Source organism: Ruditapes philippinarum, unplaced genomic scaffold, assembly GCF_026571515.1.
Source record: "Ruditapes philippinarum isolate M1 unplaced genomic scaffold, ASM2657151v2 ctg1528_1_1_1_1, whole genome shotgun sequence".
NCBI classification, from domain to species: Eukaryota; Metazoa; Mollusca; class Bivalvia; order Venerida; family Veneridae; genus Ruditapes; species Ruditapes philippinarum.
In genome coordinates, this window is record NW_026860429.1 from 96,823 (window position 1) to 157,770 (window position 60,948).

At 32.9% G+C, this 60,948-nt stretch overlaps 3 protein-coding genes and 1 long non-coding RNA gene across 4 annotated transcripts; 3 read left to right on the forward strand and 1 right to left on the reverse strand.

Annotated features, from left to right (window-relative positions):
* Nucleotides 1-7,673: 7,673 nt before the first annotated feature.
* On the forward strand, nt 7,674-11,625 carry LOC132760034 (opsin-5-like). Its single transcript, XM_060751921.1, has 4 exons — nt 7,674-7,764; nt 8,862-8,969; nt 9,853-10,166; nt 10,603-11,625. The coding sequence occupies exons 1-4, from the start codon at nt 7,674-7,676 to the stop codon at nt 11,002-11,004; spliced, it is 915 nt and encodes a 304-aa protein (XP_060607904.1). The 3' UTR covers nt 11,005-11,625.
* Nucleotides 11,626-13,159: 1,534 nt separating this feature from the next.
* Nucleotides 13,160-18,037, reverse strand: LOC132760024 (uncharacterized). Its single transcript, XM_060751912.1, has 5 exons — nt 17,942-18,037; nt 15,785-15,878; nt 14,832-15,016; nt 13,751-13,969; nt 13,160-13,293 (listed from the first exon to the last, which is right to left on the reverse strand). Exons 1-5 carry the CDS (start codon nt 17,946-17,948, stop codon nt 13,250-13,252), a joined length of 549 nt encoding a protein of 182 aa, XP_060607895.1. The 5' UTR covers nt 17,949-18,037; the 3' UTR covers nt 13,160-13,249.
* An 18,055-nt stretch (nt 18,038-36,092) lies between these two features.
* Nucleotides 36,093-60,401, forward strand: LOC132760025 (ribonucleoside-diphosphate reductase large subunit-like). Its single transcript, XM_060751913.1, is given in 19 exon segments — nt 36,093-36,125; nt 36,128-36,178; nt 36,742-36,919; nt 37,381-37,481; nt 38,054-38,113; nt 38,440-38,479; nt 41,116-41,192; nt 43,787-43,872; nt 44,994-45,135; nt 45,584-45,667; nt 48,944-49,185; nt 49,678-49,879; nt 50,800-50,949; nt 51,515-51,736; nt 52,521-52,597; nt 53,680-53,815; nt 54,257-54,352; nt 59,005-59,193; nt 59,788-60,401. Coding segments are annotated over 19 exon segments (2,355 nt in total). The 5' UTR covers nt 36,093-36,110; the 3' UTR covers nt 59,995-60,401.
* LOC132760046 (uncharacterized) lies at nt 38,958-40,324 on the forward strand. The gene is made up of 2 exons (XR_009629809.1): nt 38,958-39,592; nt 40,105-40,324. It is a non-coding gene; the product is annotated as an uncharacterized LOC132760046 (long non-coding RNA).
* Nucleotides 60,402-60,948: the final 547 nt, after the last annotated feature.

Here is a 60,948-nt window from a genome sequence, read left to right on the forward strand (position 1 = left end):
TGCTACAGACTTGTGTTGTTTTATATAGAGAAAAACAGAATCCCTAAAGAACACACAAAACGACATAATTGAAAAATGTCGCAGGCTCAGTTTGATTGAGCCTTTTCTTGGACGCACCATTCAAGTTTCCCTCCTCCCCCACCCACCCCGTACGCAGAATTCAACATTTTAACAAAAATGGTGAAATTTTAAATTTAGAAATATCAGCAGTTGTGTACAAAAAATAATGCTACATTTTTTTTTCAAAAGCTTTTCAGTTTTGGTGCCCTCTTATAGGTTCCAAAATGTTACTTATCGGCGAATTGCCTGAACTTTTTGTTGCATTATGGGAACTAGTAAAATTGAAGTGAATATACTACGTTGTTTACAATTTGCTATTTTTATGACAGATTATTTCACAGTTAACACTAGTTTCGCCAGATAGTAGCATCAAAATACTCTTGAAACCATTATTTAATTATTATAAAATTCTTTGCTAAGGAGTGACAAAATGTTCATTTCTAAGACAAAATGAGCCCCAAATTCCAATTTCAAATACATAAAGCATTGTAACATTGAATTTGTATAACACATATAACAATTATATTCAAAATTATTGCCTCTTTTAATTTTATCAATTTCTTTGCCTCTTAGCATTTGTGTAATTTGACAACAGACAAACATTGTGACTAATGATTTTTTTTACCGTGGATCGAATTAATGTGTCAAGATAAAAAAAAAGATTATACGGTAAGCTGAGAAATGAGCCGTGTCACAACAAAACGAACATAATGGATTTGCGACCAGCATGGATCCAGACCAGCCTGCGCATCTGCGCAGTCTGATCAGGATCCATGCTGTTTCTCTTCTTGTTATAGGGTGTGTAAGCGAACAGAGCAGACAGGTCTGGATCCATGCTGTTTCTCTTCTTGTTATAGGGTGTGTAAGCGAACAGAGCAGGCTGGTCTGGATCCATGCTGTTTCTCTTCTTGTTATAGGGTGTGTAAGCGAACAGAGCAAACTGGTCTGGATCCATGCTGTTTCTATTCTTGTTATAGGGTGTGAAAGCAAACAGAGCAGACTGGTCTGGATCCATGCTGTTTCTCTTCTTGTTATAGGGTGTGTAAGCGAACAGAGCAGGCTGGTCTGGATCCATGCTGTTTCTCTTCTTGTTATAGGGTGTGTAAGCGAACAGAGCAGGCTGGTCTAGATCCATGCTTGTCGCAAACCCATAATGTTGTTTTTGTCGTAACGCGGCTCAAATTGTAACCGGGTTTAGACCTTACACAATAGCTACCCTTATTAGTGAACAATTCACAATCTTGACAATTGCATCAAAAATAAGACTAGAAATGCAATTTAACTGACTGCCCATGACTATCGTAGAACTGGCTGTTGAGGACTGATTAACATCGTTCATTTTATGACCTTGTCAACACATTTAAAACTGAAATCAATCTTCAAAGAATTACAAGAATGGCCACTTACTTGTCTCTTGCTCAATATCTCTGTTATATAGTTTCAAATGAGTGTATGTCATTTTTTATGACAAACATATAAGGTACGGATGAAATCAGAAATATTATCCACATGAAAGTAGTTCTACAAACAAAATCCGCCGTCAGAAACGTGGCCGTTCATCCACATTCAGATGTCGAGTCACGATTGTTGCCTACACGTGTCTTCCATTTCCCCCTACATGTTTTCAGTGCCCACATCACCTGTATTACACGTTTGCTATTTTACTGTAATATTAAATTGATAAAAAATGAGAAGTATTGCATAAAGGGAAATTCTTTTAATTGTTTTTACCTACTCCCGAAAAATATAAGAAACCAATCTTAGTTTTCCTTTTTCAAATATGAAAAATTGGGTTAAAATGACATCCCAAACGGTTTTAGGGTCCAAAAAAGGGTTTTATCATCTTTTAAATTTTTTAAAATTTAAAATGTTAACTTGATCAAAATTTTTATTTGCTTAAAAGGTCTACCACACACGTTTGTGCTTATTTTGCTAGTACCATTGCAAGTGTTTTAAACTCGTGGTATTTGACATGTTATTTGATTGTTTAAATAACGTTAATTCCCTAGATAAAGAGACAAATATAAATGTGAATGCTTGGCTAAAAGCAGTCCATCCAAAATATGTACAACTTAGCCATTTTTTGGTTTTAATAATATGCTACACTCATCTTTGGGTGAAATACTTGTATTGCAATTCCTGTTATCTAGGAAATTCTTACTGAATATGACTAATTTGAAGCTAATTAGGCACTGTATTTTCACTGAGAAAAAGTATCCCGGACATGTCATTATTCATGCCTATAAAAGTTATCTATTTGCCACAATTAATTTTGGATCTAGAATTTTTTTTTTATTATACAATATTAATGATTATGTTGATGAGAGTATAGTAAATATAATGATGCACGGAAGGTCAATGAGACAAATGTATGCATCAGGTTTAAAAGAAGGTGTTGCAGCCTAAAGAAGGATCAAATTTGTTGGAAAAAACGAACAAACTGATAATATTATGACATTGGACAGGTGTATCAGAGAAGGAAGTGTACCTTTTCGCAGGCATAGCATTATGAGATTGAAATAAGTTGACTTATCTGGTCTACTTAAACTTTAACTCCCCATGATGCATTATTTGAGAGTGCCACATTCGTTGGACTCAGTCAATAATGGACCTCGTGTACTTTTATCAAATATCTTTATATTATGTCCGTACATGGTACGGAAGCTCGCCGGTTTTGGTGTTATTTACTGATGTATAAAACATTAATCCTGTTATCTTGTTTATGGGTTATACAACACAATCGTGGCAGCTACATACAAATAGAACTGTTTATATATAATGATGTAACATTTCGATAAAGATGTTTCGAAATGAGTTCAGTGAACAACAGCTGGTCACAAAAGTATGGTTCCCTTTTGAATCTTAAAAAGAACTTTCATGTTTTTTTCTGTAGACCCCCAAAATATCAAGGTATTTTCCTCGGAATACTTTAAATTTCATTGACTGATTAATTTCAGGGAAGTAGTCTCACGTTAAAAAGCATCAGAGGTTGATATAAATAACGTTTATTGATGTAGCTTTTACATGCACATCTTTTGAATATTGCACACTATCCTGAAAATTTATAGGTAACCTATAAAGCTCCTTTCATATCGGATCAATATGATTATAATGGGTTTTTTAGATCTATTTGGAACCGGGTTGCGTTTTGGAGGTAATCTTATGTATTGTTATGAAATATTTGTTTTACTGATGACACATGTATCATATTCCAGAATCGTGTGCTTTGAGTTAAACTTTATGAGTAGTCGGTGAATAATCCAGAAAATAAACAGATTGATACATTTAAGGTCTTATCATCAAAGATTTCAAAGATTTATAAAATAGTATATTGCATTATTGTTTGGTTAACAATGTCCATGTGATAATGAAACTTACGCATGCTGACTATGGACGTCACTAACACAGCTTGACTTTTCCAATCTCAAAAATAAATTTGGTCGTCATCCTTTACCATATTGCAAGATTTAAAAACATGACAAGATAAATTATTGATTTTTAAAGGAGCTCCACTAAGGTCAAAATGCCTATAAACATAAACATTCAAGTTTTAACATAGATCAAGTAAAATACTTAAAATGGTAAAGTCTGCAAAAGACAATAAAATATTTCTTAGAATTGTATTAAAATCGAAAACTAGAGCAATTATTAGCGCAATTTGAGTTGAATAGCTTTTCATTTTTGGGTCATTTGCACTATAAAAATAAGTATTCTGGAAACAAGGAATGAGGGAATGATTTGGAAATGTACATACAAGTGATTGGTTAAGAGCTACATTTAACTGAACACAAATCCTAGAAACAAATATTTCCAGCAGTTCCGTTATGTCAAAAAATTCAGTGGCGTCCCGTTAAGCAACACTTAAGGAGGATATATTTAATATTTTAGAAATTAATTTTGAAATTAATCTAGATTTTGCAAACTGGCATGTTTTTTCTCAAAATTCAGGAAAAACGGAACATCACGCTTTACGTTAAAAAGGGAAACAAAAAATTGGCTTGTTCATGAGATATCGTGGAAAATTAAAAAAAAATTTTTTCTCCAAAAATTTTTTTCCCCCCCCTCTCGAAACCCTTCAAAAATAAAAATTTAATTTTTAAAACTTTCAAAAATTCCAAAGGGCAAGAAATTATAACAATACTGAGACATTTGGTATATCCTTAAAGTATTTAAAAAAAAACGTTCAGCTTTAAGCCCTATCCCCCCATTATCTTTTGGAAAAAATATATGAAAAACTTTCCCTTTTTAATCTTTGAGTTTAAAATTTTTATCATCTTTTGTTTTTAAAATCAAACCTTTAAATTTTACACCCCCTTTATATTTTTATAAATTTTAAACAAAAAGTTTTGTAAAAATAATGCCCCTGGGGTTTTGTAAATTTTACCCGAAAGGGTGGCCCATTTTACCCATATAATATGTCCCTAATGTTCCTAAAAACGACGGCCCCAAGAACTTTTTTTTCCCCTGTTTTTTACCTTTTTGAACCCGGATTTCAAATCCTTCTGACATGATCTTTGAAATTTATGGTATTTAACAAATATAATGAATCTTTATCTTAATGACTTTAAAAATATAGCATCTAATAAGTACGTATATCTCGATATTTCCAGTAAACGGTGGTTTGTCAAAATACAATAGTTTAAGGATAGTTGAAGTAATGCAAATAAACAACAAGACCTCTCGTTAGCAACTTCGCATTTATGTGAGTAAATGTCCATTCAAAATAGCATCATTACTTAAATGAGAAGTTATTATGTTGTTATTGATAAAAATGCCATTAAACAAACAACAAAGTACAGTGTCCTTGAATTTAAAGGGTGTGTTTAGTGTCCGGTTAAAATATGGAACAATAAAAACCAGCGTGCTATATATTAAGCTAATGTATATAATAATATGTTTGATGCATGGATTTTCTCTTAAAGTCATATACTATTTTCTATACGATTTGAAATTACAATAAATAGAATTTCGTATGAAGCAAATTATAAATAATCTTTTCCATCATCTGCATTATGATTTGTTATCTCTATTGCCTATTATTGTTAGTACGTGTACCTGGCCTGACACTTAAATTATTTACGGAAGCGTAACATCTCATTCATTCTTGTCTTATAATGTTAACACTAATCCCATAATATTTCATAATCTTATGTTAAAATCATCTGGAAAAAACATTGATAACAACAAAATTACATCAAAATTGAAACCTCGGTTTGATTGTGTCCTTCATCCTGTGCACCATCCCACACGCGGCGTATTCGGTTTTCAATGTATGTACTTGAAATCAATGACATCGAAGGGCCAGTCGAATATGACAACTGAAATTACATACCTAATACTAAAAAAATACAATTGGAAAATAAATTATTATTCAAGTGCAAAAATATGAAAAACCTGATAAAGAGCGACATTTTCGAAATTTTCAATGCTGCAGTTTCAGCTTAAATTGCTGCTGCAGTGGTTGTTTGGACTATACCTTATACAGAGAATTATTCAAGCTCATTTGAATCAATGTGATGTTAGTTTAAGTATACCGCATATTGGTTCTTATAGCTGATATATATATAAATTGGACAAATACTTGTATACAGCCTTGTAACACCAAATACCAAATGAGAGTAGCTAGAGAGAGATTAGTGTCCGCATTCACGACCAAATTAAATAAATAAGGAGTTTGTTACTTTAAACCGCCAACTTTCAAACACATTTACATTGTATTTTATATTCATGCTACAAAGGGTTTTGTGTTAACATAATTATTTCTATTTGTCATTGATTTTGAAAGCAAAGGAATGTCAAGGTTTTCCACTGAGATTCTATTACATTTAAATGATCTGTATTTACGTTTTCTCTCGTGTATTTTTAACAAATTGATTTATAAATAAATTACATCTATGGTAATATTATGTAAATAGAAAAGACTGATAAGATAGTCCATGTATAATACATCTTTGTTTTGAAAGAATGAAATTAAAACACAAATATCGAGAAAGGTTTTATAATATATCTTGTTTTATAATGTATCTTAAGTTAATGTAAAAATAAATAAAATAAAGTGTTTGAGCATATGATTATCTATTTTCATTCTCAGAAGTAAGTACAAGTGTGTGTTTTAAATGTGCCTAAGAATGATAATCATAAATTGATTACGTAATTGAAAGTGTATCATTCAAATAATTAAGTTTAAACAAATTTATTTCATTGGCATACTGATAAAAACATTAAGCTTGTTAAGACCACACTATAACCCGCTCCCTTGATTTAAGCGGTACCTTTGTCATTATGTGTCTCTCAATCTTGGATAGAGACACATACCAAAACTCCTAGATCACTGTTCCCTTTTATTATTATAATTATGCTGTTGTTGTTGTTGTTGATGATGATGCCGTGGTTCTCCGGGCCTTTTCTTATTAACATCTTGTCTACTTAATTCAAGGTCATCAAACTTCCCACTTTTCTTGGGATTTTTTTTTGCTATGATGTATACATATACGCCAATTATTTTACATTTTTTAGGTTTTTCTAAATGCCAACTGAATTTGTTTGATTATATTCTCCACACGTACTATTCTGTGATCTCTGCCTTTTCTCTTAAACCAGAAAATGTTAAAAGAATGTTTATGTGTTATTGACAGTGAAAAGGTATCAAGTTTCTATCAAACGATGGAAACCAATGCAGTTCCATCATTGGTCGCTTTGGGATCAATATAAAAGGTGTCTAGTAACATTTCATCATCAGAACATATTTTTCAGGATTGAGTTTAGAAAGGCTAAGAACTTGCTTTAGTACAAGTGTCATTTGAAACTGAAATTTGTTTTCAACACTGGAAAAAGGTTTGTTTGAATAAGAATGGATTTATTTATTAGATTTAAGTATTAAATCTAGCTAATTAGCTTTAAAAATACGACCATTGTAATTTTCACTTATATATGTGTTAAATATTGAACTTGGAATAGTTTTGGTCAATTCTGCAGCTACCTTTATAAGGCATTTTACATTTTTGGAAAATCAATTAAGTTAAGTTCTGAGTCGATCATTCATAATAGAATACAAATGAAAGAAAGTACACCACACTATATATGTATCTTTATTTTAGTTTTCTTTAAAAAAAAACATTTCCTTTTCGCATGGTAGTTACTCAAGCACAGTACTTGTTAGGTCATCTGAAGGTAGATTATATGGAAACTGTAAATGAACGTGGATGTTTAACATTATTGTTTAAATTTTGAAAAAAATAACTAGTAACATTATCGAATGGCTGTTAAAACTCTCCACGTACATTAAGTCAGAGATTTGTAATAATTCCGACCAATCGTAAAACATAACATTCTTGTTGAGTTTTCTTTTTTATTTTAGTTACTTAGGATATGCCGTTTATTTATTTTTTATTTTTTTTTGACAATGGCTGTATTTTGCCGTGTTGGGTGTCTTTGAATGTTTCCATTTTACTTGTTTTACTATATTCTAGCAAACATAAATTTCACATTCGAGTGAAAAACATGTATTTGGAAAATACATCACATTAGTGTACATCTTACAAAAGTATAAATTTCCAAACATAATCGTGATTTGTTTGTTGGTTTTTAGAGAATTTGAGAAACAACAGTGAAGGATGAACGATTCCTTTCGTCTTGACGCTGTTTACGTTTCCCGCCTGTCTGTTGGTGAAGATTTATTCGTGGGAGCTTACCTTCTGCTAATTGGTGAGTTGTTCAGATCATGTATTATTTGTATCAAAGTATAAAATTTGTGTAAATGCGCATTATTATCTTTGATTTATTCGAGGTTCTTTCAGTTTCGACTACCAATCCAAAGTTATTTTGTATTCATCATTTTTCATGTTTTTTATGTGAAAACATAATTACCCTAAATGAATTATAATTATCAATTCGGAGGGAAGATCTCTTAATTGTGCCTATATTTGCCCAATCTATCACATTACTTCATTGACTGTTCCTTTCTTTATTTATCAGCTGACTGTTTTGTTAATACAGCAGGCAGTCTTAACGAATTGGATACTTGTTTTCACTTCCCTTCGTTAACCGTGAGTTTATGTCAGCATCGAAACTTTTTGTCGGACTCGACTCGCTTGAAATTCAAAATAAGATCAGGTTTCAGGTAAGGTTGGTGACCGTACAGAAAGGTTTGTAGGATAATATTAAGAAAGATTTTCTTGTCGTCAAACAATGAGGTTTTACTTAAATTTGCCTTCTATTCTGCATTTACATTTATAGCTCATAGTCTTTAAACAGGATGCTTGAAGTGTATTCCCATTTCATTTAATTAAAGTACTATACATTTTTTTTCTTTTTACTATGAGAAAATCTTGTTAACAAGTTCCATTGTATTATCGATCTTCTTCTTTATTCCTAAGGTACTTTGGCATTAAGTTTAAACACACTTGTAATCTACACTTGCTTAAGACATTGGAGGTCATTGTCAGTATCTGACTATTACATATTGAGTTTGGCATGCTCAGATGTTCTTCTGCCACTGTGTTCATTCCCTTTTGCCATTCTGTCTTCTCTCTATCATCGATGGATGTTTGGTGACACAGGTAAATCTTTTTCAATTTTCTCATTATTACATATCGTTTCATGTTTATCAGTTTGCCTAGGTAAATTGTAATATGTACTTTATTTGATAATAGAAATCTTTGTTAATGTCCATTGTGTCAATAGAGATTTATTGAAGGCACACATTGAATGTATATATGATATGAGTCAGGTAATGTCACATCTCACATATAAACATATCTTACTGTAAAATGTTGTATAATAGTTATGTTATTGTATTTCAGGTTGTGTTTTATTTGGTTTCTTTGGATTTTTCTTCGGAATAGTAAGCATTGCCACAGTAACTGTTATGGGAATCATGCGTTATGTCAGCATTTGTCAGCCACAAATCAGTAAGTAATCTAAGAGAATATCGATTTTATTGTATCGCTCCATTGGTACCAGTGTTCCGGTGGTATGACACTCGCTTCGGGATCTAGAAATAAATGATGTTGACAATTCACTCTATAATTGCCCTATTTTTGGAAAAAAGATCAGCAGTAACGGTTTAAACGTAATAGGACTTTACTGCTCAAAGTTGACAACATATTTTATGATTGCAGAATCAAAAAGAAATATATTTATATTAAAACTTGTGGTCACAACCATGTTTCTTGTGAACATGCATGTGTACTGTTTTAGTTAGTATATTGATGTCATATAGAACTGAAGAAATAATAGACGAAAGAACTTGTTCACAATCAATCTTCAATTAATATGTTTATGATAATCTCTTTATTTTACATTTTAAGTGAAAATATTCAAAGGTCGTGCTTCCTACAAACATATTTATCATTTAAAACAGTGGGTTACCATTTATATAATGTAATTATCGGATTCTCTAACCCTGTATCTACTGAGACAGATAGAGCATTGTAGAGTAGAATTTCCATTGAAATATACAGTATAATAGTACTTTCTAGTACTCGTATATCCAAGTTTTAACGTCATTTGTCCTTGTGTGTTTATAAGTGCTATAGAAATGAATTTGTTTTTATGAGCGTGTGTGTGATGTCAAGGCTTTTTATCTAATATCAAATGTTATTGCAGTGGTGCTTATGGTAAACAATAATTTCAGATGTTTTTTTTTACTTTTATTGAAGTTTGCAATGATTGTCTATAATAAAAGTCTTACTAGTTTTCGTTGTTATCTTAGACTTAATTAGTTCATAGTTATAATAATCAGTATGTTTAATTACTAAACATCAATAGTAACCTTATCTTATGTCTTTTTAGAGATCAAAAGCCGAAGATGCGTTATTATCTCCACCATGTTTCCATATATCTATGCTCTGGTCTGGTCGTGTCTTCCACTAAAATATTTCGGCAGCTATAATTTGGAGCCATATGGTACGTCTTGTGCTCTGAATGGAAGCGGACAAAGGCCTTTCACTATCATTATGTCGATGTTTTGTATCTGTATCCCACTTTTCATCATTATGTTTGCATATGGGCAGATTATTCTACGATACCGGAAAAGTGGTCGTAATATTCGGAAACTGGCCTTACGAAAACGAAGAAAGTCTCGTAAAGAATCTTTTCTTCTGAAGGTTAGTTCTTATCTTTTACTTTTGGATATATATGAATGAAATAAAAGCAGTTATTGTGGTTGAATTAGAGTATTTGTAGATATTTACTGTCATTTATTCAGTTAACAATGCATCGATCATTGTCAATAATCTAATTATTTGGTTAAAACCAATCCTTGAAAGTTATTGTTTCGCTTTTCCATTACTTCTTTCAGTTGGAAACATGTATGAGTACAATATAATGTTAGGAAGTGCTACAAACAATGTGGAATATGTAAAGATAATTCCATGCAATAACAGAACAATAGAGCTTCATTCTGTGTTTTGCTGTTCCCTGTGAATCATTTTTATACATAAAGCACGACATAAATTTTTAACAACAAATCAGTTTATAAAATTTTAAAAACATTCACGTAATAATTCATATTATAAATCATTGCCTTTTATCTTATTGCAGATCACTTTCATAATGTTTTGGAGTTTTTTGTTGTCATGGTTACCATATATGATTGCGTCACTTCAAACAGCGCACGGAACACAATCCATCCGATTCGCCGTTTTTGCAACTCTTATGTCAAGAACGTCAACAGTATTAAATCCTATAATATACTTTTTGATGAGCAAGAAGTTTAGACCGCTATTAGTGCATACGTGTTCGTTTTCTAAATCATTATTCTCTCCTTTGCAAAGACTAGACAAACTGCATTCTTTCAAGATCGTTTTTGAAATTTTCAACGTGCATAATTGGATAGTTAATAGTTCGAGTAGTGAAAAAGTCGATAAACTTTCTTGTTCAGATGTACGAAAAGTTGACACTAACATTATTCTTACCGGATTCCAAGAGTCTGTAAAGGTCTAGCAGTTTTGTCTGATGGTCTAAAATGTTATGTTCGCAATTCTTTTCTCGGACGTCTGTCCATTTTAATCAGCTTTCCTGGGTATCTAACTAGTAGTCTGAATCAACAGTGATAGACACACGACCATTAGATTCAATGTCACGGTCGCTCAAAGGTCGAAACAGTAAACCCTTGATAAAATCAGATGATCTTCGTATTGATGGGACTACAGATGTATTAATAGTTTCTGTCTGAATCACAATGTGTATTTGTATGTACAATATTATTAATGCATGTTATGTATTTGCTACATTTTTTATCAAAGTAGTCAGAATACAATGTACATGTGCCAAACAATCAGCACGTAATGTTATTTTAATAAACGTTCCGCCGAGCATTGAATGACTAAGGTAAGAAATGTATTGTTTACTATTTCTGTCAGATAAAACTTTATCACAGTTTTAAATATATTTATATTTTTTCATTATATTTATTTGACTTTAACATGTTGTTAACGCCATTTTTCTGTGATATTTTGTGGCATGTGCTTTGAAAGTATGATTACGTATTTTTTGAAGAAATGCTTGGAAATTGTTTGTGTCTTATGTTTTAATATGACCTAAAATGTCAATAAAGCCATTATGTTTTTCAATAAAAAGGATCACTGTCTAAAACATTGTTTATATTATTTATTCATTTGTTTGTTTAGATGCATTTGCTTAGCAATTGTTATATAAATAATAAAGATATTCAGTGTAGCATGCTTTGTTTTGTTTCTTTTATTTTGTTTTGGGCTGAGGATACTTAATCAAAGGCCTCAATATATCGGCAGCGGCATGATATTAACCCTGCATACATGTGTGTATTCAGTAACAATTAAAAGAAAAGAATTCGAATACAAGCATAAAAATATATCCTTTTTTGTTGATTTACGAAGTCTTAGTTAGACATGAAAAGAAAATAATTCCAACACATTTCTTTCTTTTTTTTAATTATTTATATAAGAAGAATATGTGTTTATCCATTTTATATATAAAGATCATAAACATCTTGTCTGTGTTGTATTTGAAAGAGAAAAATGTTGTTTGATTATCAAACACTCTAGGTCCATAACAATTCAATATGTCTATTATCAAATTCAATAACTGGTCCCATACAGACGGTAGAAACAGTTTTTGTTGTTGTAATGGGGAATAAATATCTCTCTTTCATTAACTCCATGTTTTACTGCTTGGAAATCGTACATATATGAGTCGAATTTCAAATTGTTTGGCATCACATTGGTTTACGACTGTTTTGCCTGTTAAAAGTAAAATGCTGCGTCGTCATCCCTCATAATTCTCTGTGCTGAAAACAAAGTAAAACAACATTGAATATAAAATGAGAACAAACATCAAGGCACTGACACAGACATAATCATTTCTAAATCCCGGTAGACTTTTTATCTTTCTTTTTTCAAATATGCTGAACAAATGCAGTGTTGAAATTAACAACCAATGATTTTAAAAGCAAACCTGGGGGCTTTGTTTCAACTTTAAAAGAATAAATTTCGGTGACAGAACTTTCAAAATTCAATGTGGAATTTTTTCGCATTTCATTTTTTCACTGCTGGGTTTCTAGATTTCAGTATATGACTTTTTATGTTTTAATTTTGGATGACCATTTGAAACAGGGATATCTTTAATCTGGGATCTAAATACTATTATTAGATAGAGTTTGATCGGGTTGCGCGGCAGTGCAGAAACCTCCTCAACGCCCTGCTACCCCGCCCCCATCCCCCTAGGTATTAACTGTTATCATGACGATAAGAAAATATATTAACTGTAAGACAGATTAAAATATTTCATACCTTTATGATAGTCTCCCCCTAGATCTACACCAACACTTGATCTCATACTGTCTGCTTTCATCTTCCTATACTCCCCATACGTCATCGTACCACGTGTTCGAACAACTGCAGGATTTAGTGTAAACTCCGAAACACCACTAAAATTACCTAAATCAATAGATCTACCGGATAGCGTTGAAATGCGATGTGTTTCTCCGGAAGATTTGACTCCATCCTCAGCTTTTAAAACAAAAATACTAGTAGTTATAATAAAAAGTAATAAAAAAGAAATCTGATAACTTTGATGAAAAGTTTTCAGTTTATGAAGGTGCATATTCATTAAACTTTTAAACAATATGTTTTACTGCTTGGAAATCGTACATATATGAGTCGAATTTCAAATTGTTTGGCATCACATTGGTTTACGACTGTTATGCTAGTTAAAAGTAAAATGCTGCGTCGTCATCCCCCATAATTCTCTGTGCTAAAAACAAAGTAAAACAACATTGAATATAAAATGAGAACAAACATCAAGGCACTGACACAGACATAATCATTTCTTTCTTTAAAAGCAAACCTGGGGGCTTTGTTTCAACTTTAAAAGAATAAATTTCAGTGTCAGAACTTTCAAAATGCTGATCGACGGAATTCAATGTGGAATTTTTTCGCATTTCATTTTTTCACCGCTGGATTTCTAGATTTCAGTATAAGACTTGTAATGTTTTAATTTTGGATGACTTTTTAAAACAGGGATATCTTTAATCTGGGATCTAAATACTATTATTAGATAGAGTTTGATTGGGTTGCGCGGGAGTGCAGAAACCTCCTCAACGCTCTGCTCCCCAGCCCCCATCCCCCACTACACTATTCTTGAGGTATCAACTGTTATTATGACGATAAGAAAATATATTAACTATAAGACAGATTAAAATATGTAATACCTTTATGATAGTCTCCCCCTAGATCTACACCAACACTTGATCTCATACTGTCTGCTTTCATCTTCCTATACTCCCCATACGTCATCGTACCACGTGTTCGAACAACTGCAGGATTTAGTGTAAACTCCGAAACACCACTAACATTACCTAAATCAATAGATCTACCGGATATCGTTGAAATGCGATGTGTTTCTCCGGAAGATTTGACTCCATCCTCAGCTTTTAAAACAAAAATACTAGTAGTTATAAAAAAGTTATAAAAAGGAAATCTGATAACTTTGATGAAAAGTTTCAGTTTATGAAGGTGCATATTCATTAAACTTTTAAACAATATGATACATTGAACAATGATAATTTATTATGCACATGTGTATAAGGAACGTGGCGGTAACAAAGCATTGAACAAAATTAAAAGAAACGAAACTAAAATTAATTAAAGACATTTGGTTAAATATAAATATAATTATGCAGGAATAATAATTCGAGTATAAAAATAAACAAACAATGCTATTGAACTAGTTCATTATAAACGTGTCATTTATTAAAGGAACTCTATTGTGGCCAAAAAGCCTATATACATTAGATTTTAATTTCTAAAATAGATCAGCTGGATCACTTCTAACAAAGATAATTAGGAAATATACTAAAAAAATGAAACTTCTCGTAACCTGATTGAGTGAAAAGCGTTGAAACACTTTTAGATTTTGTGTCATTTTTCACAATTAATATTAGAACATTTTTCTTTTTTTGAAAACACAGATTGAGCGACTGATCTGAAATATTGCGCACAAGTTATTGGTCAAGACCTACGGCAAATGGAGTCCCTTCTATAAACCTTAAAAATGTAATGCTTTAAATAGAATCGATGTTAGGAATGTATTGTAAATAAAACAATGTTACATTAATTCTAAAGTGCATAATAATTATTTCAGAAAAAAACGAACATATTATGGTCGTTTTTATCGTTTATTCCATAAAAAAAACGTAGCACTAACTGATGAAAGGTCATGTAATTTTGCCGGATGCATAACCCGGAAGGACAAACATCCAAACATAAGTATTCTCATTTATATACTCATACCTTGCTCTTGCGTATTCTCCTTTGATTCGTCCGTGGCTGAAAATGAAAAGGTATCAGGAAACACTTCTGAATACGGTGATGTTAGATCATCAGCTTGTCCGTAATGTGCCCAGGTAGTTGGTTCTATCTTAGATCCATTGAGGTATCTGAATGTAACGTTAGAATTATCCTTATCTTTTCTCCATCTGTAAAATATTTGTTGTCATTTGTTTATATATTAACATTATCAGTGAAATAAAATACAGAAAATGTGCTGGTGTATTTTACATGGATAATCAACTGGAACTTTTAACAGACCAACTATTGCTTGTTTTTCATTCAATTTACTATTTTTGTCTTATCAAGTCTATAAAATATTCTATTACAAACATAACATACCAGGCGATTTAGTCATATATTCAATTAATTTATAGTGGATATTAACTCAATTTTATTATATACATGTACCATGGAGCTAAATATAAGTTATTTGTAATTGTTTATATATCTGTGCATGTACCTTTATATTCTTTGTTATATTTAATGGCTGTATCACATACACCAATAGAGATGAAATCTGTAAAGGAGGGTGATCCTGAATGACGTTTGCCGACATTTATAATCCATTATGTTATGGTTGATTATCAATAAATGATTAATTATTGGATGCTTATATATTAAGATGGTCATTAAATAAATATAATATACAAAAATGTAAATAATGTTTGGCTCTCATTGGTTCTACGGGGATGAATCATACTCGGCACTTCTGTGACATCCTTGCCTAGCAGAATAATCTCGAGTCAATACAAATTACAGATCAATATACTGTTATAAAAACCTATAATATAAAGAAAAGCTAACATGATATCAAAAAAGGCTGAAACAAATGTAACAGCTAGTAACAGAACGCTACAAACAGTTAATATACAAATTTACATTATGGTCGTTTTTAGGAAGAAGAACATACATACCTCAAAATGATTGCAACAACCGTTATTAGAAACAGTATAACTACTACTCCAAGAATGACGAGAAGAACGATCAAAACATTTGTGGAATTGTGGTCTGAAATTAATCGAAATAACGTCACAATAACTAATAAATAAACTCAAACTACCAACATACATTGCACATGGAAGTACTCTATTGTCACTGCTTCATCAATTTTAGACAAGATGGCTAAAACAAAAACCTAACATATGTATACTCTGCTGCAAGAAAAAGTGTGTAATTGATTGAGAAAAAAATGGTATAAAAATTTGGAGAAATGAATTGACTACACGTACAGTAGATTATTAGACCTTTGGTCATTGTTAAAGGGATACTCAGGCAATTTGATGGCAAAAGTATTTTAAAATGATCTTATGAACTCAAATCACGCTAAAATGACATCTTTTAAAAATCTCAGCATGAATTTCTGTATTACATTCTATACATTTTGGGTTTGAAACTACATACATGTATATCTAAATATGTGGAACGAAATTTAGAAGCCGACAGAATCATCGAGTAGTTTTAAAACAAGTTTTGTGACTTGAACAAACCTTGGAAGTTACAATAACAGATACTGTGGATATTGTATAATTAAAATAAGTCATTCACAAGCCATGTTCTTTAACGTTTCCAAAGATCATTGTGATAACTATTGTGAAATCTTAACGCGCTAAAGACAATCGTCATTTAATACTTTTATAACTTTAAAATGAGAAAAAAAAACAATCGTCATTTAATACTTTATAACTTTAAAATGAGAAAAGATGTGTTCCTGTGACTTCTTAGTATATTCCTTTACCAAATTATGAACGAAGAACTGAAACTTTGCCTGTGTCTCCTGTGTCTGGGTGACAAGTAGATGTTTGATTTCTATAAACAAGCTATTTGCCGTAAGAGTCATGAATTTTGGAATGGAACATCATTCAGAACCAATTTCATATTACGTAACGTCAAGTCCATGCAGTTTCGAACACTTTGTTGATCAGAAGTCGAAATGGACGTAACAGATACCGATTAATTGTCTTGTAACCAGTTAAAAAAAGATTTTAAAATCACAATTCTGCATCTTTACTTTTCACCCATCCACTCTTTACACGAAACAAAATTTTTGATAATGATCAAATTTCAATACAAATTAAAAGCCAGGGCTTGGTCAAAGGATTTCTGCAAAATGAGGTACCAAACTTGCCACTATTTTGCTAAAGTGAGTATATAGAATTTCCAAGTAACCAAATGAAAATTTTCTTTTGCAGCTGTTTTGGTATACAAGTATATAAAATTTATAAAGTACGTTCAATTTTAGATCCCGGAAAATTCCGTTAACTCATGATTCTTTAAATTTCTTTAGCATGGAGTATAACTAAATCATTTGAAAAGGGTATGTTGCCGAGAGAAACAGCAAGGAAATGTATTTCAAACATAATATTATTAATAAAAGGTATGCCAATCCTAAGTATCAATGTGTAAATTACCTCAGTGTTTGATAGCTACTTAAATGTCAAACCGAAATTTACCTTATATTTAATGTATGCTGGGTCGTAAATCTACCTAATACTAATAGTTAACATATGATGGATCGTAAATTTACCTAATAGTTCATATACGCCGGTCGTAAATTTACCTAATAGTTCATATACGCAGGGTCGTACATTTATCAAATAGTTCAGAAACGCCGAGTTGTAATTACTTGATAGATCATATAGAAAGAGTCGTAAATCTACCAAATATTTCATATATGCAAGTTCATGTCTAATTGTAAAGTATAACACTTTTTCTGTAAGTTTATCCAATTTCTTCATAACACAGACTTATATACCCCCGTTCATTTATCTATCTTAATTGCCCATCATACAAAAACATGTGAAGTTAAATTAGTGGTTTGAAACATTTTACTTTTAAAAAAAACACAGTGAAACGGTAAAATAAGTGACATCACTGTAAACTTATATAATAACTTGTTAATTCAATACAAAATTTTGAAAAATCACATTGAGAAAAAAAATACATGTCAATTTTAGGCGATTTTTTAAAACTATTGTTAGGCCTATCATAATAGATGATTATAATACTGATATGGTGGCCGCACCGTAATAGCTGACCAAAAGAGAGAAAGAAAAAGTAAATAAGCAACCTACCAGACATTCTGTTTATCCTTCAGGTCCGGTTAAAATATATACCACAGTATCAAAACTTCCTTATGCACGATATTGTAATGTTAAATGTTATAAAAAAAAGTATAGTAAAATAGTGAAAGATGATATTTCTTCCTTTTATTGTGCATATATAAGATGTTATAGATATCAGTACCATGTTGTTCTAATATGTATTGAATTACCTTTAAAGATGTTATCTTTAGTGATACTACATATTTTGTTGTAATAATAATTATTATAAGAAAAAGATAGATGTTTTCTTTTAACCTTTGTCTATGTTTTACTAATTTTTTTTTTTGTTTGTTTGTTTGTTTGTTTTTTTAGGCACCTCAGAAACGAATAGATTTACTTTTTAAAAAATGATGAAACATGAGTTTTATAACGTTCAAATAATGGTTATAGGGAAACGTTCTAAGGGAAATAGCGATAAATGTAAAATAGTTTGTCATAATTGTAACAAAATGTAAACAAAGTAGTTTTTTGTCTTCCATTTAAATCCATTAAAAGTCCCAATACATGTACTAATTGTTTAAAAAGCAGCAGAAGAGGAAGACAATTCAGGTAAGTGGTCAATGTGTAACTTGTTGGAAACTATAAAAGAATTCAAAAAAAGTTTTTATTAGAATTAAAAACGAAAATATTTTTTGGTTGAATAATGGGCCTTTAATTTTCGAGTGTTGTATAATGGAGTATGTGTGATGGTAAACTTAACATAAACACATGATGTATGTAATGTGAAACGATGATTGGTATAGGTTACACATTTTTCACACGTATACATTTTCAATTTGCCGTACTTGGGGCGTTGTTTGGGCTATATTAAATAACTTATTAACACATTAACATTATTACCTCCCTTTAACGAATACAAATGTATATGGTAATTTTTACTGCCAGATTGTACAGATGATGCTAAATGTCCGTAATATTATATTTACGGTATAAACAATTATAATTGTGTTGTTGTCATTTAATGTTCCCACTTTTTACGACGTTATGTCATTTGATAATATTATGATACAAATAGTCGGCTGATGATATACAATATACATGTATATGCACAACAAGCATTTGGGGCCTCCGTGGCCGTGTGGTTAAAGTCGCTGACTTGAGATCACAGGTCCCCCACCACTGTGGGTTCGATCCTCACTCGGGTCGAAATCTTTCATGTGAGGAAGCCATCCAGCTGGCTTACGGAAGGTCGGTGGTTCTACCCAGGTGCCCGCTCGTGCCTGAAATAATGCCCGGAGGGGCACCTGGGGTCTTCCTCCACCAATAAAGCTGGAAAAAATCGACGAAAAATCTCGGCGGGATGCTCTAGGATGACCCGACTTGAGTGTACGGTCGCCCAATATGGGCTTTCCGGCGGCGACCTTAAATAAAACGTATTAAAAAAAAAAAAAAAAAAAAAAACAAGCATTGAAAACCCTTCCGAAATTAATTTTTAAAAATGAGTCTGCTGTTATTTCTTACGTATCTTTTTTTTCAACACTGTACAAGGAAAATTTATAACGTTTTGATATAGTCTATATAAATATTGGCTTTTCCTCTCTCGTGTCTCATCAAAACCTTTAACTTCTTTTCGAAATTCCCTTTCATTAAGTTCCGCCCATTGTTTTCTCTTTTTCGACAGGCACATTCTTTTTTCCTTGGGGACCATACGCCGCTTTTCAGGGAATTGCACATATGTGTCACATTGATAGTTCCATGATAACCACTGTATGAACACATCATTCTGCTGATGTTTCTAAATAGTTTCATGTTTAAATGTTGAATTCTGCTTGAGCCGGTGCTAGGGGCGTGGACGGTAGCTTGCACTTTCCAGTACCGTCCATGAACGGACTCAATCAAAGCGGACTTGCAACATTTTCAATTTTGCCGTTTTAGGCTTTCTTCAGAATTATGTTTTTCTCTATCTTATATATAACTTTTCCTGTCGTTAAACCTCCAATATTTACCTCTACCCCCTCCGCCTCACCCCTTCTCATCTTGTCTCTGTCAACAAGCACATGTATTTTTCATCCTACCTCCTCCATTTTGTTCTACTCTGTCAAATGAATTTCACGAAATGCTGTTAAGTCTATTAGACCACAGGTGCTTGAAACAAACTTTTTAAAGTTTTATATGGGCTATAAACTATATAATAAGATATCTTTATGTACATATATAGACCGGTCATGTAAACTATTTGATTATGTGACTAGCGCCTGTGTATTAGACTAAGTGTAAAACTTTTAAGACCTAAATGGTGCTTATTGATCAATAAAAGTTTCAGATTATTCAGGACTTCTACAATTTAAAGGGACAGTATAAATTAAGCCATCTTTATTTAGCATGGCCATAAGGTGGGTACCCTTTGAAACTAATTGGTACGGAACGTATCCAGGAAAAAACAACTGTCGTGGAGGTATATCATTTTCAATAAAGATAGAAAAGCAACAACTGCTGTGTTTGTTGGGGACAATTACCAAGGCAAAGAAGAGGTCCGTTTCCGTTGGTAATAAAACTTTCGGATTATTAACAAGATTAACACTTTATTAACTCTATTTACACGCATCAACACAATAGTATATACATTCAATGAATACTATTTTAACATGCATAATATATTTAGTGACATGGCAACTGCAAACTGAAAAAAAAAGTTTTTATTTAGAACTACGATATTAAAAAATGAATTGTTCAGGGCATCGCCCATATACGGTGGCACAAACGTGACATGTTATGTTTTATTTATCTCGTGGCCACGAGATACTATGTCGTGGTCACGAGTTACTAAGTCTTGACCACGAGAAAGCTAAGTCGTGGCCACGAGATACTATGCCCACGACTTAGTAACTCGGGCCACGACATAGTATCTCGTGGCCACGACTTAGCTATCTCGTGGCCACGACTTAGTAACCCGTGGTCACGACATAGTATCTCGTGGCCTCGACTTAATTAGCTATCACGTGGCCACGACTTAGTAACTCGCATGCGTGTGATGTTCTAGACTCTGTAAGTACTGCGCTGGGCATGTTCTCTGCTGTATTGTTTTTCTAAGTTTGTGAACTGTGTCAGCTTTTCTATGTCTTCGTTATTATTTTTATTATCTATCTTTTATTTTCTGCGATCGAAAAATGAAATCTAGAGACACGGCATTACTATAAAGGTCCAGTATGAGCTCTACAAATCTAATTAAACTTGATACACATGAACATCGCTGATTATTATGACTGGTGGCGTTCTCAGCAGAGTATATATACAGTTTTAACCAAAAATGTCATAACATAAATGTGCTCAGATAAATCAATAGAGTGTATTAAGAAAATAAGTTACTCAAGGCCTACAAGTATTAATACATTAAATGTTGGTCATTGCCTGCCGTTCTGAGAAGATATTACGGATGGACACGAATAGAAATCAGCTTTTCATTACTTTTTTCCTATGCTTTATAAGACATTCATTTTTTTATGAATATCAGCAAAGTTCGCCATCCAAAGTTTTTAGTGCCAAACACCCTTGCATGTTTGCCTAAATTACAAGCCACAACTGCCATATTTAGAGAAAGTATATTTTCATATGAAATTGTGTTAGAATATTAGATTTTTTGAAAAAAGTATCTTTGTGAAGAAATTATATGTTTGTTTTTTTCCTTTTGTTTTTTTGTGCTTTTTGTGGGTGTTTTTGTTTTGTTTTTTAGACCCATACAGTTAACAAAGTGGCTTGAAGTAATGCTCATTGATTCTTACTTGAATAAATGCATGCGTGTATATTAGACTCACCTACTCACAAACAAAAATATGACCTGTCAATAGCCATTTCCAGTAACGAAACCCTGTGGAAAAGTAATAAATATATAGATCTAATTGGTACGGGAATGGGTTACAGTATGTTTCTAGTTCCATGTGGTTTATAGTCTCTACCTGGGACATAAAATAACTTATGTCCCAGTCTTTACCGGATTGAGTGAAAGTGTTTAGTGATGTTCAACCTAAGGCTAATTTAGTACAGCTTCACCACAAATAATACAAATTTCATGGTGTATTTAAATAAAATACACCGTTATTTTTTGCGGGAAGTTATCGTCATCGCAAGTTGGCGCCGTTTTTGAGATTGTTTTGGCACAAAGCGGGACAAAGAAAGATAGCAAGATGTTTGTTCTAAAGAGAGGTATAATTTCGTATTATGTACAAATGAAAATAATTTACTTTTTCTATTGAAAGATGTTAAAAAGCTTGATGTTAAGAACTTAATTGCATTATAAACTAAAAGTTGCTGCAAATCACACAGAGCCGGACACTGGGCGACTCCCGCCTCCATATAGATTCATATTTCATTTATAAGTAAAGCTTGTGTAACAATTTTGAACATTAATGACATTCAATTATTCATTTGTTGGCCATTCCATAAAGATAATAACTTGTAAAGTAATTTGTTATTTCATAAAGGGCAGTCGCTCACCAAATTAGGGTCAACTCGGCCCCGAGTCATGTCGGCCCTATACCAACTCGGCACAGATCAACTCGGCCCATAATTGTATATAATTTGTAGTACTTTTATTGCTTTTTTATACGGGGAAGTCAAAGGCAGGGCCCGCAAAGCGGGTCCGGGCTTTGGCTTGCCCGGCTATAGACTACACGTGAATATTTAAAAGAAAATCAAATAAAAAAACAATTAAAAAATATATAGAATTCTATACCTATCGATGAAATTTTCAGTGTCAGTTCTAGTCGGGCGCCGCCATTTACAATGTATGTCAATGATAATAGGCGGGGTATTCCGATTAACGGAACAAATTTCAACTTTTCGGATACAGGGCTCGACATTAACCCAGCAAACAAATGACGTTGTACCAACGTTGTACTGACGTTAGACCCTGACGTTGGGTAAACGTTGGCAGAAGGTTGGATTTGAAAGTTTTTTAGACGTCAGAAACCGACGTCTATACAACGTCATAAAATGACCTTTATCCAACCTTTTCTGACCATAATCCAACCTTTTCTGACCATATTCTGACCATAATCCAACCTTTTCTGACCATTATTTGGACATAATCCAACCCTTTTCTGACCATAATCCAACCTTTTCTGACCATTATCTGACCATATGCCAACCTTATCTGACCAAATTTTCTGACCATGATTTAACCTCATTCAAAACTTTTGGAATATGATTTTTTTCATTTTAAAGCTCTTTAATAGGGTTAATAAATAAGCATTCTTATGATTTTAGCAATTTATTTATACTCGGAATCAAAGTACAAAAACAAGAAATGTGGTACTATAACAAATGCAAGATTTACATAATATTTTTTTGAAACTATTAAAACTTGACGGTATGTACTTAATAACGCTTCATGTATTAATTAAGCATGTTTTAGAAATAAGATAAACAAAATCCTTCTTGAATATTAACACTGACATTTTATATAGCAAACATCCATGCATGTGTTTTTTCTTGTATCACCACTGAACTGATCACTCTGAGTTTGGGATTTTTCAATCATCTATTCAACTCACTGATTGTATATTTGTCTTTGTATTTTAATAACTGAATCTAGATCTGAATGTTAAATGGAACAATATTCTGAATATTTTGTTATAACTATAAATAGCAATGTTCATGTATCTTCATAAGTATTCTAGCTTCTTTCGTCCTCCTACATTTATTGTCGATCTGGGGCATACTTTAAGCGTATCATTACCGTCTCCAACCTGAGATCTCATCACACTTTCTGAAATTAAAAAAAAAATAAAATAATCAGTTTACAAGTGCAAGAAATAAATCACTTTTACATATTATGATTAAACGAAATTCTAACAAAACTCTCCCAACTACTTAAAAAGATACTTATTATTATGCCCCATTTCGAAGATAAAGGGGGTATATTGCTTTGCACTTGTCGGTCCGTCGGTCTGTTCGGTCCGTCGGTCCGTAGACCAAATGGTTTCCGAGTGATAACTAAAGAACCCTTAGGCCTAGGAACTTCAAACTTGTATGGTGATTGGTCATGACAAGTAGATGACCCCTATTGATTTTGGGGTCAAGGGGTCAAAGGTCAAGGTCACATTGACCTCTTAGGTAAAAACGGTTTCCGATCAATAACTAAAGAACCTTAGGCCTAGGAACTTCAAACTTGGTATGGTGATTGGTCATGACCAGCAGATGACCCTATTGATATTGGGGTTAAGGGTAAAGGGCAAGGTCACATTGACCTTGTAGGTAAAAATGCTTTCCAATCAATAACAAAGAACCCTTAGGCCTAGGAACTTCAAACTTGGTATGGTGATTGGTCATGACCAGCAGATGACCTTTTGATTTTTGGGGTCAAGGGGTCAAAGGTCAAGGTCACATGACCTTGTAGGTAAAAACGGTTTCCGATCAACATTAACTAAAAACGCTTAGGCCTAGGAACTTCAAACTTTGTATGATGATGGTCTGACAGCAGATGACCCCTATTGAGTTTTGGGTCAAGGGGTCAAAGGTCAAGGTCACATTGACCTTGTAAGTAAAAACGGTTTCTGATCAATAAACTTAAGAACGCTTAGCCTAGGAACTTCAAACTTGGTTGATGATTTGTCATGACCAGCAAGATTACCCCTATTGATTTTGGGATCAAGGGGTCAAAGGGTCAAGGTCCACATTGACATTGTAAGTAAAAACGGTTTCTGATCAATAATTAAAGAACACTTCGGCCTACGGAACTCAAACTTGGCATGGTGATTGGTCATGAGCAGCAGAATGACGCCCTATTGATTTTAGGTCAAAGGTCAAGGTCACATTGACCATGTATGTTAAAACGGTTTTCCAGATCAATAACTAAAGAACCCTCTTAGGCCTAGGAACTTCAAAACTTGGTATGGTGATTGGTCATGACCAGCAGATGGACCTATTGATTTTGGGGTCAAGTGGTCAAAGGTCAAGGTCACATTGACCATGTAGGTAAAAACGGTTTCTGGATCAATTAACTAAAAAACGCTTAGGGGCCTAGGACACTTCAAACTTTGTATGATGATTGGTTGTGACCAGGCAATGACCCGGAGGCGTAGTAGATCTTGAGATGAAACGGTACGGAAAAAGGTTAAGAGGAGTCATGACCAGTAGAAGTACTTGAACTTATTAATTGTTTGATCCACGGTCAGAATCAATCATAATAACCTACAACATGACTAATTGCTGCTGATAGGGGGCATACACTTTTACAAAACATATTTGTTATAAAATTAGTTTAACCTTGTAGTTCGCTGTACCTACTGTACTATATCATTAATTGATAAAAAATGGACTTCTTTGAATTCATCCTATAAAATCAAGGTAATACAGAATCACTGTATTCTATAAATTTTGGAAATAGTACTGTCACAAAATCTTGTAGGGTTCAATTTTTCTTTTCCTCTAAATTTTTCATCTCCTCCTGAACTTTGACACATTTGAATAATCAAATTTTAAAATCCTGAAAGACGAAAAAAATCGTTTTAAATAAGAATAACCATGTGGTGGAAGGATGTTTGTCTTATACAATAGGCAAATCCATATTACTAATTAATCTTAGTTAACTCATATAAGCGCATGAAAAACTGATATAACAATACCATGGAAATTGAATTAATTCTACTCTTCCGCATAAAAAATTGATATTGTTATTTTTTATATATATCAAATGTACTTTGAGGTACAAATGCTAAGCATACAACATCAAAGGAATTCACATGTTACTGTCATTTTTTATAGATATCATCTCTGCCCAGCATGATCTGGTCTACTAAGCTGTATATAGGACAGACTGGCTTTAGTGTAAAAACGTTTTATGATACGAGCATACAACTTGTTGATAAGCAGGCTAATTAACAAACTATTACTTTTATTGATTTATAACTTTCTGATTTGATAATATGTTGTTTGATTACATTAATAAAAAGAGAGCTAGTCAAATACAATGTGGCTTTCAGATATACCTTACAAAGTCGTATCATTTAAACATGTATCAAATGCCATGAATCATTATCAATAATATAAGAAACACATGGTATGCTAACAGTAGTGGGTAACTTCAATTAACAAGGAGTAGTTAACCAACTACACAGATACTCAAAATCAAACTGAATGCTGATACATTTGTAAATGACTGGCCATCATCATAAGGGCAAATTCATCGTGATAAGGAAATAAGAGAAATTTATCTGTTCAAGATCTAGTAGCGCGCCATTGCGCATTGCCCACTGAAAAGGCCGCTGGCGCAAAACAAAATCAAAACTGTGGGCCCGATGGCGCACTTCATAGAAAAATGCACTAAGACATTAAATCTGTCTTAACCTGATTAAGTACATAAAAGAATTCTTGTGAATAATATCTAATAAATACTGATGCAAAACTGAAGTGTATTGAAAATACAAAGCAGTTGGTAAGAATAGTTTACCGCCACTCGTAACCCATTTAAAACCTTTATCGCGTACGCTCTACGTCGGTCCGCGTCTGTAAAACTATTGTAGACCTTTCGTACCGTAACTATACTGGTACTTTTGAGTCACATTTTAATAAGCAAACAAAAATCGTACAGAATCACCAATACTGCGTGTAGTTATAGTTTTTTCACGGTCAATAACAAATAAATAGTAATAATTCCAAAGAAAAAAATATATATGTATGGTGAAAGCGAGTTAATTATAAAGAATGCATAAATAATACGAACACGCCTTCATACCAATTAAAATTCTAAAGATGGACAATAAACAGATGGCAGCGAGTTCCTACAATTAAGTAAATAACTTATTGGTCTTTGGCTTGTCGCGCTAAACATTGTGCATATCATTAATCAATACAGACATCTTAAGTCGTGACGTAAGAACTGCTGCCCGACAAAGATAAAGTACCGTAGTCAATATACCATGGTCTAGCACCTTTACACTTGTTTTTCGCTGATAACTTGAAAAGATAAACTTGTTTTTAGCGACCTATTGATTTTATATCCTTCATAACCAAAGCTAATTCAAAATACGATTCCTCTTATATATCGGGCGCGATTAAAAAACTGAACATTATGTCCAAATATCCCTGTAAATCTAAAATAATCATCATTCTTGAAATATGTCATCTGCATTCTTACCAATCAGTTCTTAATTTGAGCCTGTATCAACGCTAAGCATTTTTTATTGAGTTTTGTAAATTTTGCAACCGTTTCTGGTCTACAATAGTACGTGAACAAGTAAACTTAAAAGAGCAATAAGCAAATTATTACATTATGTTCATTTAAAGTGTGGCGCCCCCATTTTTCTAAAAAAATGACCCCCTTGAAAATTATGGCCCGAAGCGCCCCCTGGAAATTGTTTAAAGATTGAACACTGTTATTACCAGCTTTAATAAAAGGAGTCTGCGTACCATATAACTTTATTGATTCAAATGCTAGATATTTCCCTATCCATTGCTTGTGATTTATTGGCACGGCGAAAATATGTGAAAAATGATCGATTATACAGACTGTCTATAACAAATGAAAAGTGTTTTACGTGGAAACAAAAATGATTATCTCGCGAAATCAAGTGACATTAAGTTTTACCATCAAACATTCAATACAAATAACCATCGAATCCATGCACTCGTAATAAGCATTGAAAAACAAATAATTTCCTACCTTTCTCTTGTTGAACTACAACTTGTCTGTCACCCGTCGTTTTCCCCATACAATTGAATTCAAACCATATCGCAAAATTCGAATACTAATATTACCACTATAAAATCAAGCCTCACAAAGAAACAACTTCATTGTAAGCTAATAATAAACACTTCTTAGACTAATCGAGGAGATAAGATATATTAAACGAAAATAGAGCAAATATATCAACTGATCTCGACTATCGTTTACAGAGCCCCACCCTACGAAATACGTACCTAGCACCCACGTGATACTGTTTTTGATGAGAAAAACAAATATATAAGGTTCCCTTTCAAAACTTAACCTTTAAATTCCTCGCATGTATGCTTCATTTAATAATCATGGTCATAAATCAAATTCAGCTATTGTCAGATCACCGAGCAGTCTGAAAACCCGGACTCGTTCGACGTGCAAAAAAAACGTCTGTTAGAACGTCGCGTGATTAAACTCGATTGACGTTGTAGAAATAAGTCACTGACGTCGCACCAAAATTCAACGTTGATCCAACGTGGATCAATCGGGTGTTGCGAACGGTTTCAGACGCCGCGGGACATAGTTTGTCGCGAGCAAGTATTTGACAAGACACTTGTCCAACAGAGGCAAGTGAAAATAAAAAGGCATCAATTGACAAAAGGCATGTAAAAATGAATAAAATCACACATCTTTCATTAAAACACCTTAAAACAAAAATACACCATAAAACATATCAATAATCTGAATAGACTAGTGCATGTACATTGTTGATAAGGAAACGAAGCAAAAATATGAATATCGCGCCGCGTACAGAGATTCTCCCCGTCTAATAATCAGACTATATCTAATTGTACAAGGAATTCCGGGGTATACAGTGTTAAATTGATGTTCATGTAAAAATCACATTGAAAATGTAGAATAATCAGATGATCTTAAGATAGAATTGAAATAAAGTTGCATTTAAAAGATTTATTGTAATCTAATAGAACAAACATTAATGAACTTACGTCAACGAAGACTCGTTACGGCTGTTGACTGATATTGAACGGGGAATTACCTACCGGGCGCATGCTCATTTTTCCTTCCGTTCATATATACAAATGCGGTTACACGCCTTTACCGAACTCCGGCCAATTACGGAATCGACCGGGAATCGCGGTGATTACGGAATCGACCTGTACTGTAAATAATCACTTTTTAAGTTTTCTGCAATTTTATGAAATAAAACAAACAAAATTTAATTGAAAAGATTTATAAAACAATCGGCTTTTGATTATATAACAAAGATCTAATACGCGAGCTACGCCAAAACTGCCTCGTGACCGGAAGATCGGCCTGTTATTCGTGTTGAACTTTAAATGTTCCTTTGCATTTTCATTAAAACTAATAATTACATTAATCCTCCTAAGAGTAAAAAAAACGCTTTTAAATAATAACAAATCAAAAACAAATATTTAATCTGCGAAAACGGAGCGAATCTGCCGGAACGCAAAGGATACGAAATCGCCGTAATATTCTTATCCTTATACTTAAACAAAAGTGCACCCTTGATTATAAATAACACAATAGCAATGATATTAAACAGATTATTGTCAATAAAATCATTTTATTAATAAAACAAATAGTAATACGGCGAGTACTGCCATAATGTCGGAATCGACAAAGGAACCCGACATCGAACCGAAATTTATCTAATGTACATTTCAACGTTCTGTGCAATTGTTAATATCGTCATAATAAAAAAAATATATGAATGAATTTTAAAAAGTTCTCAATCTTTATTGTAAATTCAATTCGCCTTTGGTTAATAAAAGCAAGAGACGAAATCGCGATTACATAATACTGTCATACAGCCAAATAGCCGAATGATTACCGATCGCTTATATGAATTTAATGGACTTGCAAGAAAAATAAAACAATAACATTGACTATCTAAAGATTCTGAAAAGAAGAAACTATAAATAAGAAACTAGAGATCTAAGCGCGATTACTGCATATCGATATATGCAAGGTCAGGGCTATGACAATAACCGAATCGGTCTGTTTTTTTCCCAACGAATATTTCAACGTTAGAAAAACCTGAATTATTTATAAAACAACACAATATAAACGATTTTTATAATGTTTTGAAATCCGGTAATTAAATAAGAGCAAAGATTTATGAAAAATCGCTGTCATCATAATCAATGGAAAAGATATAATATGAAGCACGCAAAACGGGAAACCTGTCGAATAGCATTGGATACTCTGGATCGCACCGTAATTATGTATTTTGAATCTTTAAAATTCTTTTTCATGTTTTATAAGATATAAACAATTTTCAACGATATCATTTTGTAATAAAAATCGCTTTTAATTTAATAAAACAAGAGACCTAAGATCGGAATTACTGTCAACGCCCAGATAGGGGAAGAGCGGATCACAGCCTAACAATATCTATTTTTATGTATTACTTAAATGCAAAAAACATGATATAAAGATTTTTATGAAATAAAGGTCACTCTTATTCAAACTAGAATGTCTAAGATAGACTAATTACATCAACAGTGCCGAATTAACAGTAAAACGAATAGTCTTATTTTGTTAATTTCAGCTTTAAAAAATCTTGCCAATTTATATTAATACAAACCAATTCAAAGATATTTAAAAGATTTATTGTAATCGCGCATACATAATAAACAAATTGATCTATGATTCTTCCATACTACCAGAATCGACGAGCGATATACCGAATCCGGCTACAGCTCGTCTATGATACGGAATCGAGTTCTAATTTGTTATATAACTCAAATTCATAAATCATTTAATTTTTGCTATGTATTAAAAACAATCATTGATCTTTATGGAATCAATGCAATCGTCTTACATTATATCTTCAGGACATTGCTAACATATGGAATTGTTTGAAATGACGGACTAACAATGGGCAGTTTAGTTCTTCTTAGGTTGCAAACTCAATTCTTGATTCATAAAGTCAGTCGATTATAATTACAGAATAATTTTTATTTGAATCTTATTTAAACAATAAACCTCATAAAAATTCACAGAAACCAAAATTGTTAACCCAGCATTACTTAACATTCATGCATCTCCGGATAATCAAAATCAATTGTCCGCACTTCGTATGTGCACCATAAAAATAACAAAATTACGAAAATAAGATCGTTGAACATCAGATTAAATTTATCGTGAAATAGTAACAAATCACTATAACCGTAAGTATCAGAAAGCAGGAGAAATGGATGGTAACATATACGCACAGATGATACGTCACTTATGAATAAACGAGGGCTGATATTGGACTGTCGATGGAATTGTGATATACTACAAAACAGGGTCCAATAAGCGCGTATGCAGATATAATTCATAGGGAGGTCTGTCTGTTACAGAAAGCGTGTTTCTGGATGATACCAGAATCGCCGTAATTTTAGTTATTAAGAACTAAAAAAAAAATCTCGCACTTTAAAAATATCAACAATGTAACGACATATAAAAATATTTATAAATAAAAAATCGCTTACATAAAAGCAACATACTAAGATCAGCTAGTCGCAAACTGGCCGAATCGAGGGAATGATTACCGAATCCGCCTTAATTGATCAGAAACTTAAAACTTTATAAAAAATAGACAATCTGACAGGAAAATTTGATAAAAAAAAAACACATTATCTTAAACAAAATTAACAATTAACATCCAAGGTACGGCATCGGGACATACTTATATCATCCCAGTGCTCATACTGCTCGAACGGGAATATTACCGAATCGGCAGAATTTTATAACTTTAAGAATATTAAATAAACAAAAGAAGACAGTACAAAGATTTAAAAACAAAACACCGCTTAATAATAACCTAGAACAGCAAGTACTGAACTTACTGTCATACTGCCGAAGATTGTTAATTTCGGCAGTTTGTCAGACACCCCGATATTAGACTTAAATAAACATAAACACGAGTTAACATTTACATCATTGAAAAGGTATAAAGAGCAGAACTTAAATCTTCATAATAACCAAATTCAACCGCCGATTTCGTAACCTTGCCGATCCGACAGTATGACAATAACTCCCGATATTAATTAAATCTGTTAATAATCATTTATCAATGAATTTAATTTAACAAAAAACTGATTACATACATCATTGTTATAACAAAGAGAAAAATATAAATACATCACACATTAAAAAAATATTGTTTTAATGCGATGCGCGAAAGTCATTAATAATCAGGTCATAAAGCCAGAGACATAGAACTACATATAAATCATCGAGCCACTTAAAAGATCTCTCCCTATTAAAAAAATGGTCAACGTAAAAATTATGCTAAACTTGAAAAGAACTTCGACTTACAGGGGTGTTTTATATTTGTTTGTTTACATGACAAATCTAATCTTTAAAAATATAAGTAATAAATCCATGACTTAATTTCCATCTACAGCTGCGAAGAAAAAACACAGCGCCATCTCCTAACAGAACCTCCCACCATGAAATACAGCATACCGAATATTGGCAACCTGTTCCACGTTAAGATTAAAACACACTTCCCAAACACAGCCCAAAAACACTGTTACTTCCAAAAGGACAGTTATTCTATCTTATTATATAATAAGTTAACATCCATATCCACGTTAACTATCGGGTATAGATATGTACTAATTTAAAGACAAATAATCATGTTCAACGAGACATACATTCGGAACTTTAATATTTATGGTCACCATAACGCATGACGACAATGATTTGAAACTCCAGACAACCATTAACTGCAAGTAACTCCTGTAAAACTGATTTCATATTGTTTTTAAAGCATGAATTATATCACACTTACTGAAAGCCAAATGAGTTTGCAAACATACAAAAAGACAACCAGACGACCTATTGTATCCCAATCAAACAATCCTCTGTTAGCAATGCCGAAAAAATATAAGAACGACAATCATTATTCCACAAAAAAGATCAATGATAATGTTTGTAAAAACAGCAAAAATAAATGCATAATAATAATATGCAGTTCACATTCATAACAAAAATAGAACCGATTCCATAATCCTAGACGAAGTGAAGTCGATTCCGTAATTCGCTCGTCGATTTCGGTAGTAATGGAAGAAATCATCAGATCACCTGTTTATTATGTAAAAGCAATTGCAATAAATATTTTCAATAATCAATTTGAATTGTTTGGTATGCAAGATATTTTTAAAAACTGAAATATAACAAAAAAAAAACAGACAATTCCGTATTTACCTGTTAATTCAGGCACTGTGATAGTAAATTAGTCTATCTTAGATATCTAGTTTATAGTAAAAAAAGTGATATTATTTCTCAAAAAAAATATCGTATTATCAATGATATTATTTGTTATTCAATAAAATAACATAAAAAAAACTATATTACAGGCTGATTCCGCCCATCCTTCCCCTATATCGGCAGTATGAACCAGTAATTCGCCGATCTTAAGTCTCTTGTTTTATTAATCAAAAAGCGAATTTATTTACAAAAATGAATATCGTTGAAAATGTTTATATCTATAAAAACATGCAAAAGAAATATTAAAAAAAAATCACAAATAACCAAATTACAGGTCGATTCCGGTAATCTATTCGCCTATTCCGACAGGTTTCCCGTTTTTTGCCGATCTTCAATATTAATCTTTTTATTATTATATACAGCAATCTTTTCATAAATCTTTGCCTCTTATTTAATACCGATTTCAATAAACATTATAAAAAATCTTTTTAAATTGTTGTATTTAATAAAATAAGTCAAGGTTATTTTTTAAACGTTGAAATATTGGTGGGGGAAAACAGACCGATTCCGGTAATTGTCCGATAGCCCTGACACTGCAATATAATTATGCGATATGGCAGTAATTCGCCGACCTTAGATCTCTAGTTTATTATTTAATAAGGATTCTTCATTTACAGAAATCTTTTTAGATATCTATTATATTGTTTTGCATTTTTTTCTTGCAAAGTCCATAAATTACAATAATACAGGCCGATTCCGGTAATCATTCGGCTATTTCGGCTGTATGACAGTATATGGTACTCGCGATCTTCGATCTCTTGCCTTTATTAACCGAAGGCGAATTGAAATTTACAAAATAAAAGAATGAAAGAAACTTTTAAATATCATTCATAATATTATATTTTTACAAGACGAATATTAACAATGCAACAGAAACGTTAAAAAGTACAATAGACTAAATTATACGTCGATTCCGGTAAATCCTTCGCCGATTCCGACAGTATGGCAGTAACTCGCCGATATTAAATGTCTTGTTTAATTAATAAAAAGTGATTTTATTGACAATAATCTGATTACATATCATTGCTATTGTTTATTTAATATCAAGGGTGCAAACATTTTGTTAAAAGTATAAAAAATAAGCAAATTACAGGCCGATTTCGGTAATCCTTTGCGGATTCCGGCAGTTTGCCCGTTTTCGCTGATCATAAATATTTGTTTATTATTATTATTTAAAAGCGATTTTTTTCACAATCTCTAGGAAGATTAATGATAATATTTAGGTTTTAAAAAACATGCAAAAGGAACATTAAAAGTTGCATAAACAACGAAATAACAGGCCGGTCACGGGCAGTTTGGCAGTAGCTCGCCGATATTAGATCTCTTGTTAAATTAATCAAAAGCGATTTTATTTATAAAAATCTTTTCAAAAATCATTGATATTGTTTATATTTCATCAAAATTGCAAGAAAAAACTTAAAAAGTTTAATTATTACAAAGTTACAGGTCGATTCCGGTAATTCACCGCCGATTCCGGTCGATTCCGGTAATTCGGCCGATTCCGGTAAGTCGTGTAACCCCAACAAATGTACATGACCGTAGTATATTCACATTGAATAAACAGATGAACCGATGTTTTAGAAAAACTACTAAATACAAAAAATATTTGTCTACGTATTAATGTATGAGCTTGTTTATTTTTCTGATTTATACATTTTTACCATTTTTAGGTCAGGACAAGTAAGTCTTAGGTCAGGGCAAGTAGTTTTAAAAACTACTTGCCCGACAGGACAACCTGATTCAAAAGTTAATGTCTAGGCCTGGGATAAATGATACTCGTCGAGTGTTCCGAGTGAAAGCGGAAGCGGTGCATGTAATACCGAATGACACCTTAATAACGGAAAGAATGAAAGGAATTTTTAACGACTTCCCCGTTCGTAGGCTTTGCCTAATTTCATATTATATTTTCATAACAAGTTTCATTGTTTCATGGAAACAGACCTCCACTCAAGGAAATTTATAAGTCTTATTGATGATCATGAAAGTACAAATTGTAGAGAAAGGAAGAACTTACAATTTATGCGCATGTTTTGCCTACTTCAGAATATTTTTTATAAAAAATGTCATTAAAAAGTTTACTAAACAATCTTTGTTCTAAAAGGTTTTTTAATAGAGGGCCGAGTTGACTTGTGCCGAGTTGGTATATGCCTAAAGAATGACTCCTTACAGGCTGTCCAGTCAAAAATTATGAGACATGCAAAGCAAATTCTGAGATATTTTGGCTGGGTACGAATCCATCTCTAACAATATCGCCACAACACACAAAACGCACAATACTTGCCTAACCAAAACTACAATTAGATTGGAACTACTAGGCTCGCCTAACCTGCCCATTGCTAATCAAAATTCCTAGCTTCATGCTATCAGCACAAACACTACCTATCGTCACTTTAAGGCATAGAACGTAGGCACTTTCTTAAAAAGATAACCTAAAACAATAATGATTCAACTGGTTCTACAAAAATCATAAATTCAAGCTGGTGTTTGCTAACCCAATATATATATATATTCTTTTCACATTGAATAAGAAACACTATCATTCAGTCACAGACTGAAATCTTTGTTCTTTGGTTAATTGATAATGCAATAAGTCGTTTTTTGAATAATTGGACTGTAATACATCAAAAGAATTTCCATCTGGTCTCACAAAACCTAAAAAGATGAATTCATTCTGATAAATAGCCGATACTTATCATATACCAGGATATAATTAATATGGTACATCACTTTAAAATAGAATTAAAGAAATGTATTCATAGTCTTGTGAAAATGTAATAAGAGTACAATTGCATTGACTCCACATTACATAACTTAATTTGAAAAAAGCCGTACAGCTCAGCTCACAGCATCCAGCTAACGCTTAGTGCACCGCTTATGCTAGAAACTTTGACTAGCAGTACTGAGCCCTACTGGTACCACTTCACCTGAATTCGAAGGTAGCTAAATGTACATGAGTTAATATTAAACATAACTAGTCAATCCGATCCAAAAGTGCTACTATTAAGAACTGAGCTATCAACAAATTCTATATTTCAAGAGTTAGGTTAGGTCATGATTCTGTTTTTTTCTAAATATCTACTTTTCCATTTAGTATTGCTAGGAATACAATTATAAGTTCTAACATAGTGAATTGGTTAGTAACATGAAAAATTATGATTTGACATACTTAATGATAGTTACAAAGTCACTATAAATTGGTATAATTCTCTCTATCTTACAGATGGCAGGAAAGAGAAGGTCATGTTTGACAAGATAGTACATCTCGTATTCAAACGTGTTATGGTTCTTCATCCAGACTTGTTGATCCGGTATGTTGTATTGTTTAATTAAATAGATTGATAATATTTATTAATACGTGTATGCTATTAGGAAGAAGATTTTTTGTATTCCTTATTGATTGATATTATAACCAAATACAGACTTAGTTCTAACTCTGATTAAAATGTGAGGCTGTTCACATAATCAAATTAAGTGGGTATGCTGAGTGTTAAGTGTCCGACAGTTAACTAATATCGCTAGACATTGTCAACCTTGTCATTGCAAGTCTTCCTAGCAATAGCTCACTCATTGCTCAGTGACTATTGGTTCCAAAACAAGATTGAAAGTGTGTTCTAACAGCTTACACTCATTAACTTATAGCTTCCTATTCAATCGAACTAAAATAAATTCTGTATAAACCTACTAATAATATTACTATATTATTATTTGGTCGTAATTCTTTTGAATAAACACTTATAAAGTAGTGTCAGCAATCATCAACTACAAATCTGGTGATGAGTATGATATGAAGTTAATTAATTTTCAGAATTCTCAAAATATTTCTTATTTAACTGATTATGAATAGGACAGATGTATTTCTTTCATTTTATAGGCTCAGATAACACTAAAGGTAATCAGTGGTTTGTATCAAGGCGTTACCACAGTGGAGCTTGATAACCTAGCTGCTGAAACTGCTGCTACCATGACAACCAAACATCCTGACTACGCTCACCTCGCTGCTAGAATTGCTGTGTCTAACTTGCACAAAGAGACGAAGAAGGTTTTTAGCGGTAGGATTGACTATCTTATACAGATTTTATTATAGCCAGTTTTACGACATTGTCATACTCTACCAATGACTGGTATTAAGAATCAATTATTATCATATATTGTAAAAGAAATGTGCAAAGAACTTGGCAAATAATTCTAAGATCCTTGCTTACTCCCTTAGTATCTTGAAAAGTATTTTTTTAAACACCTTTTTCAGCCAATTTTATTTATGTAAATTAATTTTAAAAAATTGGCAATTTGTAATGCAGAACAGATTCAGATATGATTTAACTGTCACAAAAATTAAGTTTGGAATATAATTGACAATTAAGATATGAAGTTTTGCTAGGTTTTGTGTGCAAATATCAGACTAGATGAAGTTGCATTATGTTTGTAAAAATAAAATTTGGGGTGACCTTAAGAACAATAGATATCATAATTATGAAGTCTTTTTCTCAGACAGGGTATTTATTTCTTTCAGATGTTATGGATGATCTCTACAAATGGATCAATCCAAAAACAAAGAAACACTCACCAATGATCTCCGAAGATATACATAAGATTATAAAGGACAACCAGGATGTAAGTTTATTTGAAAATCTGTTATCTTAAACAAGTGGTGATTTTTCCTACTAGGGCATTCATGGCCGAGTAGCTTCAAACCTCACCCCTCAACACCGTGGATTTGAATGCTGAAATGGACATTGGATTCTTTCATGTGAAGAAGCTAGCCAGCTAGCTTGTGGAACGTTGATGGTTCTACTCAGGTGCTTGAAACAATGCACAGAATGGCACCTGAGGTTCCTCCACCAGTAAAGCTGGAACGTTGCCATATGACCTATACTGTGTTTGTGACAAAAAAAACAACAAACAAGCAAAACTTACCATAGTCGCCCTAGATAATAACTGTGCTATCCTGGCTCTTGTGACAATATCAAGCATGTGAACAGGAGAGTATGCTATATGTTGCTTTTGTTGTTGGAAGACTTTCAGCAATTAGATTTCTTAAATATTTACTGAAACTAGATTTTGCAAACTCCCCTCCCCACAGTCCTCTTTAGACATTTTAGTTCATGATAATAACATAATCTACATGACTATTGTTTTCCATGTTTTCAAAAAAAATGACATGCCATTTGTATTTTTCTTTTTAGAGATTGAATTCTGCCATCATTTATGACCGAGACTATACATACAATTATTTTGGGTTCAAGGTAAAGTATTGCATAAATTCAGACATTTTATAATTCAACTTAACTGAAGTGCTCAAGTTATTACAAATGCAATAATAATAATAAAAAAGAATTATTTAAATAGATTAATGAATTGCCTTTGTTGTGCATAAAAAAATCAGCATCTTTTCACAAAGGATATTTGATGATTTGTGGGGTTTTTTTCACCCTAGTTATCTGTTTTCTGTAAAATTTATTTCTATTTTATGTCTGGTAATATGCTAACATGCTGCTGGGAAGAAAATGGAATATGTAATTGTGAAATAAAATTTTCTTTGATGTTTAAAATTAATTGTATAATATTTCAGACACTGGAACGGTCATACTTGCTGAAGATAGATAATCAAGGTATTTAGTTTCAGTTCTGATAGTAACAAGAATAGTTTTCCTGTAGAATAGTTCTGGTACTAAAAAGGCTTTTCAATTTTCCTGTTTGGTATGTTCTGACCGTATTAAGTCTTGGGGTGTTCAGGGTTGTCATTAACATTTTTTGCAGAAGGTTTGTTTTGAACTTGAGGCGGTCATTTCTGTCTTTATCATGAATAACAAAGAGTGTTTTCTTAATTTTGAGGCGGCCCATAATGCATTTGAGACAGGCATTTTGGCCTCCTGCCGCCTCTTAATGACAACCCTGGGTGTTTTGAACTTTTTATGACTTAATCATTACATAAATCGTTAAGTTTGGCCTCTGAGACTTTGTGAGGTTGTCTGGATCTTTTTTTTATTTCAGCTGTGTCACAACAAAAAATTATAATGGGATTGCGACCAGCTTGGATCCAGACCAGCCTGCGCGTCCGCGCAGTCTGATCAGGATCCATGCTCAGGGCTGAAAATTAGCGGTCGCCCACGGCGACTTAATTTGCAATTGGGCCACCAAAAATTTCAAAATAGTCGTCCAGTCGGCGACTAAAAAAATCGTCCGTAGATTAAATTAATATCCGCCATTAAATCAACTCGTGTGAAAAATCAAAGGAGCAAATGAGCAAATTGGCTCCAAAATTATTGAATTGGCTCAAGAAAATCACGATTAGCTCAAACTTCCACTTTTGGAATCTCCTGTCTAAATTTGGAATTTGCTATTTTAAGAATGGAAAAGTACACATTTGGTTTTCCATTTTCAATTTCCGCTTTACCGCTTCTTATCTCAAAACACAGCGACACAGTCTACTTCTTGTGGGTCATTGACTGGTTTATATTTTTACCTCCCTTTCTGTATTAAATATTGATATGAAAAGTAACACAGTCTAATACACTGACCCTCACCGTTTGTTTACATCAGCTGATAAATATGACACTAATTGTCGTGAACATACCTGGCAGTTTGTTGAATATGCATTGGAAATTGGGTCTTAATATTGCGGCATCCCAAGATTACTCAAGATTATCGCTAATCAAATCTGAAGTTTGGGTATGAAATAGCGACAAATTATGTTCTGCAGTTGACAACTTGACCTGTTGACGGTAAGTTTGCATTCAGTAAATTTTATCGTTGTTGATAAACAGATCAAAAGAAAATATTGGTTAAGAGTAATGGTTGTTTTTTTATGTTTTTTTTTTTGTTTTTTTTTTTTTTCTTTTTTTTTTCATTTTTTTTCTTCGGGGGAGGGGGTTGATTGCCATTTTATTCTAACCTAATTATGCCTTTACAAGATATTTATTTGACATTTAGAATTCCTTGGAAAAAAAGATTGACCTTGATTTGACTTAAAATCAAATTTAAGTTTTGTAACCCCTAAAGCTCTTGCAGAAGTATTCATTTATAAATGGCTTATGACTGTGAAATATTAAAGAAAGATTCAGTTAAGTAACATACAAACAGAAAATGCCTTCAGATAACTTATACTGATTCTTGTACTCATATAATGACAGTAGTACATGTGATTTTATTCATTAATTATCTTTAGTTTAGAATTTTCAATATTATTTTCTTCATTCTTCTTACTTTCAAACTTGTTTCTTCTGTATTATTTCAGATACAGATAGTCTTCAAGCCAAATCTTTGTCATTAACCAAGCAAGCTGAAGCAGCACATTGGAATGTGTTTCTGCTGTTACTGTCATGCCACTGACTTAACCAGGCAAATGTCATAGCTACTGAGCTGGAAGCTTTTATAATTATTGACTGTAAATTTTATAAGTTTGATGTGTTAATGTGATAAAAAATGTAGGTACCAAAATAAAAGTGGACAATATAGTTTATGTTTTCTAAATACCTCATGCCGTACCATTCTTCCTTATTTGAAAATAAAATACAGACACGCAATTTTCGTTGCAAAAAAATTGGCCAAAAAAAAAAATTTGCCAGTGCTAGTCCCTTTCTGTTCATAATTTGTTGGTCCACTAATATATTTACTGGGCCACCAAAATTTTACAGTAAGTGGCCCAGGTGGCCACCAAGCTTAAATGGTTAGTTTTTATCCCTGATGCTGTTCGCTATCAGTTTTGCTACTTGTTGGTTGGTAAGCGAACAGCATGGATCCTGATCAGACTGCGCAGGCTGGTCTGGATCCATGCTGATTGCAAACACATAATGTTGGTTTTGTCGTGACGCGGCTCATTTTCTGTTGGGGCTATTTAATTAAGTTTTATACCTGCTTGTAGATGGGTATTTCTGTTTGAGTACAATCTGCAAATTTAGCACTAGCACATGGTTGGTCAGGCCTGTAAAATTACCCTGACTGGCCTGTGAAAAACAGCAGTCCCTTAAGTTTCTGGAACACCAAATAACTAATGGAACAACTAATTTATGCTTACGTTTGAGTATAGAATTACAAAAAAAAACTATAACTAGTTTTTCTTTAATTAAATATATATTGGGCCTACTTCCAGAGTTTAACATGTGGGCTAGTAGAATACTAATTGGACTATAAGTCTATACCAACAGCTAGCCTGAATAGCTTGTGTATTTCTGATCATAAATTCTTTTACTTAGAATGTCTGTGTCAATTATATAGTAAGAAGAACGCAATATGTTTTATACTTCAGTTGTTGAGCGACCCCAACACATGCTGATGCGTGTGTCAGTTGGAATACATCATGAAGACATAGATGCTGCTATTGAGGTAATCATTTTATATGATCTCATCTGTAAAATGACAAAAACTTGAAAATGAATTGTTAAAAAATATGCCATCCTCTAGCTGGATAGATGTCGGTTGAATCTACATAAGGCCATCCATAAAAAATTGTTTGTTTGTAGTGCTCCGACCGACCCATGAAAATGGCCCCGACTCTAAAAATTTTTTACACCTTCGAGGATTTTTTTTTTTTTGAGATCATTATATACCCATTCTGTTAAAAAGATCTTTCTCCAATAACTTTTCAGACAAATTTTGAACTGAGAAGTAGAAGAGTAAAAGAATTTTATTCCAAAACCAAAATAAACGCACGCTTTTCATCGATATTTTGCCAAACTTCGACCCCGAACATCGGCGATTTCACATTCGCCAAAAACCTTAAAATTTCGCAAAGGGCATAAAAATTCTCAGTTTCCAAGCCAAACATGTGAATAAATTGTTCTTTTGTTAATTATTTAACATTAAATCTTATAAAAGTCGATCCCCTTTCGAAAATATTAGCTAAAATAATTGCCGATCGGATGAATCTCTTACACACTGTGTGAAGCTGTACTCGATTTTCCTATTCATTCCACTAAATGCTGCATATATATACGTACACGGTACAGTTTATGGAAATGATGCCCTCTTCAAGATATTTTTCCAAATATAAAGTTTTTGTCTGGACATATTAAACCAGACTAAAATTCGATTTATTTTTTATATAAAAGTGAAAAAAGATTGCCACTTTGTTATGTGAAAATGGACAGAAATGGTACCCTCATGAATTTTTTTTTACATGATTTTACATGAGTTGACATATCTAACTTTAATACAATTTGATTTTTTTGGTATAAAAATGAAAAAAAAGAAGATTGCAACCTTGCTTCAAAGATAAAATGCATACATCAATGAATGTTAAAATAGATTACCCTCCGTAACCATAGGCCACCACTGTATACATACATTTTTACACAAAATAATACCAGGAAAACTTTATTGTTGACATAAATTAATTTAAATCATTTTGCCATTCATGACTGTCAGAAAATGAGGTTACACTAAAACTTGTTGAAAAAAACAAGTTAATTGATAAAATTTTCGCGGGAAAATCGCTGGAAATTATTGGGTCTTTTCCCGATACTTTTAAATAAGTTATACCTGTGTTTTCTTTATAAGAATGATAATTATTCATTAATTTTACCTTTTCCTAAATTGTAATTTAATAGCCATATTTTTTAATCTTTGATGCAATCATGCACTGTTTATTTTTTCTTTTGTTTTTGTTCCTTTTTTCTCCTTTGTAATTGTCCGTACTATATTCCCTTTTAAACACCCAAATGGGTTTATTAATTGTTGCTCTCTTTAATCCAACTTTCCAAACAAACTCCAGGCTCCAGGACCTGTTGATTACAAACTATACATGTATACAGCAGGTGACGTAGATTTTTCTACATACTACACTGCCATATATGGTAAGAACACACGACTGTGTGACAGGTGTAACATACATAATGATCTATTATTATGCTGGCTAGTGAATGGAGTTAATTAACATGGTTTGTTGGTTAAGTGGCAAGGTAATCTAAATTTTAAAGTGTACCCCTAAAATTTAACAAAAAACAAACAAACAAAAAAGAAAAAAACAAACAAACAAAAACAAACAATAACAAAAAAAAAGAGCTAAAAAAGTCTGCTGTTAGTCATTTAATTTCAAATAATTATATTCTAACCAGATTAATATTATTTGCAGGATAATTCCTTTTATTCAATAGTAATGAGAAAAATGGATTTGCTACACCCCTCCCTTCTTTGTGCATTTAGTATCTGACAAGTCAGGACCAGTAAATGAAATCTTAGGTGGTCATCAAAAAAGGTGGTAATCATTGATTTTACAAACAAAACACCTATACTTGCAGTGTAAATTGCATTTTCAAATAACACTGAAATACTGGTATTGAGACTAATTCTGTTCTATTTTCTCAAAGGGCTAGATCTGTCAAGTAATCATATTGTATATATTTTTCTCATACCACTTGTTTTATTAAAGGTATTGTCACCTTTTTCCAGACATTGTTAATGTCAGTAAATAAGGAACAAGTTCAATTATTTTGTTTAAAGATGAAACAGATGCAAAATAAACAACAAAAAAGTGTTACATTGTATGTCTGTTATCATTTGAAATATTAAACAAAGAAAATATCAACAGAAATACATTTGCCTACATATTTTAATTTGTCTAAATACAATGCACAGTATATCATGGGAGGCTATATACTGTGTATTGCTATACTCAGTATGCTCCAATTTTGTAACAATTTCCAAAAAAAAAAAAAAAAAATCCCCAACCTACCTACCCACCTCTTGAACATAGGGTCGGAGCACTACAAACAAACATTTTTTTAAGGATGGCCTAGGGTTTATAGCCTCTTGATGTTTTATATTAAACTTGGGTTATATCAAGTAATCTGTAATGGATTTATTACACTGTAAACAAATGAATACAGAAAGTATCATACAAGAAAAAGTTGAGAAAAAGATTTCACATCGTATAATTCTATCATAATTGTTAATGTATAGTATATTTTGTTCTATTTTAGACATACAATTTGTTGTCGGAGAAATGGTTTACTCATGCTTCACCTACATTATTTAATGCAGGCACCACAAGACCTCAACTGTCTAGGTAAGTTTCAGAAAAATCTCTATACAATCTTGTATAAAACCTTTTATTTACTGAATTTGTAAAATGGGCTTCTCTAATTTCCATTTTGTAGCTGCATGGGTACAAGTTTTCAGGCATTTACCTGCTGAAGTTCAGATTTTTGTACTCCTGAAAGCATAAAACCAATTGAATAAAAAATGTCAAACTCGGGGTTTTCATGTTTTCTTACATTTTGAACTTGCACCCTTGTAGCTGTCCATTATCAAATTTAAAAATGAAAAAAAATCCAACCGTATCAGACTGGTCAGACTAGGGATTTGCCAAGCAGCATGAAGGTAGCAAAGGCAACCATTTTCCAAAGTTTGACTAATTGATAATTCTTCCTGCCTATTGTACCTGTAAGCAGAGCTCTGTTATTATGCCTCAAATTCTTGCAGGTAAAATATGATGAGCCCTTTGATTTTACATGAGTCAGATAAATGTATCTGTCTGATTTCATGAATTTTCAACAGAATGTGGAGCATAATATATCCATATAATATGGCAGAATATCGGCGATAGATAAGGTCGCTTTAGCTTAAATGTTACTGGTGCCATTAGGTCAAATTATTAGGAGTGAAACGATTACTGGCCATTATACCGAACTATGATTCAGAGCTGACAATTTGATTTGTCTTTAATGTATTTTGATTTGATTTCTTTTCACCCTTTTGTGTAAATATCTACATTCTGATATTAAGCATATCTTAAACAAGCGCTTCTTTCATTGGTTACTTGTTCTCTGTTATCAGGTCAAAACGCTTTTAATGTAAACACTTAAAACATGTTGTTTAAAAATAGTAGACAAACCACAAATAATTGACACTCTTGGGTCATAAAAGTCCAGGGTCTTTCAATGTCGCTAAATATTGCCTTTTAAGTATTCCTTATAAAAAACATTAATGTTAACATAGCCTGAGGAATCAAATCGAAATTAATTGAATCAAAGCAATTGAGAGTCAGATTTAGAGAAAGCTGAATTGAATTTATTGCACTCCTACTGTTTGTTGCATTTTCACACAGAGATTCATTTCCTACATGTTTGGTAATAATGGAGTTTGCTTCCATTAAAATTATGAAAAATTCTATTTCTTCATTTTCAGTTGTTTCTTATTGACGATGCACTCGGACAGTATTGAGGGTATCTATGACACATTAAAACAGTGTGCACTTATATCTAAATCTGCAGGAGGCATTGGTCTTAACGTGCATAACATAAGAGCTCAAGGAAGTTACATAGCTGGGGTAAGAATTTGCTGACAAATGAATTAATGATACTCTTTTTATCCTGTCATATAATAAGTGTTAATAGAATTATTGGTCAGCACTCAATAGGATGAGCATAAGATTGAAAATCCAGAGTTTACTGGCATATTCTGGCAAGGTGGATTTTTTTTTCCATTATGTCTCTTATTTTTGAAATCGAGAGGGATAAGTCAGTCACTTGTGCAGAACTTGGTAGTTACTGGTAATTTATCCAGTAAAGTTGGTTAGGTAGTCGACCACCAAGATATGACCAAAAATTAGTTAGATATAACTGTTAAATCAAATTTTGTTGTATGGAATTAAACTAAAAATTGGGTTTAATGGGAAAAATCCTACCACTTTCGTCATTATATATACACGATATTGGGACTGAAACTTGGATTCATTGTGAAACATAAATATTTGTTGATCTTATTTTTATTTTCAGACAAATGGCACATCAAATGGTTTGCTGCCAATGTTAAGAGTGTTCAACAACACAGCTAGATATGTGGATCAAGGTGGTAACAAGGTACTGTCTCTATTTCAATCATAAATGTTTAATTCTGTTCATTTTGCCTTCAGCAATAATGGTTAACCGTTATTCAATCAAGTAGGGTTTCATAATCGGACAAAACTCATAATCGATCATCGAAAATAATCGAACCACCCTTTTCGATCAATCATCGATTATATAATCGAAACATTTACTATAACAAAGTAAATATGTACAATGTTCATATCATGCTTTAATATTTATAAGAATTCCATTTCCATGTAACCACCACTTTATCAACTGAAATAAATTAGTTTATTAATAAAGATATACTATGCTCATCCTTGAGTAAAATATTTTTATCAAATAAATTTGTTAAAATCTATGAAATTATTATGTCTCACTTCCAAAAAGCAATGAACAAACTATGTATGGGAACAAGTTAAGTTGGTCCTTTCTTAACAAAACTGCCATTTTTTTTTTATAATGACACTATATATTGATATTGCAACCACCTTTAGTGTGTAGAATAATTTTATACATAACATATCTTCTTTGTGTGAAGTCAAAACATTTTTATATTTACAAATAGACTGTGTAGCAATTTCAATATTCTCTAATGTCAAATTTGAGCATAGTATACCTTTAAACTAGCATGCCTCACAGTCAACTATTAACTCCATGGTCACCAGTATACATGTACTTTTATATTCAATTGAATAAAAATTATTGTTTCAACCAAAACTGGCTTTAATTTAGTGTTGTTATAATACAGTGAGTCACTTAAGTAACAGCAAGAAAATAAATTACCGATAATCGATTATTAAACTTTGTAATCGATCATCGCTAATCGGTTCTATAAACGATCAATTTTCGATTATACTCGATCATCGTTTAATCCCTACAATCAAGTATTGAATTTTTACATTCAGACAGTACTGATGTGTGCTGAATTCACAAGACTGATTTTAGTTGACTCGAGGTAAAAAATTCAGATTCTCGGTTATATCATATTATGCCAAGCTTTGCAAAAAATAATTACCTCAGACAAAACTTCAGGCAATTTCAGGATATGTCTTGCGTCTGTGGGAATGTTTTATAACTACAGTCTAACTTGCCCATGCGACCACGTGTATTAAGCGCAGGCTTTCTACTGGTCCCTACTTTTCCTACTTTTTCCTACTTTTTTCTTTTGATCCCTACTTTGCCCTACTTTTTTCTGAAATAGCCCTATTATCCCTACTTTTTCATTTTGAAATGAAATGAAAAAAAGAAGATATTTAAAATGGTATTTCAGTTGTATTTCAGTTGCAATTGATTAATAGTTCAGGTGTGTGTTAGTGTCTCCTTGTGATGTCCACCCTTGAAAAACTCATGGTCAGAGCTGCATTACTGGTACTAGTACTGCAGTATGTACTGGAGCAATTTTGCAAGTACTGGTACTGATACTGAATTACTCTTACAAAATTTTGCTACTACTCAGGTACTGGTACTGCATTACTGTCTTAAAAAGTGGTACTGCTACTGCATTACTAGGCAGTATTTTTGGTTTTGATAAAAATGTCATTATTTTTACTCATAAAGTAAAGCTGTAAATTCCACGTATTATTTTATTTTTGTGAAAAAGTAAGTTATCAAATCTATAAATAATTTGCTGCAATATTCCTTCAAATGTTAACATAGTATTCATCATAAAAAAGCACCAAAGACTTAAAGTAAAATTAAATTGAGATAAACAGAGTCAATAACTCTTTACTGGTAAAATATTCTTATTGCAATCTTATTACTTTGTATTTACTAGTAAAAAAGAGCAAAATAAACACTAATAAATTACTTCTATTCTAAATAATCATATTTCAAGTGATATTGTTAGCACCATAAAAAAGTTATTTACTTTGGTATAAATTGAACAGAGGTGTGAAGGTGTAAAAGGCAACAAAAAGACTGGTGGGTTTAAAATGTAAGATTATTGCATTGTATTACAGTTGACTGCGGTTACAAAACAATAACATATGACATGAATATATGATGATTATTGTTTGTAAAAAGTATGTTCGTTCATTTAAGTTGTAAAAATGCAATGTCAACTTTAAAGTAAATGATTTTATTTCTTTGTTGAATAATGTTTGCAATTATTTTGAATGACACTGTGTATTTATTCAAACTTTGATGAATATATAAAAGTATTAGTACTGGTACTTAATTTACTTTCCCCAAAAAAGTACTGGTACTACAGTACCAAGCTAAAATCAAGTACTAGTACTGGAAATGGTACTGCAAAACTTGGCAAGTACTGGAACTGGTACTTAAGTACTACAGCCTTAGTACTGATGCAGCTCTGCTCATGGTGCCTTGGCCAAACATTCGGCAACATTCTGCCTATGAGGTGCATGTCTTTCAAGCATGGACTGAACTGAAGATACACACAGCCTGATGTGGTCTTGGTGATGGTATGTTTTGCTAATTCTTAACTAAAATGGTAAGAAATTCCTACTTTATCCCTAGTTTTTAACATCAGAAATCCCTACTTTGCCCTACTTTTTGGTAAAAAAATGCCCTACTTTTTCCCTAGTTTTTTTGGTAGAGGCAGTAGAAAGCCTGTAAGCGACTTTTGTGTTATGCAGCCACTTCCAGTCCCCCCGATCATTTTCTCTCAATAGTTTTTAATGTATTAAGTGACTTTTGCTCAACGTGACCAACGACTGCTAATTAGTCAGCTCATTGATATCAATCTTTTCATTAAACGACCACTACGCCCCTACTGAGATGGTGTATATGCTTCGCTGTTGATATTTAGACTGCATTGAATTGACCTTGAACTTGATCAGCAATTGAATTTATCGTTGCAATCAGATGAAGTTTGTTTATTTTAAATGAAAAAAAGCTTCACTTTTTAGGGTTTTCGTGTTGAAAAGTAGGAAATACAATGGAGAAGTTTAAAAATTCTGGAAAATTGTCAAACATGTTTGTAATGGATCAAAACTGTTTTGTCAATAAATATCAGAAAGTTATTTTTTTTACATTGACATCCATTTATATTATCAGAGCGTTCTAATTATTAAACATTTGTATAACTGAAGTTGTAAAACATTCCAACCGCAAAAGGAAATGTCACGTATAAATTTTGACTTTATCCTGCTTTGTCTTAAGAGACCTTTTCATTAAGTGACTGTTTTGGGGCGTTCCCTTGTACTGTCGCTTAATACAAGTTTGACTGTAGTTGTCTGACATGTTTCTTGTAGTTGCCCATTGCAATGCATTTACACTATTTTAAAAAACATGTTTTGTTAAACATAAAATGTACTTTTCCAGAGGCCTGGTGCATTAGCTATATACCTTGAGCCCTGGCATGCGGATATCTTTACATTCTTGGACTGTCGCAAAAATACTGGTAAAGAGGAACAGAGAGCTCGTGATCTGTTCTATGCCTTGTGGATACCAGATCTGTTCATGAAGCGAGTTGAAGCCAATGGAGATTGGACGTTAATGTGTCCGGCTGAATGTGCAAACCTACAAGACTGTTGGGGAGAAGAATTTGAAAAATTGTATGAAAGGTAATGTTAAAAAACGTTTATGAAGTAATATTTTTCTCATTTATAAATATCACTTAATGGCAAGTAATACAGAGCCATTATGGTCTTTCTGTTTATTACTTCATTTGCTGGATTTTTGTGCTTTAAATTTGTAACAGTTAAGATCTGTAATGTAAAATTGTAATTGTAGTGGTAACATTGTAGTGGTCAGACATGCTTGGCTCTGTTGGGGTTTTCATTTTTATCTGAGGCAACAGATGTGCCAACAAAAACAACTGATTTGGCCAAGGGTCAAAAGGAATATTTTAATATACAGGCTGAAAATACAACCGATGTTAACAGCATTTCAGCCAATGATATGAAACGCCTGTCAGTTATTAATGAAAACTCTTTAGACTATGATGATGGCGCAGTCATTAATAATCATAGAACGAGTATGATTTTTGCGCAGTAGATGCACTTTTATTTTAAGTTAACAGAGATTTCAAATTATGTTAAAACTTTTGTTTATAGTTATGAAAAGGAGGGTAAAGGCAGAAAGACAGTAAAAGCTCAGCAGTTATGGTATGCTATAATTGAAGCACAGACCGAAACTGGTACACCATACATGCTTTTTAAGGACCATTGTAACAGAAAATCCAATCAACAGAACCTGGGAACTATTAAGTGTAGTAATTTATGTACAGAGATAGTGGAATACAGCAGTAAAGATGAGGTAAGAGCAGGTGCAAAAATAGTATCGCATGGTAGATTGTTATATTCAATTTCATCACATATTTGTGACAATTGCAACTTGGTAAAGACAGTGTTGCATGGCCATGCATATATTTTAATGTGTGCTCATTGTGTTATACAGACATAGGGAAAGACACAATAAATGTAAATTACACTATACACTGTAAGTGAGTTAATGCTCTTTTTTTTACTGTGAATGTGGACAGTCTTTAGAAAGATAAGTGTATCCAATAAGTTCAAAATTTCGGAGATGTGCACCTGCATTAAATTGTGCATTAATTAAAACGTAAAATATAATGTTGTTGATTTAATTTTAACAAATTCCCTTATTAATTCTTCTAAATGACCTCCCTTGCAGTCCTTTTTATAGTTACGAATTCTATGAATTAAAAAAGAAAAGAAAAGTAGCATGAAGATGGTGTTGACTTTGAGGTCATTAGAAATCATCAGAGTAACCAAGTACTCGATCGGAAAAATTACAGAGTACTCGAGTATTAGTTTTGGTATTCGTTGCCATCCCTAATAAACAGATATGCTCTCTAGGGGCTAGCATAGTATAATTCTATTCAACTTGTTCAATAAATTCTGTATGGAACCTACACTTATTCACTATTCTCTATATTGTAAAGGCTTTGATTACAGAAGGTATAGACAAATAACTGTAATTGTATCAATTATAAAAAATTACAGGTTTTTTTTTCATTTGCATATTTACTATCTTATTGAAATAAGTAAAAACTGTTTGAAATTGTTAATAAATATAAGATTTTAGCCCTTGATTTTATCTTAAATCACATAGATGCGATATCTTAAAATGAAATGAAAGGCGCCTAGCTGAGTCATGACTAATATTCTTTGTTATTAAATAAATGAATACAAGTTACATTTTGAAATCAACAGGTGGCAGTGTGCAATTTAGCCTCAATAGCCCTGAACATGTATGTTCGACCAAACAAGACATATGACTTTGAAAAGTTAAAAGAAGTTACAAAAGTTATAGTGAGGAATCTCAACAAGATTATAGATATCAACTACTACCCTGTCCCAGAGGTAAGATATCAAATATATCTTTCACTGCTTTGTTAGTTAAGTGTGAAAAATCCATGTTTTGAGAGGGGGTTACCAAATACGTATGAAAATAAGCACATGTATATGTGTTCTACGTCATCAGTATTAGTTGTGTGTAGTTGTGTACAACATCATCACTTTTGATACTGTGGTTTTCACTGGTGTAAACTGCTTGGTCTGAACAGTATTTCATTGGGTAATTGCAGATTTATCCTTCAGTACAAGTAAACAACCACCGTATAACCTTTACATTATGACATGATTAACAGGTCATTCATTAACAAAAAAAGAAAAACTAGACCCTCCAAAAAGTTACCTTTTTGTTATATTTACTCTTGTCCTATTGAACAGGATAATTTAAATTAAATAAGAGGAATATGGAGAAGTACAACATATTCAACACCAGTGCTTGTTTAGGTGATTGGTTTTCTACCAGTTTCAGTCCTATCGAACCTTCATCAGGATAAACATGAAAATTTCAATTTAAAGTGCATAAAAAATGAATGTCATTTGAATAAGTTAAAGGGTAAAATTTTACAATTTATAGGCTGAGAGATCCAACATGAGACATCGCCCCATAGGTATTGGAGTGCAAGGTCTCGCAGATGCTTTCATTTTGATGCGTTTCCCATTTGAGAGCCCAGAAGCTCAACAGTTGAACAAGGACATCTTCGAGACAATATACTATGCTGCGCTGGATGCTAGCTGTGAATTGGCCGAGAAATTGGGACCATACGAGACATACCCTGGTTCCCCTGTTAGCAAAGGAGTAAGTACATCATAAACATGCAGACTAGTTTAATAATTAGGGGAAGAGTTGTTAACAAGTATTTATTTAGACATATTTACTTAAGCTCAATTGCAATACAAGTTCTTGCAACTTATAGTAATCACTTTTGAGTCCGAACTTTTGAACCAACCAGTACTTATGTCATATGAAGAAACATGGTCGTGACCTGATTAGGGCTCGGACCCATGATCTCTGGGTTGAGAGGCAGACATCTTAACCACTAGGCCATTGCTCCCTTTATTAACAAGTATTCATTATTAGTATTAAACAGGAAGTAAAGTAGGAAACACGTCAAGCGTAAGGATTGTTTGTTAATTGATTTATTCAGGAAAGTTTCCGTCTTACTAAAACCATCATCGAGAAAAAGCAATTTCCTATGTTAAATGTCTTTTCACTAAGATTGTGTCACTTTCATAAGATTGTCACCTCCGTTTAATTTGTTCAAAAATTGATAGCATTTTTTTATCCGGGTATAAACATTCTATAACTTATATTCCATATAGATTAAGGATCCACTCGCAGTATGGCTAAACACTACATTTGTTCATAATTCTTTTAATCATAGTAAGAGCTTTTAGGTACAGACATGAATGAATTTGCACCTTGCATTGTTGTAGGTTTTAAATATGATTAGAACTTTGTATTCCTTTGAATTAAGCTACATGTATTTAAGGGTGTGGTCTATCAAAGTGTTCCGGACATTGGTGACAATGTTAAAGTCATATCAATAAGCTGCTGTAAAAATACATAATTTGTTCCACAGATTTTGCAGCACGATATGTGGGGAGTAAAAGATACAGACAAATTGGATTGGCCCGGTCTAAGATCGAGGATTGCCAAGTAAGTGAAGTGAAATTTCGGTGTGTGGTTTGGGGTGCGGTTTATACAGTTTGGGGCTGCAATAGGGCCCCATTCACAAAGTAAAAACCTAAACAAAAATTAACATATATTTGATAAAAATTCAGTTACAAATTGTTGTAGGTAAGGCCGTCCTTGAAAAAATGTTTGTTTGCAGTAACCCGACCCAAAATTTTCAAGGTGGGTAGGTAGGTCAATCGATTTTTTTTTTTTTATTGAACTGTACTCCCAAATAAACATGGAATTTCAAAATGCTGGACAATATATCCTTTGATAATCTGGTAACAATTAATAAATTGATAACTGAATTCTAATTTAATAAGAACTACATTTTATTTCTTCTATTAACCTTTAAAAAGAACGAAATCAAAGCACAAGGCATAATTTTCTGATTCAAGGAAAATATTTTTTTTATCCAGACCATGAAAAAAAATTTGAGTAGGGGCAAATTTTGTGAGTCGGTCGCGTTACTGCAAACAAACATTTTTTTAAAGGATGGCCTAATGACTAAATTGAATGTGTAATATTGTAAAGTAACCAAAAGGAAGTGTCAATGGCACTTACACTCCACGTAAATTACCAAAAAGTGATCAAAATATGCATAAAACCCTTTACTGTGTTAGTAACGCAGTAAAAATATAGTTGTAAATACTGAAAAATCATATGTCAAATATTACTTTAATCTTGATTTTTTTTTACTTTTCCTTACATCTTAGTACATTTTTCTCAAGTTTGATTTTATTGAAATATTTTGCCTCATCTTGAGGCATGTAGCTTTAATGGTGAATGGTAAACATTTTTTGTAACATCACAGCCTCATGATATTTGATATACAAATGCAACCCAGCCTCTTCTGTCTTTGACCCATTTTCTGTATATACAAAGATGGCATAGTTATCCCATGCATATATAAATAGCAATTAGTTCATCAGCTTATGACTAAAATAATACAGGGAGATAATATAGGTCTTCCTCCACGAGTGGAACTAGAAAGATGCCATTTGAAAACCCAAACCCACTTTGAGAATAAGCCTTTTATATTGTATTATTGGTTGTAATTTCAGACATGGTGTAAGAAACAGTTTATTGCTTGCACCTATGCCGACTGCTTCAACAGCTCAGATCCTTGGTAACAATGAATCCATCGAAGCATACACAAACAATATTTATACAAGAAGAGTACTTTCTGGAGAATTTCAGGTAAGGTGTTATCTTTTTCTGTGATGTTTGTTTGCTTGTGCTGAAAATATTTTCAATTGACGTAAAATTCCATTCACAATTTTTGAAATAATTTATATTTAGAAGTGGTGATTTTCATGTTGATTTCCCTTTGTTGGGGGGATTTACAGACGGGGATATTAGGAAAGGGCCACCTCAAAACAATTAATTCATTAGGGTTGAAATCAAGTAAGGATTGTGGTTTTTCATGCTTAATTGGAAAGAGGCCTTAGCCTCTTGATTTGGAGAAATTTATAGCTGAAATTGCTAATTTGAGAGGAAAAAAGCTGACGATAAAGAAAATTTCCATTTGGAAAAGGCCTTTAATAGGTGTCTGTTTATATGGTGAAAAATTACAGAGGGTAACAGACCTTTGTTAAGGAGATAGAGAATTGATAATTTTAATATTCTATTTTGTAACAGATTGTTAATCACCACATGTTGAAAGATTTGACGGAGCTTGGACTGTGGAATGAAGATATGAAGAACTTGATGATTTCTCATGGTGGCTCTATTCAGGTATTATACCGTATAAACCCCAAGTACTTTATGTACCGTATAAGTGTTTTTTTCTGCGGTGACATTATTTCTGAATTTTCTGCGGTCAGTTTCAGCACTGCAGAAATAAAATCCGCAGAATATTTTTCCATGATTTTGTTCTTAACCTGGTACTATATCTGTACTGCATTATGACCTGTTTCATCTAAAGTTATAACGACTAAGAGATTATAATGGTTAGCGGGTTTTTAAGTTGAATAAAACTGCTGATTCTGTGTTTGTAAGAATGTACATCACTAAATCATTCAGACCATGTATGTATGTAGTTAGTGAGGGTCCATCCGCCCTTTCGGGCACAAAATGCAGCTTTCGCTGTCGAGTACGGACCTCGGACATGTCACCAGTCATGCCCTTAAAGAGTTAATTTTGAAGCACAAAGTGGTGATAATTTACCTCCATGCAATTTCCACCAAGTATTAGCCAAAGATATGAATTTTGAGCCAAAAGTAGGTCACTTTACGGCGGTCAATGAGAACCTAAATGTACAGTAACCTGTGACAATTTTTGAAAGGGTAGCCCTGAAAAGGGCTGTTCGTGCCAGCAAAAGGCCTGCCTTACAAGCCGTCTATCTGTACTAGGGTCTCACGCACCCTAGCACCCCATCCTTGTCATCTCAGCCTACTTTGTAGGGCCACTCCCCTCAGCATTAGTCAGGACACAGGAAGCTGGTCTGCAGCACAAGTTCCGACCTTTTTCGCCAACGCCAGTCTTCAAATCTTCTGCAGATGCCCTGTGCCTTCTCAGCGAAGTGCACGCTCTGAGGGGAAATGAGAAGATTCAAACCATTTCAACCCTTATACTGCTAAATAATCTTATACTTTGTCATCTGATTTACGGTATTAAATTAAAGATACTACCGGGGTTTATTTTTAGCTCACCTGACCACGAAGTGGTCATGGTGAGGTATAGTGATGGGGCTATGTCCGGCGTCCGTCGTCGTGCGTTGTGCGTCGTTCGTCGTCAACAATTGGGTTGTTAACAGTCTAGCAGTCACAGTTATGATTGGATCATCATCAAACTTTGTCAGAATGTTTGTCTCAATGAAATACAGATCGAGTTCGAAGATGGGTTATCTAGGGTCAAAAACTAGGTCACAGGAGCTAAAAATAGAAAAAGCTTGTTAACACTCTAGAGGCTGCAGTTTTCATCCAAATATTCTGGAAATTTGTCAGGAAGGTTGTTTTGATGATATCTAGGTCAAGTTCGAAGATGGGTCATCTCCGGTCAAAAACTAGGTCACAGGAGCTAAAAATAGAAAAAGCTTGTTAACACTCTAATAATTGGGTTGTTAACAGTCTAGCAGTCACAGTTTTGATTGGATCATCATCAAACTTTGTCAGAATGTTTGTCTCAATGAAATACAGATCGAGTTCGAAGATGGGTTATCTCGGGTCAAAAACTAGGTCACAGGAGCTAAAAATAGAAAAAGCTTGTTAACACTCTAGAGGCTGCAGTTTTCATCCAAATATTCTGAAAATTTGTCAGGAAGGTTGTTTTGATGATATCTAGGTCAAGTTTGAAGATGGGTCATCTCTGGTCAAAAACTAGGTCACGAGCTAAAAATAGAAAAAGCTTGTTGACACTCTAATAATTGGGTTGTTAACAGTCTAGCAGTCACAGTTTTGATTGGATCATCATCAAACTTTGTCAGAATGTTTGTCTCAATGAAATACAGGTCGAGTTCGAAGATGGGTTATCTCGGGTCAAAATCTAGGTCACAGGAGCTAAAAATAGAAAAAGCTTGTTAACACTCTAGAGGCTGCAGTTTTCATCCAAATATTCTGGAAATTTGTCAGGAAGGTTGTTTTCATGATATCTAGGTCAAGTTCGAAGATGGGTCATCTCCGGTCAAAAACTAGGTCACAGGAGCTAAAAATAGAAAAAGCTTGTTAACACTCTAGTGGCTGCAGTTTTCATCCAAATATTTTGGAAATTTGTCAGGAAGGTTGTTTTGATGATATCTAGGTCAAGTTCGAAGATGGGTCATCTCCGGTCAAAAACTAGGTCACAGGAGCTAAAAATAGAAAAAGCTTGTTAACACTCTAGTGGCCGCAGTTTTCATCCAAATATTCTGGAAATTTGTCAGGAAAGTTGTTTTGATAGTTTCTAGGTCAAGTTCAAAGATGGGTCATCTCCGGTCAAAAACTAGGTCACAGGAGCTAAAAATAGAAAAAGCTTGTTAACACTCTATAGGCTGCAGTTTTCATCCAAATATTCTGGAAATTTGTCAGGAAGGTTGTTTAGATGATATCTAGGTCAAGTTTGAAGATGGATCATGTCTGGTCAAAAACTAGGTCACAGGAGCTAAAAATAGAAAAAGCTTGTTAACACTCTAGTGGCTGCAGTTTTCATCCAAATATTCTGGAAATTTGTCAGGGAGGTTGCTTAGATAATATCTAGGTCAAGTTCGAAGATGGGTCATCTCCGGTCAAAAACTAGGTCACAGGAGCTAAAAATAGAAAAAGTTTGTTAACACTCTAGTGGCTGCAGTTTTCATCCAAATATTCTGGAAATTTGTCAGGAAGGTTGTTTTGATGATATCTAGGTCAAGTTGGAAGATGGGTAATGTCCGGTCAAAAACTAGGTCACAGGAGCTAAAAATAGAAAAAGCTTGTTAACACTCTAGTGGCTGCAGTTTTCATCCAAATATTCTGGAAATTTGTCAGGAAGGTTGTTTTGATGATATCTAGGTCAAGTTGGAAGATGGGTTATCACCGGTCAAAAACTAGGTCACAGGAGCTAAAAATAGAAAAAGCTTGTTAACACTCTAGTGGCTGCAGTTTTGATTAAAATATTCTGGAAATTTGTCAGGAAGGTTGTTTTAATGATTTCTAGGTCAAGTTCGAAGATGGGTCATCTCAGGTCAAAAACTAGGTCACAGGAGCTAAAAATAGAAAAAGCTTGTTAACACTCTAATGGCTGCAGTTTTCATCTAAATATTCTGGAAATTTGTCAGGAAGGTTGTTTTGATGATATCTAAGTCAAGTTGGAAGATGGGTCATCTCCGGTCAAAAACTAGGTCACAGGAGCTAAAAATAGAAAAGCTTGTTAACACATTAGGGGCTGCAGTTTTCATCCAAATATTCTTGAAATTTGTCAGGAAGGTTGTTTTGATGATGTCTAGGTCAAGTTCGAAGATGGGTTATCTCCGGTCAAAAACTAGGTCACAGGAGCTAAACATAGAAAAAGCTTGTTAACACTCTAGTGGCTGCAGTATTGATTCAAATATTCTGGAAATTTGTCAGGAAGGTTGTTTTGATGATTTCTAGGTCAAGTTTGAAGATGGGTCATCTCAGGTCAAAAACTAGGTCACAGGAGTTAAAAATAGAAAAAGCTTGTTTACACTCTAGTGGCTGCAGTTTTTATTCAAATATTCTGGAAATTTGTCAAGAATGTTGTTTTGATGTTTTCTGGGTCAAGTGCTAGATTGGTCATGTCCGGTCAAAAACTAGGTCACAGGAGCTAAAAATAGAACAATCTTTTTAACACTCTAGTGGCTGCAGTTTTGATCCAAATTTCCTGGAAATTGGTCAGGAAGGTTGTTTTGATGATTTCTAGGTCAAGTTTGAATATAGGTCGTGTCCAGTCAAAAATTAGGTCACATTGCCCAAATATGGAAAAATCTTTATAACACACTAGAGGTCACATGTTTGACTCAGTCGCATCAAACTTGGTCATGATGCTTGTTTAAGACATTGCTTGGATGCGGTTGTGTCAGGTGAGCGATCCAGGGCCATCATGGCCCTCTTGTTTCACACATCATTTCAAGCTGATCAAGCGCGGAGGAAGGTTGTCTAGTACTGGTGTAACTCTCCAGGAACGATGGTTAGGAAACTACCCGCCTATGTGACTGAAATGCTGTTGGGAAAAGGCGTAAAATTAAACAAACAAACAAACAAGATGCATACCTTTCTATTGTTGTGCAATATATCTGTTTGCAAGGAAACAATATAATTGTTTTTAATTACTGTACAGTTTTGTGGTGACAACGATAAATAAATGCCAATTTGTACATGCAAATAAAATAGAGTAATGTGACTTAGACTTTGATAAGAAGAGTCGCAGAAATTGAATCACGTTTTGTCCAAGAATGTGCTGCAGAAATATAAAAAAAATGCCAAGATTTGGAAAAACCGCAGAATTTGGAGCCCGCCGAAAAAACCATTGATACGGTATAGGAAGTACCTAGGAACAAGTTTCATAATTAAATATAAGTGGCAAAAAAAAAAAATTATATAAACAGAGTTGTTTTAATACACCCGTCATATTCTTTAGATTCCTTTTGTCAATTTGCAGTAAAGACTATGCATCTCGTTTTGATAACATTTAAATCACATTTAAAAAATTTAAATGTTCTTATAGTGGACAGGTTCATATCTCAGGAAAAAAATAAAATGGCCTGTAGATGTTCTTGTAAAAATGTCAAACTTTCCTTTTTTCTTAAGGTCGGGAACTTTATATAATAGAGATGTTTGCAAGTTGTGCTTTTGCATTAAAAACCTATTAACATGGTGGACACTTTATCCCAGTTGCTATGGATTTATCACAAGTGGCATGGTACAAAGATTTATGTTAAAGAGTACATTGTATTTTTCCCTTGTACTGAATTTCAGAATATAGATGGTATACCTGACGAAATTAAGCAGTTGTACAAGACTGTATGGGAGATATCTCAGAAAACTGTGCTGAAAATGGCCGCTGATCGTGGTGCATACATTGACCAGAGTCAATCATTGAATATCCACATTGCAGAACCAAACTATGGCAAATTAACTAGCATGCACTTCTATGCGTGGAAACTTGTAAGTAAAACACTTGATAGATTCTAATAATTCAAAATGTTTACTGATGTGAGATTAAGCCATTATAAACACTTTATTTTCTGTACATAAATTGCTATATTACAAAAGAGCTGATTATCAGGCTTCGTTATTTCAGGATCTCAACTCGTGTCCAAAAGCATAAAAACATAACATTCAAATTTCTTACATTGGTCAACTGGAGCACATTCATATCTTCATCATATTGTACATTGTTGTCAAAAAAAATCCAGTTGTGTCAAAAAATGTCAATGGAGTTGCTTTATGACAATACAATAAGGAAATTGAACATACAATCTAAAAAAATATGATGATACAATTATTGTTCCTTCTATAAGTCCAATGAGGTAGTCTTTATTTTTAATAGTCACAAAAACAATTCCTATACCGGTGTGTCTTGTTAAAAATAACATCACATTTGTGCGTGTTTGTGACCTATTAATAGCCATTGTACATTTATAACTGAATTTGTTCATCCTAAACTGATATTCATCCTAGCTACTTTGGAAATATATACATAATCGTAAGTTTATTTGTAAATATGTTTTGAAGTTTTTCATTTTTAACGTATTACAGGGATTGAAGACTGGTATGTACTATTTGAGAACTAAACCAGCCGCACAGGCCATCCAGTTTACAGTGGATAAGACAAAAATAGCTCAAATGAACAAAGCTAAAACAGAATCTGGAGCCAATTCTTCCGAGACAAAACAAGAAGAGAACATGTCGGCCATGGTGTGCTCGCTTCAGAATAAAGACGACTGTTTGATGTGTGGATCTTAAAACTGTGGCTTTATATAAAAAAGACACCTCAGGAGTAGATTGGAAAATGATCTGTTGACTTTAAATCTCCAAACTAGTGCTTGTTTGTTTTACATTCAGGACCTTTCTTGTTCAGGAGAGTTGTAAAACGATAAATGTCTGCAAATGAATGTGGATGGTCTTATTGACAAATTTCTTGAACTGTACATGAATAAAATTCAGACTGGTGTATTACTAGCAATGTTAGAATGACGTCGTGTTCAAGATAATATAATGTAAAAATGTTTTGACGCTATATTTATTTGCCATACAGTTAAGTGTATTTATTGAAAATTAAAGTTTTTGGTAGACAAAAATGAATAAGGTATAGTTTAATATATTATACTTCAATTATGAATAATAAAAGAAATATGTATGAAAATTAACAATGTGTTTTTCATCAAAATTTGCTTATTATTGATAAAGAATTGGAGAAATAAAAATTTGAGTATGGAAAACATGATGTATAAAAAGCCTATACAGGCTGTTTCAAATTATCACTTGCATGTATGTATACATGCATTTTATTCTAGTTGGAAAGTTGACAAACTTGATGCCAATTCTTGTTGAGGCTGGCCATCTGTTTGTGCTTCTCAAACCACACAACCAGTTTTGTTAACACTTGACAGAATAATTGTCATGTTTACTTGAGCATATCATAAGAAGTATGACCTTGACCTTTTAAGGTTGATTCCTTACATTTTGCTGAAATCGGCTATAACTTATTAATGGATAATTGTTTATAACAACTCGATGAACTTTAAGTAGGTCAAACTCAACATGACCTTTATGATGACATTATTGAAATTTGGCAAATATTAGCATTATTTACAGCATGTGAAGATGTGGATCTCATAATCTGGGGTTTTGTGTGTGAATTCAGTTTTGTTGATTATTGCCATTGACTTGGTAAAAATTTGCAATTTACAACTTGTG

Excerpts from the sequence above, each read along its gene's own strand:
- LOC132760034 (XM_060751921.1), top strand. The coding sequence starts at position 7,674 with ATGAACGATTCCTTTCGTCTTGACGCTGTTTACGTTTCCCGCCTGTCT. Across the intron at positions 7,765-8,861 it reads AGCTTACCTTCTGCTAATTG|GTTGTGTTTTATTTGGTTTC; the intron begins GTGAGTTGTTCA and ends ATTGTATTTCAG. Across the intron at positions 8,970-9,852 it reads CATTTGTCAGCCACAAATCA|AGATCAAAAGCCGAAGATGC; the intron begins GTAAGTAATCTA and ends ATGTCTTTTTAG.
- LOC132760024 (XM_060751912.1), bottom strand. Across the intron at positions 15,017-15,784 it reads GTTGTTGCAATCATTTTGAG|ATGGAGAAAAGATAAGGATA; the intron begins GTATGTATGTTC and ends AATATTTTACAG. Across the intron at positions 13,970-14,831 it reads GGAGAATACGCAAGAGCAAG|CTGAGGATGGAGTCAAATCT; the intron begins GTATGAGTATAT and ends TTGTTTTAAAAG.